At 36.7% G+C, this 72,089-nt stretch overlaps 3 protein-coding genes across 3 annotated transcripts; 2 read left to right on the plus strand and 1 right to left on the minus strand.

The window, feature by feature from the left end:
• Window positions 1-467: 467 nt before the first annotated feature.
• Window positions 468-2,299, plus strand: LOC113066464 (laminin subunit beta-1-like). Its single transcript, XM_026238348.1, has 4 exons — window positions 468-667; window positions 938-1,079; window positions 1,205-1,407; window positions 1,817-2,299. The coding sequence occupies exons 1-4, from the start codon at window positions 615-617 to the stop codon at window positions 2,076-2,078; spliced, it is 660 nt and encodes a 219-aa protein (XP_026094133.1). The 5' UTR covers window positions 468-614; the 3' UTR covers window positions 2,079-2,299.
• Window positions 2,300-12,742: 10,443 nt separating this feature from the next.
• On the plus strand, window positions 12,743-16,499 carry LOC113067056 (immunoglobulin superfamily containing leucine-rich repeat protein 2-like). Its single transcript, XM_026239277.1, has 2 exons — window positions 12,743-13,001; window positions 13,517-16,499. Exon 2 carries the CDS (start codon window positions 13,526-13,528, stop codon window positions 15,650-15,652), a length of 2,127 nt encoding a protein of 708 aa, XP_026095062.1. The 5' UTR covers window positions 12,743-13,001; window positions 13,517-13,525; the 3' UTR covers window positions 15,653-16,499.
• A 694-nt stretch (window positions 16,500-17,193) lies between these two features.
• On the minus strand, window positions 17,194-40,781 carry stra6 (signaling receptor and transporter of retinol STRA6). The gene is made up of 18 exons (XM_026239278.1): window positions 40,578-40,781; window positions 37,072-37,160; window positions 35,567-35,633; window positions 34,286-34,368; window positions 34,066-34,199; window positions 32,904-33,070; window positions 32,219-32,344; window positions 31,440-31,510; window positions 28,189-28,265; window positions 27,621-27,682; window positions 27,362-27,524; window positions 26,929-27,004; window positions 25,217-25,350; window positions 24,176-24,293; window positions 23,884-23,985; window positions 22,852-23,015; window positions 22,313-22,450; window positions 17,194-18,138 (listed from the first exon to the last, which is right to left on the minus strand). The coding sequence occupies exons 2-18, from the start codon at window positions 37,149-37,151 to the stop codon at window positions 17,885-17,887; spliced, it is 2,016 nt and encodes a 671-aa protein (XP_026095063.1). The 5' UTR covers window positions 37,152-37,160; window positions 40,578-40,781; the 3' UTR covers window positions 17,194-17,884.
• Between the last annotated feature and the right edge of the window lie 31,308 nt (window positions 40,782-72,089).

Here is a 72,089-nt window from a genome sequence, read left to right on the forward strand (position 1 = left end):
TGACCTTAGTGTATATCTTTGATGTTCTGTTGTCCTATGGTGGTTTGAAATTTATACACTATGCTTTAAATAAAAATTTTACTTTTATGGGTCACCGTGTTGGGTACAGTTATGGTCCTTTCATGAAGTGAGTTTTTGTACGTACTTAATCGATTTGTTAAGAAGTGGAAATGATGACATCTGCTGTCTCTTGTGTGTACTAACAATTGTAACCTTAGCACCACAGTTGACAGATGGAGACTTCTGATTGGTGGACTGTTAGTTCATAAGAAACTTTGTTTGTTTGAGATCTGTTTAACTCCCAGAAGAAGGCATGTAGCCAAAAGGCGTTGGAGTTTTTTAACTTAATATCTAAATATACATACTATCGGCATCTAGTCATAGTTGATTAAGGCCTCAATTAATTAGCCTCAAAGGAGCCAAATTGCTTTATTAGACTTTTAATTAAGAGAAAATGTCCCAAAGCAGCTCTGAACATCTGGACAGCATATGAAGCCAATGCTCTCTGTAGGGCATCAGACTTGTCATAAAAGCTGTGTCATAAAAAATAGCCAAAGCGATTTGCTTCAGTATCTCAAAGACCCTTAACACCCTTATGTTCTTGTGTCCCAAGGATGCCATTGATATCAGATTTTTTTTCTACGCCCGCTGTTGAGTACTACTTGAGGTATTTTCTCAGTCTCACCTTACAAATGGTTTTCAAAAGCAAAAATGCTATGAAATGCACATATTTTGTGGGAAAGTGCGGCATACTAGAGCAAAGCAATTTTTAAAATCTTAATAGGGTGGTGAAATTTTTAGATTTCTAGTCATTTTTAAGTCATCCTCGTTGAGAACCAATGCACTAAAGTGTACCATATCTGTGGAATGTGTTATTATTTCCACCTAGTGGCCAGTTCATTGAACAACACGTTTGTATGTTCTCTATTTTTCACAGGAAGGAGGCGAATGATATGAAATACACAGCTGAGATGGTAAAGGAGGCCTTGCAGCAGGCTTATCATGCTCAGAGTTCAGTAACCGAGGAACTGAAACAGGCCACTGCTGACATCAAGGGAACGCAACACTTGCTGGTCTCGGTAGTGACTCGGTTACAAGTCATTTGTTCCAAGGGGATGATTTTAGGCTTGTTTTCAACATTATCAATATGGTGCATTTGGAAGTTTTATTTGAAGCCACTTTATGTGACTCTTTTGTAAAAAAGGTGGAGTCAGAGACGTCCGACTCAGAGCTAAAAGTGAGTAACGCCACCCGCAGGCTCCTGAAATTACAAAGCGATGTAGCTCTGGTGAAAGAAAAGGCTATCAACACCTCCACCAGTGCCATCAACACAGAGAAAGAGGCTGATAGCATCAATCCACTGGCTGACCCGCTCAAAAAGGTGTCTGAATTACCTGGACATGTTATGTCGTCTTTGGTATTAGGTTTTGCATTTGTAACCTTTTTACATTTGTTATGTCTGGGTTAATACATTTTAAACATTGGAATTAAGACAAGAACTATCACACAACTGGTTCCAGTTTCATTTTTAGTGCTCTCACTTATGATGGGCACCACATTTTGGTGTTTTTCAGATCTGGAGAAGGGTTATGATTAGGGATGCACGATATTGGATTTTGGCCGATATTCGATATGCCGATATTTTCTAAATAATTTTGGCCGATGCCGATACCGATATCGATATATATACAAATATATACTGATAAATTTAAACTTTAATTTTACTGAAGAGAAATCCATGTATCTCTTCTGTACTGATTCTACCATAAATTTATTATTTTACAAATGTAGACAGACATTCACATCTGAAAAACAGGTCAATTAATTCACTTGGAGAATATCGGTTTGGCTCATCGGCAGAAATATTCATATCGGCCGATACCGATAATGGTCATTTTAAGCTTTTATCGGCCGATACCGATGTTGTGCCGATATTATCGTGCATCCCTAGTTATGATGAATATCAGAAGCTGCTGGAGGACAAGTCAAATGAGCTGGTGGATCTGGAGAAGGCTGTGAAAGAACTGCTTCAGGAGATCAGTCACAAAGTCACCGTCTACAGCACCTGTCTGTTTTAACACTACTACAGACTGCATTAGGAAAATATATTAAATTACCTTCTGTGTCGAATCCCTGAGAAGTTTCTGTGAGTTTTACATCTGTTACAGCTACAGTTTTACCCATACGTTTATATTGTAAGGGTATTACACACTTTTATGACCACAAGAGAATGTCATTTGGATTTTAAAACATAGCAGACCAAAGAGTGAATGTAAGATATAGAACTAGGAGACTGCAATTTCAGTCGGCTCATTGTTTCAATTTAAGATGACAATTAAAATGTAAAATAAAATATGTAATTTTTTTACTTTTCATTTACTGATATCTGGACCAACTTGTAAATTCCATGAAAATTCAGTCAGAATAAACTCAAGCGAGAAATACAATGTGAAACGGTGTTATTGTTATAGTGTGAATTTGTTTGTATAAAATACAATCTGAGCACATGACTGCATTCTTACTAAACCTTAAAAGATGGAAGTAAAAGTGGAGACTTGTGTATTGTGGAAGAATCACTCTATATTAAAAAATATATTTACATTGTTTATTTTCAATTGCTTGTTTTATTGCTATAATATGATCATGGATATGGTGCTGTGCTGGACCTGGAGATGGCTGTAGAGTGTACTTTGATGATGAGGCTCTTAGGCTGTAGCTCTGACAATGCTGCTCAATGTGGTCATTAAATAACCATATCATAAGAGATGTTTGCTTGAGAATCAGACACTGCTCATGCTGTATATTTTATTACATTATAGGGAGTTTAAGTAATTGTGATTAACTTCATTAAGTGAAGGATTCATCAGACGTTATAGTAAATTTAAATTGTTGGGATTAACAAACTTTATTAAAGGGTTACCCCACTGCAAAATGCAGAAACTATTCTTACAATGCTTTTCATACTTTACTGGACCTTGACACTGTTGTTTACCTGGCAGTCTGGGACAGTCTCAAGCCTCCCAATTTTCTAGCGGGCGGCAAGTATAGAAGTCCAACTGGGATTACTCTCACCCACATCTGATGGGAGATTAAGATTTACTGCATTAGATGGGTAAGCCTAGCCGGGTGGGGAGACAGAAAAGGAAAACCGGTAACACTTTAGAATAAGGTTCCATTAGTTAATGTTAGTTAATGTATTAATTAACATGAACAAACAATGAATAATACATTTATTACTGTATTTAATCATCTTCGTTAATGAAAATACAGTTATTCATTGTTAGTTCATGGTAATTCACAGTGCATTAACTAATGTTAACAAGCACAACTCATAATAAAAGAATATGATCATATTTAATAATGAGATCCCCTACAAACTCAGAAAATTCCTCCACAAAACCTTTAGTTAAATGAGGTGGCCAATACAAGGTTCAGGCCAGACAAGTTGTAGTAGCTGAGCTTCAAAGATCTTTTTGCTTTAATTACTGCCTCAATTCGGCGTGGCATGGAGGCGATCAGTTTATGCCACTGCTGAGTTGGTATGGGAGCCCATTTTATTTGACAGCGGCCTTCAGTTCATCTGCATTTTTGGTCACTTGTTTCTCATTTTCCTCAACAATAGCCGATAGAGAATCTGGGGTTCATGTCTGGTCAGTTAGTCAAGCACACTAACACAATGGTCATTTAACCAACTTTTGCTGCTTTTGGCAGTGTGGGCAGGGGTCAAATCCTGCTGGAAAATGAAATCAGCATCTTCAAAATGCTGGTCAGCAGAAGGAAGCATGAAGTGCTCCAAAATCTCTTGGCAAATGGGTGCAGTGACTTTGGTTTTCAAAAATCACAATGGACCAACACCAGCAGATGACATGGATGCGCCTCGAATCATCACAGACTGTGGAAACTTAGCACCTTGTGGACCTTGGTTTCTAAATGAAATACAAAACTTGCTCTCATCTGAAAAGATGACTTTGGACCACTGGGCAACAATCCAGTTCTTCTTCTCCTTAGCCAAGGTAAGACGACTCTGATGATGTCTGTGGTTCCTTGATACATCTGTGTGTGGTGGCTCTTGATGCCTTGACCCCAGCCTCAGTCCTTGTGAGGTTCACTAAATTTTTTAAATTGATTTAGCTTGACAATCCTCATAAGGCTGCGGTTCCTTCAGTTGGTTGTGCATCTTTTTCTTCCACAATTGTTCCTTCCACTCAACTTTCTGTAAACATGCTTGGGATACAGCACTCTGTGAACAGTCAGCTTCTTTGGCAATAAATGTTTCTGGCTTACCCTCCTTGTGAAGGGTGTCAATGATTGTCTTCTGGACAACTGTTAGAGCAGCAGACTTCCCCATGATTGTGTAGCCTAGTGAACCTAGTGAACTGAGAGAAGGCTCAGGAAACCTTTGCAGGTGTTTTGAGTTAATTCTAACCATATTCTAATTTACTGAGATATTGGTGGGTTTTGTTAAATGTGAGCCAAAATCATCACAATTAAAAGAACCAAAAACTACTTAAGTCTGTGTGCATTGAATTTATTTAATACACAAAATATGAGTCGAATTAGTGAAATAAATGAACTTTTCTACAACATTCTATTTTATTGAGATGCACCTGTACCTGAACTCTTACCTTTAGTCTGCACGTGTTAACTTTAGTCTAAAACTCTTACCTTTAGTCAACAACTATTAACTTTAGTCTATAACTCTTACCTGTATTAAACAGGATTTACCTCTACTCTACAACTCTTACCTGTATTTCACAGGACCTACCTGAAAACTTTCCTGTAGTCTGCGCCTGTTAACTTTAGTCTATAACTCTTACCTGTATTTTACATCTCTTACCTTTAGTCTACACCTCCTACATGTGTTTCACATGACCTAGCTAAAATCTTACCATTAGTCTACAAATCTTACCTGTACTCTATAATTTGTACCTTTAGTCTACAACTCCTACCTTTCATCTACAACTCTTAACCTCAGTCTACAACTCTTACCTGTACTTTACCACTTTAAAATTTAGTATACAACTCTAACCTGTTTTTCACAGGACCTACCTGAACTCTTATCTTTAGTCTACAACTCTTATCTTTAGTCTGCACCTGTTAACTTTAGTCTACAAGTCTTATCTGTATTTCACGGGACCTACCTGAACTCTTGCCTTTAGACTGCACCTGTAAGCTTAGTCTACAACTCTTACATTTAGTCTGCACCTGTTTTCTTTAGTCTACAACTCTTACCTTTATTCTGCACCTGTTAACTTTAGTCTACAACTCTTACCTGTATTTTATATGGCCTACCCAAACTCTTACCTGTATTTCAAGGGACCTTCTTGAACTCTTGCCTTTAGTATGCACCTGTAAACTTAGTCTACAACTCTTACATTTAGTCTGCACCTGTTTTCTTTAGTCTACAACTCTTAACTGTATTTTACATGGCTTACCTGAATTCTTACCTGTATTTCACGGGACCTACCTGAACTCTTGCCTTTAGTCTGCACCTGTAAACTTAGTCTACATCTCTTACATTTAGTCTGCACCTGTTAACTTTAGTCTACAACTCTTACCCTTATTTCACATGGCCTACCTGAAATCTTACCTGTATTTCACATGGCCTACCTGAACTCTTACCTTTAGTGTGCACCTGTTCACTTTAGACTACAATTCTTACCTTTACTCTGCACCTGTTAACTTTAGGCTACAACTCTTACCTGTACATTTTAACTCTTACCTGTATTCTACAGGACTTTCCTGTACTCTACTGCACTTACCTTTATTCTACAGCTCTTACCTGTATTTCACAGGACCTACCTGAACTCTTATCTGTAGTCTACAATGCTTACCTTTAGTCTGCACCTGTTAACTTTAGGCTACAACTCTTACCTGTTCATTATAACGCTTACCTGTATTCTACAGGACTTTCCTGTACTCTACAGCACTTACCTTTATTCTACAGCTCTTACCTGTATTTCACAGGACCTACCTGAAATCTTACCATAAGTCTAAAACTCTTGGGCTGGATTCACAAAACATATTTAAGAATAAAATTCTCCTTAACTGCCAATTTCTTCTTATTTTCTAACTTAAGAAAAATTTTAAGAACATTTTGTATTCCCCAAATAATCTTAAATATGTTATTATCTTTTTTCTTAAGATTGTTCTTAAGACAAAACCTAAGAAGAATTCAAATTCTTGAGAACGCATTTGCTGTAGAAGCGTGGGCTCACATAACGGAAGCGCTCACTCAGATGAAAGCGCAAAAACAGCACAAACTGAATGAAACGTATCACTGCAGCTTGAGACAGGCTATTGTAACAATAATTGTTCAAAAACAGGCCGCATTAAAAACATGAAGCTGAGCTCCAGTCAAAGTTGCGACAAAAATAAACAGTCTATGTTGCTTGCTTATTATGATTATTAGGGTAATCTACCAGAAGTGCAAGGAGACAATAGTGTGAGTTTAGCAGTGCTTCATGTGTTCATTCAGATAATGGCCGTTATTTTCTTTTTAAGAAAAAAATTAAGATGTTCTTGAGAATATATTTGAGAACTCATTAAGAATTTTTCAAGAATTGCACTTAAGAACATTCTTACGAACTTCGTGGATTTTATCTTAAGAAATGTCTTAATTTATTTCTTAAGAAGATTTTAGTGAATCCGGCCCCTTTCCTGTACTCTTAAACTTGCACCTTAAGTCTACAACTCTTACCTTTAGTCTACAAATTACAAATTACCTGTACTTGAAATACCTGAATTTGGAACTTTAGTCTACGACTCTTACTTACCTGTACTTTACAACTCTTGAATTTAGTATACAACTCTTACTTGTATTTAACAGGACCTATCTGATCTCTTAACTTTAGTCTACACCTGTTAAAGTGTAGACTTCCTCAGGTAGTACACCGTACTGCCTGAGTACGGGTTGGCAGTAACACATCCAGGACCATCACACTGAACACTGGGGCCCCCCAAAGATGTGTGTTGAGCCCCCTCTTCTTCACTCTACTGATCCATGACTGCACACCGTCACACAACTCCAACCTCTTCATTAAGTTTGCGGATGACACGACTGTGGTGGGTCTCATTAGCAACAAAGATGAGACAAACTACAGGAGTGAGGTGAGCCGTCTGGCCGGATGGTGTAGTCACAACTATCTCTCTCTGAACATGGAGAAGACGAAGGAGATTGTTCTTGACTTCAGGAGAGAACACACTCAGCACATTCCTCCAACCATCAACGGTGCGACTGTGAAGAGAGTGAGTAGCACCAAGTTCCTGGGTGTGCAAATCACAGAGGCCCTCTCCTGGACTGAAAACACAACAGCACTGGCCAAGAAATCATAGCGGCGTCTCTACTTCCTCCGCAAACTGAGAAGAGCCAGAGCCCCACCCTCCATCATGTACACCTTCTACAGAGGCACCATTGAGAGCATCCTGACGAGCTGCATCACTGTGTGGTATGGCGCCTGCAACACGTCCTGCTGAAAGACTCTGCAACGCATATTGAGAGCAGCTGAGAAGATCATTGGTGTCTCTCTCCCCTCCCTCCAAGACATGTACGGGACCCGTATCACTCGAAAAGCCCTCTGCATCGCAAGTGATCCCACCCACCTGTCACACAACTTCTTCAGTCTACTGCTATCAGGGAGGAGACTCCGGAGTCTGCAGGCCAGGACCAGCAGACTGAAGGACAGCTTCCTCCACCAGGCTGTCAGGAAGCTGAACTCGCTCCCGAAATTGCCCCTTCGTCCCTCTTCTGCACCAGGCACCACTGAACTTTGAATCCCCCCCCCCTCAGATCCCAGGTCCTTCCACCCTCCCCCCCACTAATATACGATGACATGCACCAGTCACTTTGTGCAGCATTGGTCTGCCCGCAACCTCATTCACCATGGAACTGACGTCATTCTACTACCACATCAGTCAGTTAAATAAAATAACTGCTCTTGAGCACTTTGTCAATTTAATCAGACTGAATAAGCTTCTTTTTTGCACTAAAAATCTTTCATCTGCACTGTTTGCTCACTTCACTGATTTGCACTCTATCTGCCATGTGATTTGCGCTGCTTTATTTAACTTAATTTTTATTTTATTTTATTATATGCCTTTTTTTACATTCCATTATTGTATAGTTGTATCTACATTTTATATTTGATCTAGATTTTTAGGCTCTACTGTTAATGTTATCTGTATGCACCGGGGGTCTGAGAGTAACGCAATTTTGATGCTCTGTATGTATGTACTGTACATGTGGAAGAATTGACAATAAAGCAGACTTAACTTGACTTGACTTAACTGTAGTCTACAACACTTAGTTTTTGTCTGTACCTGTTAATTTAAGTCTATAATTCTTACCTGTATTCTACAGGAGTTTCCTGTACTCTACAACTCTTACCTGTATTTCACAGGACCTACCTGAAATCTTACTATTAGTCTACAACACTTTCCTGTACTCTAGAACTTGTACATTTAGTCTGCACCAGTTAACTTCAGTCTACAATTCTTACATGTACTCTTAAACTTGTACCTTCAGTCTAAAACTATTACTTTTAGCCTGCAACTTAGCTGTACTCTAGAACTTGTACCTTTAGTCTACAACTTACCTGCGGTCCACAACCCTTACCTGTACTCTACAGCACCCCTTAGCAACTGCCATGAATGCACAAACATGTGCCATTTGAACTGAAGGCTACTTGGGCTTTACCACAGGCACACTGAGGAATACTTGTGGCCTGGACTGATGCCGCAGCGCTGAGTGGTGCATGTACTGCAGCCGCGGCACTGAGGGATGTCTGGGCTGTGGCGCTGGGGATGACTTGGATTGTGGCTCTTTGTCACGGTTGGTAAACCGTGGCGTCGTGTTTTGGACTATGTGGGTGGAGTGAGTGTGTGTCTTGCATCAGCACTGATTGTTACATGTGGGCGTCTCCCTTAATTGTTCATTATCACCAGCTGCAACTCATTACCCATTCCCTACTTATTGCCCTGTCTTTCGTCTTGTGTTTGTCAGAGCATTGTATGCAGTCCCAGTGTTACTTCCTGGTTCTCTCGTTCATGTTCTTCTTGTCTCGGAACCCCATCCACTCCTCACCTTCACGGCTCTCCCACCGCAGTTCCTGTGTCACACTCTCCTGCTGCCTACTCGCCAACACACCAGTGAGCATTGTCACTTACCGGATCGCTACCAGACCTACAGCATTCACCCAGTATCCTGTGTCCGTGTTATTTGTTTGTCTAACTGTCCAATAAATTCATATTAACTCTCACTTGCTTCCTCACCTCCTTCCAATCGTCACACTCTTGTAATGTGTTTTCTAGCACTCAAGGACAGGTAATCGGACTCATGAACACTTTGCCAGCACTACATTGTTAGCAGCCATAAAACTACAATTACATCAACTTACTATGCTGATTTTACATAGTTGAGGCAAAGTTTTACTATTATGCCTGGTTTTGTTGGGCATAAAATTATATTTTAACATTTACAGAAAAATGTAGAAATTACATGCATTATGCAACGTTAGAAATTACATTCATTATGCAACACTGAGACGATTCAACCCTTCTAAAATCCAGAGAGTGCATAGTTTTTAGAACGTAATTTGGGACAGAATTAGAGACTTCATGGGCAGTGGCCACGACATGCGCTGCTTCATGACAGAGATTACTTTACACAATGTGGGTTACATTGCTTTACTCTTATTCACTGCACAGAATCTCGTAAGGAGTAGTAGGTCGTCAGTTTACTTTTCATGAATGCCATGAATATGAACCTACTACTAATTTCAAATATTGCTTTTTTGCCTATAATATAGTATGGAAGTAGGCATATTCGAATGGTGGATGAAAGAAATCTCAGTCGCTCAGCCTGTGACAGGGACCTCAGGAAACTTTGGCCATGACAGGGGAGACCTCAAGCGTCATTGGCCGTCACAGGGACCTCACTGAGCGTTGGCTAAGACAGGGACCACAGGGAAGCAATGGCTTTGAAAGGGACTTCAGTGAGCATAAGCTGTTACAGCGACTTCTGGAAGTGTCAGTCACCACAGGTATCTCAGAAGCCATGGCCAAGTCTGGTACCTCAGGGCCAAACCTCGAGCCTCTAATATGACTAATGGCCATATATTGAGAAAGCTATGGTTCAGTGCTTGCCAAATTTGTCTTGCAGGCCCTAAAACTGTATGTGTGTGTATCTGTTATTGGACCAACTCAATTCAGATCTTACAATGTCTACAAATGAGCTGATGAGATGAAACAGATGTGTAAGCTGAGATAGACAAACAAAATGTGTGTGTGTGTGTGTGTGTGTGTGTCATGTAATATTTATTAAAATAACAAGATTTTGCTAAATAAATAATCTAGGTCATGTATTAAATTTTATATATAATCTGAGCTCAAATATGGAAGTGTGCTTAATGGGTATGTGACTTTAATAGGTATGTTTACCCTAATTTTAATGGCTATTAAGGCCACCTGCCTGCACAACTACATACACTCTACATGTGGCTATACTATACAACACTTACATATACTCTTACACTTACCTGTACTATATAACACTTACCTGTACTACACAACTCGTACCTTTATTATAAAACACTTACCTGTATTATACGACACTCAGCTCTCTCAGAACTGAAAACCAATGCTGCAGTGAAATACTTTTCTCCTACGACACTTACCTGCTCTCTGACACAAGTAATTGCTCATCGTAAACCTTACCAGTGATGGACAGACTTTCAGCAGCACATCTCTCACTCTTCAGCAACATTTCTGGAGGATCCTACAGCAAAAGAATGAACGTGCAAATTGATAAATTAATACATTGAATAAAATAAGTGGTTTCCTGATGTGTTTTATACTTAAAGTTTGTCTTGAGGAACTTTTTTTTAAATCTAGTTTCACTCTATTTTCTCTAATAAAGTCCCCCACACTGCTGTTTGTGTGTTCGTGTGTGTTTACTCTTAATAGCAAGATACTGAGCGCCACCTTGCGTCTGTATCATCATACTGCAACTGTATTTTAATCACAATATTACATTTCTATTGATGCAGCCATGCAAGTTTTGTACTGATCTGAAAATGTTATAAAAAAGTATAAGTAGCAGAAGTTAATGAAATTTACATAACACATCTACATAACAATAATTCGGTTCAAACGGAAAGCGCCTTAATGACTGATATGCAGATGAAAACATTAAAGCAATAGGAAAACGTTACATAAGAAACGAGCATCTGCTCGACTCACCAGCAGCTGCAGATGTGAAAGCAGATGAAGAAAGAGAAGCAGCACAAGATTAATCGTCGATCATTCAGTTCAAACATTGCGCTCTGTGACGACACAAACCGCTCTTAGAACGTTCACGCTACGCGTTCTGCTCGATTTACTCTTTCATTAAACAGTGAGGAAATCTAACATATACAAAAAAAAAAACATAAAATACTTCCTGTTCCCGAAAGTAAAAAAAAAAAAAAAAAAAAAAATACCCATTTCAAAATTCCATTGAGAATGAAGAACATATTTATATGTGTGAAGAAGGCTCATGTTGCATGTTTTGATAAATGTTTTTGATATTATATGGGCGAATTTAAAGCAGTTTGCCACAGAATCAGAAACTATGATAGAGCTGAATATTTTTGTTGTTGTTTGAAGTTGAAAGTTATTGATCTGTGTGTTTATAGGCTACCAATTTATAGCATTTACATAGGGTTGCACCTTCAGCAAGACCAAAAGGGACATACATTCATTACCCACGAAATAAAGTATATATATATATATATATATTTATATATATATATATAGTATAAAATAAATAACCTAACATGTAGGCCTATATAAAATGACCACTAGATGGCAGCATATAAAAGGTTTCTGGGGGCACCACCGCAAACCGCAACACAAAATATAAAACGATGAACAGGCATTAACAAGGGCTGTGTCCTGCAAAGTCAAGTGTGTTTACATTTCCATTTTATTTAGTTTCGTTAGAGCTAGGGTCCTTTAAGACCTGTCAACAAAATAAGCATTTTCCACTGTAAAAGTCACCGAAAGTAGCCTACAAGCAGAAAATCCAGCTGTTGCTGAGCTCCATCATGTTGTCATTGTTAATGCAGCTCAGTTCACCTGTTTATTTTTAATACCCACTGGTTTGCTCATGTCAGCAAATTTCACTGTAGGGACATTTTAATGACAGACAAAATACGCTCCATATTAAATAATAATAATAATATTAAAAAATTATATAATTGCAATATATATATATATATATATATATATATATATATATATATATATATATATATATATATATATATATATATATATATATATATATATAAATTATAATTTCTATTCATTTTAAACAGTTAGTCACCTGACAGCAATAGCTGGACTTTTATTTGTGTTCTCATGTTTTAAAAGAAATAAATTCATAATTTTATGAGCACTTTTCCTTTGATGTTGGTACATACAGTAGCCCATTTTACGATGGGCGACATTTTTTTCATGTAAAAAAATAGGCTACTCACCTGTAACAATTATTCAGAAAATGCACAGTTAGAAAAATAAGTATCATGTGGACATCGGTAATACTCACATCGAAAAGACAAACAAGAGCAGAGGTCATGTGAAATAAATTATCAACTGTATCTAAATTATGAATAACCTTCATCTGGACGGCAAAGTCCCTGTGGCTTTAATGCGGAATTGAAGGGAGAGGCTGCGCGTTCACGATCCCTCCCCTTCCACTGTGGAGGCGGGAGCGCGCAGTGGATTCTGTCCGAACTCGAGCGCGAGGGGAAAACAGCTTCTTCACTGCTCAGCTTCACACGGACACTAAAATGTATCATCTGCCGTCTGCTAACCGAAACAGCAGAGACTTCCAACGGGATATAAAATGCTGCATCATGTTTTGGGATAATTTGGCATCTGAGCATTAATTATATTTATAACATTTCATCAAGTGTCCTGTTGACTGAAATCCGTGCGAGTGTTAGGAATATCACAGACAGGTAAGAAAATGTGAGAAAGTTAAACCTTTTAAGCGTACAAAACATTTTTAGGAAGTAAGTAGAATCTTGACACTTTGGTTTGTGCGGTTAAGGAAACAGTCGCTACAAATCTCGAGAAGTTTAAAACATTCACAAAACAAACACGTCTCCTTAAAAAGTGAAGAGCGTTTTCAGAACGCTGGACAGCGAACATGATCCGAACGTTCCGTTCTCGCGCGCCGGGAACGCAGCAGGACGCTCGGGATGTGCGCTGTCTTTCTTGTTTCCTCTCATTAAGCTCAATTAGTCGACAAGAACTCGAAAATAGAGATTAGATATAATATAAAAGCAACATAAATGTGCATGACCATATAATGTAATGTCAACGGCTTTTTATTTCCACCCTCATAATGTTCAAAACTGACTCTTTTTTTTTCTTAATTTACTCTTACGTGGGTAATTTTTGCATGATTCAGATATAGAAATATAGAAATCTTCTAAAGTACTAATCTGCACCTTCATGTGTGCTTTGGCAGGTGCTGAAAATGGCAACCAGATACCTGATGCTTTTTGCCTTGGGGACTGCGGTGCTTGGCAGTTCGCATAGTTGCCCTGAGCAGTGCAAATGCTCTGATAAATTAAACCACCAGTTTACAGATTGTGCCTACAGAGACCTTCTGGAAGTACCCGTGGGCTTGCCGTCCAATGTGACCACCCTGAGTCTTACAGCTAACAAGATTAAAGTGCTGAAATCCAAAAACTTTATAAATGTGACCCAGGTGACCTCTCTTTGGTTGGCTCACAATGAAATCGTCACCATTGAGAGGGGCACTTTTGCGCCATTGATTCAGCTGAAAAATATGGATATTAGCAACAACAAAATTGAGCATTTTCCATGGGAAGACTTGAGCAATCTCGCTGCTCTGCAGTTGTTAAAGATGAACAATAATGACATGGTCAGTATCCCCAAGGATGCTTTTTCCAACCTGAAGGAACTGCGTTCGGTCCGTATTAACAATAACAAGTTTACCACCATCGTGAAGGGAACGTTTGAGCCGTTGATTTCCATGTCTCACCTTCAAATCTTCCACAACCCCTTCACCTGCTCCTGCAGTCTTGAGTGGCTCAGGGACTGGATCAGCAAATCCACGATCTCCATCCCTGAGCAAAACAACATTGTCTGCGATGCCCCTTCCCACCTCAGAGGTACTCAGGTCACTAGCATGCCCAAACTGGACTGCAAGACCCCGTCCGTGTCCATCACATATCAGCCAAACATAGAAAAAACCGAACTCTATGAGGGATATACGGTCATGCTTTACTGTGAAACAAAAGGAACCCCTAAACCTGACGTCACATGGGAGATATACGCTGGAAACCAACTAATTGCATTCCCTTTGCCAGTCTTTGTTGAAAAAATTGAGATTCCAATTAACGGGCCACCTACGAATGACAGGTTCCTTGTGTTTCAGAACGGCACCTTGATCATCCCTCATATTAGCAAGAAAGAAGATGGGAACTACACCTGCTCTGCTGTCAATGACATGGGAAAAGTTGAGCGCTCTGTGAGACTTGTTGTTTTGGGCACCAAAAAGCACGCCATCAATTCCATGCTGGACCCAAAAGCATCCAGCTATTTACCAGAAGACAAACCTGGTTCAAAAGGCTCCAAAAACAGCGTTATGTGGTCCAAATCTGGGGAGAAGGCAAAGAGCCTTCCAACCGGAACATCTCTCATTACGGTAAATAAAGAGCAAGTGGAAGAAGGGACTTTGCCATTTGTTGGCAAATGCGGAGTAAATGATGGCACTCAGTACATATCCAACCATGCTTTCAACCTCAGCTTGGACGACCTCAAACAGTACACGTTTGATTTCGGAGTTATTGCTCTGGAAGTTTCAGAAACGGAGGCCAAAGTTCAGCTGAACCCTTTCCAGATGGCCAACGCAAAGTCAAACCTTCACCTCAGCCAACAACAAGACCTCCAAACTGTGAATAAGGAGCCTTTTAGTCTTTTCCAGACGTCCACCAAAAAGTCACCCTTGGACATGTTGTACCTTTGCATCAGTACTGGCAATGGACATTCAGTGGTGCAGTGGTCCAAGATAGAGGAGGGCGTCAACGCCTATCGCTTCCAGGGCCTCAAGCCAGGCACTAATTACACCCTGTGCCTTACATACGGGGGCCAGGACTGTCAAGTCCAAGTGGTCTTCACAACTAGAAAGAAAATCCCATCTTTGTTAATTATAGTGGTCGTTAGTATTTTTTTGCTAGCTTTGGCAACCGTGCCCCTGCTGGGTGCCACCTGCTGCCATCTGCTCTACAAGTATCAAGGCAAGACCTACAAGCTGATCATGAAGACGCAAAACCCAGATCAGATGGAAAAGCAAATCGCCACGGATTTCGACCCCAGGGCGTCTTTCGTGGGATCCGGGAAGAACTTCAACCCGAGTGAGCTAGGAGAGGAAGAAGGCGAGGCCGATGGCGAGGAGGGAGACGGAGAAGGCGAGGACATCGAGGGAAGCGTGGTTACCGAGTCCATTCCCGAGTCACAATCCAAAACACAGGAGGAGTTTGAGGTTGGATCCGAGTACAGCGATCGGTTGCCGCTCGGCGCTGAAGCGGTAAACATATCTGCCGAGATCAACGGTAATTACAAACAAACCGGTTGAGATGCCTGTTGTCTGTTTGCTCTGAAACACATACAAACCAGGTGAATACAGACTGTCATCTCACGTAACACAGACGCATTTTACCTCAGAAGGTTAGCAGTAAGTGCATACGATGAGTGTTCAATATTATAAACAGGGTTTTTGAGAATATATCGAGTGGACTAGACTTAAATGGACAAATCTGTCTTCAGAAAACCTCATAAAACAACCCATTTCCCGAAGTCTCGTCACTTTAGCATAATCATAAACGTACGTTGTCTCAATAGTAGCCATTAAAAGCCATAGAAGTGCATATTGTATAGTGGACATCCAGCGCTTCTGAGGGAGAAAAACAAACAAACACCGTTACTCTTTCCACAGCATGTGTGTGTCTGGAAAACCAGCCAGGTCACCTTGAAAAAGAAAATCGAAAAAAAAAAAAAAAAAAGTGTAAGTGTAATGTGGGATCCCAAAATGTGTGATTTGTAATCTTTTTGCAAACGGGTGCTTTAAAAACAACTCTCGCCTTTATGAACTGACGATGTCTTTCTTCTCTTTGAGATAGCCTTCTTGTTCGTGGCATGTCACACAAAAGTATTTTCAAGTGTGTTTTATTAGGATACTATAGACTCTAGATATTACATGTCGATTTGTGGTGTAAGCCAAGTAACCTGAGAAGATGTTCTCTCTTTTTATATAAATATAAATGGTCCGTTTTCACCATCAGTCAAAGCGACATCGCAAATAGACGCATAGTGGCTTGTTTCGTGTCCAACTGTCCGATGATGTTGTAAAAATACTCAAACCTTTTAAAGCTTTTGATATGATTTTATGTACGTGACCTTAATAAAAATATTGTACCAAAAAATGTATTGGAAATTTTTTGCAAACACGGGAAAGTGTTTTTAAAAAATCTGGACAATCTCCAGCACAAACCACACAGTTCAGTAGCTATGAAAAATCATAAATAATCTGAAGTCCGTTCGCTGGATATTGAACGCAGCCTGAAAAGAGCTCAAACACTCGAAAAGATATGTTTTTTGCTTTTATTTCAATTTGCTAAATTAACAAACACCCGAGTAATGTATGATTCATTTAGCTTTCTGTGTTTCTGAAACGAATATTTCAAAACAAATATATAAATAGTCTGAATAAGCCTATGGGATATTTATTGAACATTTCAAATCTGGAAATTATTTGTTTTTACATTTAGATACAATAACATGTGTAACAGTGATTATTTTTCATTTTGGCCTATAATGAATTCTTGAGAAAACTATACTAAACTAGAACAAAGGAATGATGAGGTTGCGGAACAGTTGCACTCTCTCAGCATCTGCCTATTATTTATTTTAAATATTACTAAAAAAAAACATTAGTAATGCATTTGAGTTTTTAAAATCGCTACACAACGGAGAGAGAAAAAAGGTAATATTTCGTGAAAATAACTCGCATTTAAATGGTTTTCAACTGGTTGCATTAAAATATAAAATTATGTGTTTAACTGTCGCGCCTTTTACGCGACACATAAGATGGAATTATTTCACTTAACACACTGAACATACTTTTATTTTTGTATTATTTATTTCATTTCAATCACACATATGCCATAGGTAGCAGAACAAGTCATAATAGAGGGAATATCAAAATGAAATGTCAATGTAACAGCGAGACCGACTGTATTTATATTTTGTCAGAAATGAAAACAATTGTAATACAATTACAATAGATGTTGTCTTCATGAGATCAAACAAAGATAAACGCATAATGGATAATGGACATTAGTGGTTTCATTTATGTTAATAACTTTCTCACCACTGGTCACACCAGTGAATGCAAAATGAAGATGCAGAGAGGAAATTAAGATTTCGTCAATGAGCAAACGAGCAGAACCTGTACATTCATAAATAGTCACACGTAGCCTATAACCTCGCATCAGGAGGTAGTTCAGTGCCAAACTAACCATTTCCTGATACGCTAAGCCCAAGACGGAGAGACAGTCTCACTCACACATGCAACAAAAGATACAATCCATCCATCCACACACACGTGTAAAGGATCCGTTAATTACAACTGCATGAACTTCTTCCTGAGGCACTGAGCTGTAAGTGCACTTAGCTAAAACACACGTGCTTCTCTGCTACACCAAAGCAAATAACACTATCACCAGTATCTGACCAGCAGCAATTAAGAATGAAGAGGTTAGGGGGCAGGGAGGGCCGATCTCCTTCTCCTCATGGTGATTTGCAGTCCTCAGTTGTTGGTGGCGGCGCCTTCTGCATCTTTGCTAGGCTCCTTGATACTGTCTTCCTTTTTGCTGCCCTGCTTGGAGGTCCGGTTGAGGGCTCCGTTGATGAAGCTTTCAGAGCTCTGGCACTGGAAGTGTTTCCTGGTGCCCACCAAAGACGGGTTGTTGACCAGCGTGTAGAGGAGCTGCCAGTGCGCTCGCGCCCGCTTGGCGCTCGACACCTTGTTCTGCTTCTTCTCTTGCTGGACCAGTTGAATACCTTAACATGTTGAACATGCAAGAAAGAGTTAAAACCAACATGCAGGACAAGCGTAGTCAGTTTCAATAAATATAGCCTATCCGTAAATGGCGAGAAAGAAATCTATTCAAGCATTATTATTATTATCTATTACAACACGCACGCATATAACTTACAGTTCAGTTTGATTCAGTAATCGCTTGCTATTCAAGTCACTGAATCAATCATCAGATTTACAGGTTAAAAAGAACTGGTTCTTAAGAGTCATTTGTTTGGAAAAAGTGAACTGAACCAAACTCCACTAGCTTGGTCTTTTATATGAGCCACTGTTTGTAATGAATCATAAGAGTTCTTCGTTTTTTATTTGGACCTTACCATTGTAGTTATAAACTATTTTTTTCAATTAACCAACTGCATGAACTAACTAAATAAACAAACTCATTAGAATCATTTGTGGGGAAATCGAGTTCCACTGATCGCGATGTGTAACCTTGACTAAAATGATTCATTAAAAATAATCGACTCATACGCATCATTTGTTTGGCGCGTTGGACTCAACTGGTTGCACTGTCTGTATATGATTCCCCTCAAAGAACCGACTCATCATAAGAGCCCCGGTCGCGTGTATGCTTTTGAATCAGGAAAATTAAGGAATAAATATTCATTTTAAAATGACATCTAAAATAAAGACACTGAATGCAAAGAAATATCACAGTATCACAGTTGGAACATATAATGTCTAATTACCACATGGAGAGTATAAAAGCTAGTCATAAACACACACACACAAACACACGCACAAACACACGCACACACACACACACGCACACACATGAGACAGTCGATTACAGAACCCAGTCTCTGTAACCTACCAGTTTTAACAATTCTCCACAGATTATAATATTGTATGAAAATACAAACATGAAAATCAAACTCCTTCAGTTTTTGAATGCAAGTATTGGTACTGTAGGGGTAAAATCAACAAAAGACAGGGCTGTTTAATGTTGAATACACCATCTGCTCCAGCGAACCCCATCAAATGCTGACAGACCAGATTTTGACTTAAAGGGTTAGTTCGCCCAAAAATGAAAATTATGTCATTAATAACTCACCCTTATGCTGTTCGAAACATGTAAGGCCTCCTTTTATCTTCTGAACACAGTTTAAGATATTTTAGATTTAGTCCGAGAGCTCTCAGTCCCTCCATTGAAGCTGTGTGTACGGTCTACTGTCCATGTCCAGAAAGGTAAGAAAAACATCATCAAAGTAGTCCATGTGACATCAGAGGGTCAGTTAGAATTTTTTGAAGCATCGAAAATATATTTTGGGCCAAAAATAGCAAACACTACGACTTTATTCAGCATTGTCTTCTCTTCCGTGTCTGTGTGAGAGAGAGTTCAAATCAAAGCAGCTGGATTTCCGGTTCGCGAACGAGTCATTCAGTTCACCAAATAGAACTGAATCGTTTTAAACGGTTCGCATCTCTTATACGCATTAATCCACAAATGACTTAAGCTGTTAACTTTTTTAATGTGGCTGACACTCCCTCTGAGTTCAAACAAACCAATATCCCGGAGTAATTCATGTACTCAAACAGTACATTGACTGAACTGCTGTGAAGATGAACACCGAGCCGAGCCAGACAACGAACAATAGACTGATTCATTCACAAGTCAAGAACCGTTTCTGTCAGATGTGTCTGATTCGTGAACCGAGGAGCTGATGATACTGCGCATGTGTGATTCAGTGTGAAGCAGACCGACACACAGAGCGCCTGAACCGAACTGATTCTTTTGGTGATTGATTCTGAACTGATTCTGTGCTAGTGTTATGAGCGCGGGTAAACCGAAGGCTTGAATCAATGGCAATCATCGCCAATGAAGCCATTACGTCGAGCGCAAAAGAACCGGTGAACCGTTTTCTTCAACCGGTTTATTGAATCGAACTGTCCGAAAGAACTACTGGTGATCCGAACACCGATGCAACCGGTTCTTGACTCGTGAACAAGTCAGTCTGTTGTTCGTTATCTGGCTCGGCTCGGTGTTCATCTTCACATCAGTTCAGTCAGTGTACTGTTTGAGTGCATGAATTACTCCGGGATATTGGTTTGTTTGAACTCAGAGGGAGTGTCAGCCACATTAAAAAAGTTAACAGCTTAAGTCATTTGTGGATTAATGCGTATTAGAGATGCGAACCGTTTAAAACGATTCAGTTCGATTTGGTGAACTGAATGATTCGTTCGCGAACCGGAAATTCAGCCGCTTTGATTTGAACTCTCTCTCACAACAGACACGGAAGAGAAGACAATGCTGAATAAAGTCATCGTTTTTTGCTATTTTTGGACCAAAATGTATTTTCGATGCTTCAAAAAATTCTAACTGACCCTCTGATGTCACATGGACTACTTTGATGATGTTTTTCTTACCTCTCTGGACATGGACAGTAGACCGTACACACAGCTTCAATGGAGGGACTGAGAGCTCTCGGACTAAATCTAAAATATCTTAAACTGTGTTCAGAAGATAAAAGGAGGTCTTACATGTTTGGAACAGCATAAGGGTGAGTTATTAATGACATAATTTTCATTTTTGGGCGAACTAACCCTTTAAGACTCACACATAAAGCTTTATGAAAGGAGATGAGCATTGTGAAGTGTGAATGTACAGAGGATGCTCGCACTATGGACTCTCTGTCTCTGTGACTGGTCTGATTGAGCAGCAGGGCCGCGGTGACTTATTACACATCAGGGCCCAGTTTATCCTGACAAATGTAATGATTGCGGGAACGCTCGCCTGCTGCCTGCAGGGCAACATGATGAATCAATTATTCCCAAAACAAGGCCAACCAACTGTCTGTGCAAACAGACATAAATCAGCCAAGAGAAATCAAACATTGATCAATATGAATCTCGGCTTTGGTCAGTGATTCGACACAGATGATCGAACATCATCTTGCTCTGCTTTCTGTTTTGTAGTGTATTAAAAGTAGATAAAATGAATCTGTTCCTTTTAAACTCTGCTGCATACAGAGTTTAATCTGCCTGCACCAATGTGGGGCAGTTATAAATAATATTTTAATATTATAACAAAATGTATTATGTATTCATTTAAATAAATAATTATGGTAATTAACTGTGAATTTTCCTTTACATATAGTACATATAATAACCATAATCCACGACTTTTTATGCATGGCCAGTTAGAAATTATATATTGTCATTTGACAATTACATAATAAAATGTATTAATTAAAACTATAAATTGACATAAAAATTTATTTATTTAATTGATATAAATTGGTATAAAAAATACTCCCCCCACATATAACAGGGTTAATAATTAATATATATATATATATATATATATATATATATATATATATATATATATATATATATATATATATATATATATATATATATATATATATTTTTTTTTTAATGTATTATTTATATAGTTATGCTAATTAACTGTGCTATATTTTTATATAAAACAAAATTATACAAAAGTACAAAATACACTACTTTATAGAACAAAAAAAATATTTTTACAATATATTCTAGATATATAGCTAGGTTTTTAAGTTATTATACAATTTATTTGTTACATTTTATAATATTAATGCATACATTTTTAATAATTATTCTTTATATATAGTACATATAATAACCATAATACAGCACATTTTACACATAATTAATAATTTATATTTTATTAATATTTTTTATAATACTTTTTAAAAATGTTTTTGATTTATTTCAATAATTCAATGTTATTTTTTAAATTATTTTTTTTAACAACAACAAACCTTTATAAACATTCTCATACCTATCTGAAAGCATCTCAGTGCATCTTTATTTTCAACAGTTTGATGGTTTCCACACACTCACTGAAAAAAAAGTGAAAGTGACTTGACACACAGCCAAGTGTGGTGACCCATCCTCAGAATTCGTGCTCTGCACTTAACCCAACCAAAGTGTGCACACAACAGTGAACACACATAAAGTTCACTGGATGAATTGAATGAGTGCAGCTTTAAAACAACAAACCGCATCCTCAGCCAAGCTCTATATGAGTTCTGAAGACTAAAAGCTTTGAGTTTGAGACCAGACTCTGGAACAGGCTGCTCTCAGACGAATTCAATTTAATCATATTGTTGTGATGAACTGGAGCAATACAGAACTAAAAGCTCAGACCTTCTTCAGCATCTCTAATCCTCTGTGTAGAGAGACCGTCCTGGCCTGAGGTTTGCAGCAGCAGCCCGCAGAAGGCCTTCATCACGGGGTGAGACTGACTCACCTCGATCTTCAGGTAATGAGCGTAGCAGCGGTACCCTGCGGAGAGAAGCACAGAGGAGACCATCTGCATACAATAACATCACATCCAACAATTTCAGTGTGGCACTTTTAACAGAAATATCAGCTTATTCTGTTTGTAGAACTACAAATCTAGTCTTGTTTGAAACCACAGAAATATATAAAAATGATATACAAATATAAAATATGTAGATATCGAATATAATTAACATTTAAAATGAAAATAAAATATTATAAATTGTTTTTTTTAATTATATAAAATTGTTTAAGAATACAAAATAAATTCTTAAATATAATACTAATGATATTAAGGGTGTTAATGTCATTTTATGAAAACAATACGTTTTACTGTAATTTGACCGCACTTTTATTCTTAATAGGGTTTCTGAATGTGAATGCGTTGCTCTGTCCAGCAGTACCTGAGTCAAACGCCTCGACGTTGCGGTTGAGGAGACTGATATCCAAGCGTCCCAAGTGAACTATATTGAAAAGGGCAGTGATGACTATCCTCCAAATGCCCAGGATCACACCAACCATGACATTAATCAGGAAGAGCATGTAGCTGAGAAGAAACAGACTCCCTCTGTAAAGAAAAGAAAAAAAGCACATCCAATCTCTGTGAATCCTCATACAAGCTTGATATATATATATATATATATATATATATATATATATATATATATAGAGAGAGAGAGAGAGAGAGAGAGAGAGAGAGAGAGAGAGAGAGAGAGGGAGAGAGAGAGAGAGTACATGACTAAAATAGAATAGAATATACTATTAAAAAATAATTTTATATATATAATGAAATATAAAAAATTAACAAGTAATAAACATTTTCACTTGAAAAAAGTTATAAATAATAATGTTATATTATTTAATGAGTAAATAAATAAATAATGAAATAAATAATGAAATGAAAACAAAATAATGTATAACTAAATATTAAAAATAACACAAAATCCACCATATTTAGTTTTTGAAGAGATTTTCCTTACCTTCTTCAGTTAAAATAACATACATTTCTCTATCTATTTTTTTAACTAACAATAAATAATAATATTATATTAAATTTATAAAAATAAATATACAATTTATTATTCATTAATGTATTACAGCACAAAATCAACCTTATATTTACAATTACAACCTCAAAGTTAATGTAAACTTTTAACCACAACTGTGTGTGTTTGTGTGTGTCTATATATATATATATATATATATGTTTATGTAATTGTAAAAATGTAAGTAACAATTGTTTTGAAAAAGTACAATAAAAATGCAGTGTCTGTTAATATGAAATTCTTCAGAAGTTTCATAATGTACAGAGTGTAGATGTGTGTTATTATTGGCTGATCTTCAATGCCCTACCAGATGGTGAACGCACACTAACATCAGAAGCATTAACCAGTAAGAGACACAACAGATGTTGTAATATTATGTATAATCAGCACCTGTTGTTCAGATCTCTAGTTCCTGCGTCCTTCTTGATGAACAAAAACCTGGAAGTCAGATGCTGGATCAGCACAGCCAGGAACAGCAGCATCCAGAAGGGCCTTCAGCAGAGACAACATGAGAGTGAGAAGCATCTTAAGAGGCACTTGTCTAAACGCTGGCCTATCTGGCTCATGAGGAGAGATGACTGATAGGAGGGCTTTAGTCAAGATTCGTGGCTCACGGGGTCACGACCCTGCAGTCACAGTCATCATCACCAGAGCCACGGTCGAGCAGAGGGAAGACACTCACCACATCCTGCCGATGATGTGGAACAGCACGAGATTGGTGCCATACAGGACGGGGATGATGATGAGGAAGACAGCGAACAGAATGCAGATGAAGAACACCAGAGTCTGGATCACCATGCCTGGACACAGACAGAGAAAAAATAACACTATATTATTTCATGAGTAAAAAAATAAATAAAATGAAATGATAAAATGAAAACAAATTAATTAAAATAATTAATGAAAATAAATATATTTATATATAATATACATTTATTTGTTTATTTAAATATATAAAAAAAGAAAATACACAAAATGTACCAAATTTATTTTCTTAATACATGTTTCTGGTCTTTTTTTTTAAACCTCTTAAGACCCTGCAGCCTCATATGAGGACATTATATTTTTGTGAATCTTTCTGAGACTGTCACAGTTTGTAGTCTGGATGTCCTGTACAGAGCACATTCAATGCTTTTCAGAGATATGAAACTTTATGTTATGAAACAGGGTGTTGATTTCATACATGTCCTCATATGAGGACACCGGGACTAAAAGCATGTTTATTACGCATTTCGGGAGACATGACAAATGAACAGGGAAATAAATTATAATTCAGTATTCTTTTAAATATGATATATTATTGTGAAAATCTTGTCAATTATTACTCACATTATTACACTTCTTTTTTTCATGACATGTTGCTCCAAAAACACATTAATATGCAAATTAGATTAACTTTATAGATTGTATATAATGGGAATGATATAGACATTTTACACATTCTTTGCAGAAAGAAAAATGGTATATTGAATCACTCTGTTATAATATTGAGAATCATCTTTACACAAAGCTTGCTAAAAAATAAATAAATAAAAAATCTTAAAGAAAACTAAAAATGTTTTGGTGATAAATAAATACTATTTTAAATGTAGATATAACATAGAATTAAAACAATTTTTTTGTTCAGTTCAGATTTGGTTGTTGTTGTTGTACACAAACTATTGTAAGTGTAAAAAAAAGAGAAAAAAAGAGAATGAGGGTCTCTCATGCCATGCGCTCTCACCGAGACAGATAAAGGCCGCCTGGTAACTGGTGAAGCCCATCCAGCAGACCAGCGCAGGCCGGGACGGTCTAATGCTCCTGTGGCAGTTATACACAGTGAAGATGTCTCCTCTGTACAGTCCCTTCAGATTAGACCTGAGGGAACACAGACACAGCCGTCACACACACACACACACACACACACACACACACACACACACACACACAGCATCTCTTTATGAAGAAGACACTGAGATGGAATTGCAGGTCACAGAGTCAAACGGCCATTAATGACATTTAAAAACTCAATTTGAAAAGTCATTATTTTTAATTTGGTATTCCTGACCGTAATTATCTCATTCTCATTAGTCTAGTAAATGATGTTTTTCCTGTTTCACCTCTAGCTACTGTAGCTGTTATTCATAATAGAGGCACTGAGACAGTCAGTTATGCTAAAAAGAAAATCATTAGTAATGCATTCACATAAGTGCATGAATGATGTGTGACTGTGCAAGTCAGGAGACGAGCTGGTGATGACTAATACAAATAATGAAATATATTAGCAAAAAAAAAATAAAAAATAAATAAATAAATAATATATATAATATATATATTAGTATTCTAGTATAACATAATTTTTTGTATATATTCATGATAGCTTAATTAGTTTTCTTTTTTTTCTGGTTATATTTTAATATTTTTTTTTACATTATTTGTCATTTTTTAAATGTCTATATTGTTCTTAATAAATAATTTAATTTCAGTTTTAGTTTTAGTTATTTTAGTATTTCAAGTTAAACAAAAGGAAAAAGACAAATTAATAAATATGTATTTTTAATAACACTTTTTGTTTCAGTTAATTTGTTTTATTTTAAGTAAAGATTTAATGGTTTTAGTTTTAGTTTTAATTTTAGGTAACAATAATAATAATTTCCCTGGAAGTGAAAAAAAAATTTAAAATAAAGAAAAAAAAAATATATAGACAATAAAATAAAATCATAAAATACATTACAAGGTATAAATAAATGATTTTTAATTAAAACATATATAAACAGTTTTAAAATCATTGCTTTATTTTGTAGATTTTATTTTTAGTTTTAATTTTAGGTAACAATAATAACCCTGGAAGTGAAAAAAAAGATAAAAAGATAAAATGAAAATGAAATGAAATAAAACAATAAAATGCATCATAAATAATAATTAATTAAAAGATAAATACATTTTAATTAAAAATGTACAAAATAGGAAATTACACTTATAGTACAACTGTTTTAGATTTTACTAAAGAAATACATTTTTATTTAGAATATCTATCTTTTTATTTCTGTATTAATATGTGACAATCTGTTTAATATAGGCTAAATCTGTTGTTGCATTTAAAAAAGTTGTAATTAAGTTTATTTAATAATAGAATATAAAACATTAAAATCTAAAATAATTTGTATATAAAAATTAAAAGGAAATAGCTATACTGTGGTGTAAATCAGTTTTTGAGAAATCAGTAAATCAGTTTTGACATCAGAAACAACTGTAATATTTTCTGTCCGTTTCGCACTTTAAATCCTGTTTATAAAACTGACCTCTCAAACCTACTCCGTCTAATAACATCTAAAATGCTTTATCAGAGAATCAGGATGTGACATCTGCGCATCAGCATGCATGTGACAGTAATGAAGCAGGTGAAAAGCGGTTTGAGCCGGTTCATCTGACCGAATGTGTGGTTGTTAGTGTCACCTGTGCTGGACCATGGACCTCATGATCATGAGCAGGTTGAGCAGGCAGGACAGGGTCACCGCTGACAGATAGCAAACTGAAACACACACACAATCACATGATTGTCAGACGGGTCGCTGTCAGATGCACAAACACACTCTCACAGCCTCAGCACTTTTTCCCACTGACTGATTGGAAAACGAGTCCTGCTACAGTTCAGCAGTCGGCTTTGCTGACTACTTCATTATTCATCTGCTGATTCGTATGAGTATTTAAAGCTGAGTGAAAGCGGATGCGTGTGATTCAGGCTCTGCACTCCTCTGCAAACCTCCAGCGGTCTGAATAAAAAGTGAAGTGACCCATACTTGCAATGTGTGCTCTGTGCATCTGTGCATCTATGTCCTGCAACAGAACAGCCTTAGTATAAGAAGTATAAGAATGGCAGCTAACTCACTTTCAACACACCACAGATAGTAGACTACAATCCTGACCACCTCCTGACGGTCGTCTGACAGGATGATATTGAAACCTGCCAACAGGAAGGCGATGTCTTCGTCCACTCCTCTACGGACGATGTGTAGGGTGGGCAGCACACCGCAGACCAGTAAGAGCGCCATCTAAGACATTCACCAGAATGGAAAATGCCTTGAAATACTAACACGCTACATTGATTAATACTTTTAGAAAGAAATAACATTTGTTCAAGCGTTTACCTGATAAAGAGCAATGAACGCCACAACCACAGAGATCGCTAGCTTCAAAGGGAACCTAAAAACTGATGGAAAAGAAATAAAATGACAGTAAATTAATACAAACACTACTGTTTAAATGTTTGGGGTTGGTAAGTCTCTTTTGCTTTTATTTGATCAAAATTACAGTAAAAAATGTGAGATATTATTACAGTTTCAAAAAAACTGTTTTCTGTGTCAATATATATTAAAATATAATTTATTCATGTGATCAAAGCTGAATTTTCAGCATCATAACTCGAGTCTTTAGAGTCACATGATCCTTCAGAAATCATTATAATATGCTGATTTGCTGCTCAAGATTATCAATAACAATATTTATTGTCAATATAATTTTCTTCCCTGACTCTTTGATGATTAGAAAGTTTGAAAAGAACAAATTTTAAAAAATAATAATTTTGTAATAACAAAAAAGTGTCTTCATTATAACTTTCCATCAATATAATGCACCAGTCCATGCTGAATAAAATATATTTTTATATGTATTTGGCTTTTCTTTGTTTTTTCTTCCTTTCTTTGTTCTTTAATTTACCATCCTCTGGTGTGTAGATGTAAGACTTGGCAGCATCTCTGAGTCTTTCAATCAGTTTGGGTTTTGATATGCTCGAACTGCAAAAGCAAGAGATAACAGGCATAAACAACAAGAAGCAGCATACGATTTTAAAATAATACCACTTCATTTTCTTTCAAATGCACATTTAGACTTTTAGTTTCCTAAAATTAATTTACACTAATGGGACTTTAATGGGATTCAAACCTGCAACCTTTGAGCAACCAGTCTAAACCTGCAACCTCATGGTCTCTTGATATTTGAGGCATATCTGAAGTTTATTATCAATGGATATTTCCCTCCATTATGTTGCTTTCCTTTGTACTGACATCAAGGAGTTTCCACGTAACAGGACACATTCCCTCACGTGGCTCACAGGACTATATTTAATGACACTCAGTGTATTTTTGCATTAAGAAGATCAGCATCTGTACAGTACAGACAGATTGTATGGCATCACGCACTCAGGGACAGTGATGGATCACTATCTACCAATCTTTGCATAAGTAAATTTACTGTAGGTGTGATTCACCTCCTGTCAATGGAAAAGAGGAAGGAACTAGTCTTTAGACAATATCCCATCTGCTTGTCTATTGTACAGTGCACTGATTGCTATAATAGAAAGTGCCTTAACTTTTTTTTCTTTCATTGCAATCGGAATCTATTCCATTTACAAAATGATTAGCTCACACTGCATTAAGCACTTGATATTTATAAGCTACAAAATATGTATTTCTTTAGGATTTTTTTTTATAGTATTTATAGAATTGATTTTGTATTTATAGTATTTTATTCATTAATTGTATGGGGTTTGAAAACCCTAATTAATCTTATAATAAAATGTATTAAAAACAATTACATTTTAAAATTGATAACATTTATGAAATTGTTATTTATAAAACGATTTGAAAATTTAAATTGACTAGAAAATATTTTATTTACAATACTATTTTTTAAATAACTTTACAATTAGAGATGCACCGATACTGATACTGGCATCGGTATCGGGCCCGATAATGAGCGCCTGTACTCGTATTCGTACTCGTTAAAATGCCCCGATACCAAACACTGATACCACACAACATGTGATAAATGCCATATTCAGACAAAGAAACACCGACAACAGAACAACAGAGGGCAGATTGGAGTTATTAAAGGGGGGGTGAAATGCTCGTTTTCACTCAATATCCTGTTAATCTTGAGTACCTATAGAGTAGTACTGCATCCTTCATAACTCCAAAAAGTCTTTAGTTTTATTATATTCATATGAGAAAGATAGTCTGTACCAATTTTTCCCGGAAAAACACGACCGACTGGAGGCGTGACGTGTGGGCGGAGCTAAAGAATCACGAGCGTCAGTAGGCTTTTGCGTTGAGAGCGTTTGGAAGCTGTGACATTACCTTGAGGAAAAAACCTTCATCCAAAACAAACCATGGCTAACAGTCAGATTCAGCCATTTATTTATGATCCAGAATCAGATCCCGAGGCTGAAACTGAACGAGAGCAGCAGCAGCAGCAACGACTCGCTCCGAGCGGGGCTCGAACCCGGGTCTCTGGCATGGGAGGCGGACGCACTAACAAGGAGGCAGAGATATTTTAAGCAGTTTTACTCACCGCCTGCGGTTCCAACACACGATCGTGACCCTTTTTCGTTGGGATTGCATCATCCTTAAGAAATAAACGATGTGCAAATCCGGCGTCAAACTGGGCCTTGTTTGTAAAACAAGCATTTTAGAAATGCAGGGAACAAACACAAACACTTGCACAACTCCGTTGATGCTCTGTAAAAATAAACTCCATCCACTGGTCCCTTAATGCTGTTTTTTTTTTTTGGTAATCTGTGCAGGGTTGTCTTGCCCTGGCAACCAAAAACACACTCCTTTTGTGACATTTCGCGACGCTCTCGCTCTGATCAGTAAAGTCTGTTGTGCTCTCAGTGCTCTGCTATACGGGAGCGCGCGCTCTTCCGGCAGAAGTGCCTTAGGACCCATATAAGGAAATTCCGCTCCATCTAACGTCACACAGAGCCATACTCGAAAAAAAACTTTCCGAAACTTGTGACAAACCGGAAGGAGTATTTTTGGAACAGAAATACTCCTTCAAACGTACAACTTAATTTTTTAAACTTTGTCCATGTTTAGCATGGGAATCCAACTCTTTAACAGTGTAAAAAACTCAGTATGCATGAAATAGCATTTCACCCCCCTTTAAAGATTAAGGTTGTCTACGTAGAATATCTATGCAATGAATATAATGTTAAACATTCAGAGTATTAACGCCAGTATAGCTGACGTGCATGAGATGATAAAGCACGCTAAGTGGACTGAGCGCACAGCGACGAAGATGCATGAGCTTGTCGAGTGAATATACATTTTTATCACTGGAAACCTTGAGGTTGGTCGGATATGTCAAAACAAGTTATATAAACAATGCACAAGTTACTTAACGGTAGGGAGGGAGGGAGAGAGAGAGAGAGAGAGAGAGAGAGAGAGCACACTGATCTTTGATGTTCACTCACTTAGCACATGCATTTGGATTAAAACTCAATCGTAAAATAAATTATAGGAGCATTCACTATAAACATCATTTATTTTCAATCTTAGGCATACATGACTTTCTGGCGAAAGTGAATCTAGCAGCCTGTGTGCAATGCTGTGACTGTAATCCATTATATACCTTTCTATCAAAGTTATCTAATATTATCCAGATCAATTTGTTCTGACAGTTTAACTATGAGTTCTTGTCATATTTTATTACCATCTTATAAACTATAGAGAATAAACTGTGATAATGTGAAACGTTGAAGGTGTCTGAATAAATTTTGGTTTGACTGTATCTATTTAATAAATTAAGTTAACCAGCTAACATTATACATACTCTTTTGGTTTTGTACCCAATATTTAAAATTTTTACAAAGGCAATTAAAATATCGTTATCCAGTATCGGCAAGTACCAAAAATAAAAGTAACGTATCGGGCGAGTTCTGGAAAAAGTGGTATCGGTGCATCACTATTTATATTATTATAAATTATTTACATTTTTTTTTAAATGTGTGACCAGTAAAGCCAACATAAAAACAAAAAGTTAATGAATTTACTTTTTTTGATTATGCTGTACAAAGGGTCCATATGATCAGTCTTATTATGGGTTACTAGTTACTAGTATAATATAACTTTAATGCTTCTCGAACCTTTGGGTTAATAAATAATGTTGTCCACGTAAGTGTGCATCACCTGATTTTGGTGGGCTTTTTCTTCTTAAGTATCTTCTTCACATAATCTCGATAATAACTGCTACTGAGGTCCTGCAAGAAAGTAAAATATATATATATATTACTACAAATCTTCTCAAAGTTACAATTGGTTAAAAATAGTAGGGTAGTGTGATCTAACAAAAACGTTGCTTTTCTGAATTATAGATAGTTTGTCAATTCTTAAAAAATATATATATCTAGATTTGACATTGTTTACTTGAAGTTTAGATGTGTTATGAGGGGATCGCTCATCATATTTCATCCAAATGTATTCGTCATAGCGATCATAGCTGAATAAGCCATTGTCTACTTCCTATGGGAAAACAACACACTGTTTGTGTAATGTGCTCTGTGAGTCAAACATAACCCAATCCCACTGAGCTGCTTAAAACGATTAGAGCGCTGGAATGCAGGTACGAGTTTACCAACTCTCCTCTTGCCTTTCCATGCTCCTAAATCTCTTCATTACGAATTAACACAGAGGTGCTTAACTGGTGGGTCGTGGCCCAGAAATGGGTCACAGGTCTGTTGTAATATTGTTTACAGTACATTAGGGGGAAAAACAATGGTAAATACAAATAAATCAATGCCAAATAAGAGCCATGATAAATACATTCTAAAATATTTGATTATTGATTATTAACCTTAAACCTTATCAAACTTTTTAATGCTTGGAACTCCCTTTTAGTCTTTTTTAAAGAATCGGATCTGTTAATATAGCTTTTATTACACAATCAGGACAGCTGTTGACAGTCTCACCTCAGAGCTGTTGCTTGTCTCTCTGTTCTGTAAGCCTTTGAACAGAAGCAGCGGATACTGGAAACTAAGAAAAGCCAGACAGGCAATCTGAGGAAGGCTGCTGAACAGAGCGTAGTACTTATAGATCTGCAGACAAGCAGAAAAACAGACAAATCAATATCAAATTACATCAAATGTTTGCAGTCCTTTGTCTCGCTATATTACCCACAATTCCTGCCACCCATATTCAATGCAAATCAATCATGAAATTTCACTCAGAATTTATATAACGGACCTAACAAGGCTTTCTTTATTAAGTCCTAAAAATAACTGAATGGCTTTCAGCATGAATCCAGTCAGCCAGTTTGATCCGTTTGTTTCCTTGCTAAATCCATGAAGCAGGCAGAACAATCAAACTAAACAAGAATGTTTTATTTTATTGTGTATTTTGGGTAACATTGTTGTGACAGAATCTAAAGTGATTAGCTGAAGCATAGCACCATAGAGAGATCCTGGGAACCAGAACGAATTGTTTCGAGGTTTGACCATTCAATGGGGACAATGGGCACAAAACGGAGGACTGATGGAAAGAAGTTAATGAACTTAAGCTGCTGCAGAAGAATCTGAAAGTCCCATTCAACATGGAAAAATATGCATATATTTTACAGGTGATGTTTACAATCCATAAATCCATGGTAAGTGGTACCTGTGAGGTTTTGGGACAGTCCACCTTCTGCCAGACCAGAACTGCAAAGTGTGTCCATGACAGCAGGCTGCCCAAGACGTATCCCACCTTGTTATGCAGCGTGCCGCAGGCCAGAAGAGGGTAGTACAACGCGGGGTAGTACAACAGAGCCAGGATCAGCCAGAACTCTACGGGCATAAAGAACAAAATAATATAGTCCACTTAAACATCTCTGTGCTCACCAGTACTGTCTATATAAATAGTGATGTGTCCCAGTGGTTAAAGAGGCAGGGAGTCGAAAGGTTGTAAGTTCAAACCCTTAGTAGTGCAATCTGATGTAACCTTAAACTAGACACATTTATATGAATAAATTGCCCTAAAAACACAATTTTGATTGTAAACTGACTTAAATTTGGGCCTGTTTCTCATATAACGCCACTTTCTCGTGACAGTTTATAATAATATATATCATATTTTTATTACACAAATGCATTTCTTTACTTCAGAAGAACAAAAAAGGTCAAGATCTATACTAACATGCATGTCAAAATTCACTTAATAAAGCACCAAACGGATACATCATGCAAACAAAGCCTTGTCTGAGGCCATGTTGGCTAAATAAGCAAAAAATGCTGCCAATAATCTAATAACAAAACCCAACTAAGAAGGACTATCAAAAAAGATCAGGGAGGGTGCTACTTTTCATCCTCTTGTGTGAACTGAGCTTAGTTTGGAAAGCTACCATATTGTGAATAGAGAGAGTATTCCTTTTAGAGCAACAGTGAAGGGAGAGCCACTGTACCCCGTGAGATACCCCTCCAAACCGGCCAATTTGCAGAAACTCTTTGGTGTCCCAAAGTCTTTGATTTACATTATGTTAGAAAAGAATGTATGTGTGTGTGTGTGTGTGTGTGTGTGTGTTTTACATCTAGAAAGAACTGAATCTTTACAACATTGCCATAATTATCATCCTTGACCAAGTTGGGTTTAAGTGTACAGCGATGGGGACTCAAGGTTTTGTTCCTTGCGGGAATCGAACAAGCAACCTTCGGTTTGCTAGTTTTGGGTCTTAACCACTAGACAACATCATAAAACGAAGCCTAAAAACTGAATGAATACTGCCATAAATCACAATATGAATGCATTCCACCACTCCATGATGCGATAGATGTAGTCGGCATGCCTTTGTTAATGACGTCTTTAGTGAAAGGAAGTGGATGGTGACTGAGGACCATTGAGACCAGCTTGCAGAAGAGAACGCCGTACACAGCTACGGCAAGGCCCTTGTGTTGTGTGTGGTCTAAAAAGTTTACTGGGCTGAAGAAAAGAACAGAAAAAAAACATTTTTAGTATGTTGCCATGAGGTTCTGGGTGATTTACTGCATGGCAGATGTCAAGCTGACCTGAGTAAACCTGTAAGTCCCCTCTGATTGTCACCCAGCTTCTGTCGCCTGGCCAGGATGGCGAGAACCAGCATGACCACCAGCTTTTGACATAAAGAGAGGACAATTTGTCAGTATTACAACCTCCCTGACTTCCTCTAAAGGCCCAGCAGAAGCTTGTCCAGCTGGGACTTTGACCCTTTATTAACCCCTTCAGCTTCACAGCTTCTCGGTTCAAGTGAAACCACAGACCCCTATGAAACAAGGGCAGAACCCATTTCCAAAGATGCTGCCTCTGTTTCTGGAATGAGTAAGTGCACAGTGACCTGCAGTGACCTGTAGCACTTTTAGGAGGCGTCATGGCCAAAGGTGACATCTGAGTCCACATGGGTCCATCACAGTCAATTAGCATGTGGCTTTTTGTATAAATATCAAAGAAAGGAAAAGACCAGGGACTCAGTGGGAAGTCTGGGAGTTACAAGATGAGTGACGACAAATGTGTGTTTGAAATGTTTTTAAAACTTTTATATAAAGTTACTACGACGTGGTCACGTATTATGGTTAATTAAAACTAAAACCACACCCCCCCCCCCAAAAAAATGCATAAAATAAATATTTCAAAAATTAATTTATTTCACCTAGTTGCCAAGTAAATTAAAACATACATAAAAAATTATAAAATAAATATATAGAAATGCAAAAAAAAAAAAAGAAAGAAAAAAATGTAGAAAACTATCGAATTTTAAAACTGACAAAAAGTGTGATGAAAAAAGAAAATAAAGAAATTAAAACAAATGCAAAATATTACTAAATTATAATAGTATATCAATGATGCTAAAATAGCACAGGAGACTGGGATTTGTAGATATTGCTATGGGATTTTTTCACGTCTTCAAATATTAAAAAGATATAAAAATAATGATAATAATAGTGAACACATAGAAAACACAGTTAATTAATTAATTTATAATTTATTATATAATGATCCTATATATATATATTTTTTTTACAAATTATTTACTCAATTCAAAATAATTTGAAAACTCAAACAGCTTATTGTCAAGTGACATGGCTATTTCTAGATTTCTAGATTTTGACACAAAGGTGCTTCTTAACATATCCAAATACGGTCTGTCTCTAGTACTATGATATAAACCATGGTACTGTCTGATTTCTATATTCCAAGTATTCCAAGCTACTAAACTCTGGACAAGGCAATTCAAAGAAAGAATAGAAGGTAATGACAGAAAAAAAGAAAATTGAGAACATAAAACCAGTATGTTTCATTTGAAGGGAACTCACAGATATTGCAGCAATGCATATGTGGAAGAGGCCTTCATCAGCTGTGGGGTCACATGGTGGGATAACTCTGAAAAATTCACGAACACAGAGTATTTATCATAAACTGGTGTGATCCAGGCTGATAACTCCCTTCCTCCCCTCCGTTCACAAGCAACAGACCATCACTAACAAGAGCACTTCATTTAAACTGAATCTGACTGTCGTGAAATGCCAGCACACGACCCCACTCACACTGAGCAAACTGGAATGCTGGGATGGACTTATGGCAACTAAAGGCCATGGTAACAGAAACTCAGAGATGAATGAAAAGATCCTGATTGTGTTTGGTTTAAGGAAGTCTTGGACGAGGCATGTGATGCATTTAAGTAACCCTAGAGTCACAGTTTGGTGCTTTGTTATCTAAAATCCAGCTGTAAAGACTCTTGCATTTGTGAAAAGAATCAAAGATGAGACCAAAGTCAAAACGTCTCATCACTTTCAGCAGAAATATAATCAGATATGTTTGCACACTTATAGACATAGAACCATATAAATGCTTTGGGTAGTCTGTTATGGGATGCAACAGACTAAATGAAGAGCAACAATAAAGATAATATCTAATGAATATCTGCAGACCTTAACCATGTTATATAGCTGAAATCACAGAAGTTAATGTCTAAACCCAGAGAACCCAGAGAAAATTGTAACCTAATATGCAATATAAATACACATTTTGAATATATAAATTTCCATGTTTAAATATGATCAAATTAAATTAAAATTAAATGTATGCATTTAGTAGACGCTTTTATCCAAAGCGACTTACAGTACATTCAGGTTAACAATTTTTACCTATCATAATTATAATTATTAAATATTATATATGTTTGCATGTTATGTAAGCTGACACATTTAAATATAGAAACTATCAAATCAATTAATTATAAAAACTAAATATTGCATTTAAATATATACAGTATAATTATGATAATTAACATGTAGCTACTTATTAAAAATAGCATAAAAGTGTATATATGTGTGTCTCTCTCTCTGTGTGTGTATGCATTTGTTAATTATTGTTTGTCAAGTTATAAAATGTATACATTTTACATGTTAAATTATAATGATGCAAAAATATATCATAAATATAAAGAACTTTTTTCCATTCTATCCCCACTTGCAATGTATCACAACAAAGTTGTGACTGATTTTTAAAATTAATATAATTAATATAAAAATAAATGTAAACATATAAAATACATATATGTATGTGCGTGTGTATATTGTAAGATTAAGCTTAAACATTTAAATATAATTAACTATAAAATAAATTATAAAAACAAATAGTAGATTTAACTATATATAGGAAATAGATATCATGAAAATAATATAAAAATATGTAACAAACCTAAGTGAAAAGATGTCATTGTTTTTTCCCCACTTTTAATGAATCACAACAAAGTTTGGAATTTGTTTTTAAATTTACCATAAAGAAACATTCATAAACACAAGTTAAGAGTACTTACTCGACAGGAGGTTTGGTTGGCGCTGCATTTTCGTACCATTCTGAGTAGTCGTAGTAGTCTTTCACAGTTTCAGCACTCATGGTGCCAACCTGCAGATCAAACAGTAGTTTCAGTGAGCTCCACTAACTCAGAAAGTAGCCGAAATCAGTCTTCCACACTCCTGTGGGACACAAGACGCCCTAATCGAAAAACAAAGTTAGAGTCTCTTTTTCTCCTCCTTTCTTGCTCTCTCGTTTAGTTGACCTGTTACCAGTGTGGCCGAGAGCTGTGAGGAGCAATGTGACGGGTCCCTTTCTGTAGCATGCCAACCCAAAACGCCTTTACTTCAGCTTGGGTCTCCTTTTCAGATGGGGGATTACCACTTCACTGGAAACCAGGAGAGAGAGAAAAGCAATGGGGAGAGAGGAAGAGGGGGTGTGAAAGAAACCCAGAGAGAAGGTTTTCAGACAGGGGCAGCCGATCTCCCCTGCCACCTGTAGATCAGAGGGATTAGGTGGACTTCCAAGAGCCGTCCTGTGGCTGGTATTGAGAGTTTGAATCAGCACTGGATTTAAAACAGGCTGGAACTGTGTGGGGGCCGAATGCTGACATATTCCACTGTGATAACAGGGAAATTCATGTGTGTGAGCACCTTTCCACTTATCAGGTGGAGATTTCCAATGGTGACTCACAGTATAGGCATAAGGAAGTCATTTCAATGAACCACACACATGTATCGACACACATGTGAAGAATCTAGAAAGATGCAGAACAGGTTACATTTCTAAAGTGTTTTTATTTTGTAACAGCTGTAGAACTGTATCTTCAAAAAATAAAGCGTTTAAGCCACAATCACAGATATTTTTTTAACTTAAACTGTGTTATTGAGATGCTGAAACCCACTGTGTTGTCTTTTTTGTAGATTTCATACCTGAGAACTAATATGATGAGATCACATTTATGAAATGAATCAACATACAAACACCAACCAACCAGAACAATCGCATAACAATGAACAAAAAAATCACTCAAAACACTTGGCAATTTGGTAAGATGTGCTTATACAAACACACAGCTTTTGACTTTACAAGATGTTAATTGATGGACTGGAGTGGTCTGGATGACTTGTGGATTATTGTGATGTTTAATCAGCTGTTTGGACTCTCATTCTGACGGCACCCATTCACTGCAGAGCATCCATTGTGAGCAAGTGATGTAGTGCTAAATTTCTCATCTACACCTGGCATGGCCTGAGGGTGAGAAAATTGCCACACCCACCAAATGACCACACCCCCTTCTTTAGAATGAGGGAGCAGAGGTTTTGCAACCTTCTGCATTGTTGCCCTTATTATGAAGGGATTACAGCCAAAGATAGTTAAGAAAAGTTACAAAAATCCATTTATAACAATGCAGTTAACTTGAAAAAAAAAAAAAAAAAAAACAAAGCTGGATTTACAAATAAAGGTTGCAGAACAAAGAACACTTTGAAAAGCTTGGATTACATCATGGAAAGTGCTTGAAAGTTTGCTTATATCGGTTCAGAGAAGGTCAGTGGTTAGTTCCATCGAATACCTTTGTATGGAAGGTTTTGACGCATCTAATTTCCAAATAATTTTGACAATGAATTACTGTTTGAAGCGTATCTAAGAGATATAAGGCGAATACCTTTCCGAACTTTGACTATCCTATCTGTCCTCTCAAATTTCAAAGAACCCAATGCAGCCAGTGATAAAAAAAGATACAGTGCACCATTGACTGTAGACATGAAACCCAAGCTCTAGTTTCTTTATTTTCATAATGAGTCAGGCTGACACATGTAGAAGCTTGATCCATGTAATACCCCTCCTACAGTTACATTCACACCATCTTACTGGACTGGTGCTGGCGTAACAAACCACCACTGTGGCTGGTGAAATGGTGTACGATCCATTCTGGCATGGTTAAGCCTCAAATGGGATCCTGTCAGGGTCCACAGGAGCTTTTGACGAGGAGGAAACTGATTAAGGTGGTGACACCATTGAGCACACAGCCCATGATGGATGCTGCCTGTAATGACTTCTTATGAGCCACCATCACTCAAGGGCTCTGGGGACGACCTCCAGTCACCATTTACCAAGAAAACAGTCTCCATGGTGCCGTGCCATTGACAGTGAGGCTTTTAGTGGAGGATAAAGAAGGTCAGGTGACAACAGACACTGCCGTTGCATTAGTTGACAATGAATTTCTATATATACGTACATGGAGAAGAGATGCAACAGGAGTTAATGAAGATAAAGTAAATGAAAAATTAATGTTGAAAACCGTAAATGGCACATCTAAACACAATCATTACTCCCCAAAGTATGGGATTTTGAAAGCAGGCAGCCAGCATTGCTGATGAAATGTATTAAATGTATAGATTTTTTGGTTTTTAATTTACAATAAAACTGGCAAAATAGCATATACACTATAACATAGGCTCATTCTGTGTCAGATGTTTCACAAAAACTGAAAATTACCCCATGATTTACTCACCCTCTACTCCCAGGTGTATATGACATTCTTCTTTGCAATGAGTTTTTAACTCTTTCAGAGTTACATTAAATAATGTCCAGGCTAATCAATGCTTTATAATGGGAGTGGATGTTAGCCCAAAATGTATTTATTTATTTTCATGTGGCACAGGTCCATCCTTCAGCATCTTTGGTATTGTCTCACCATTTTATCGCCGAAAATCGAAAGTATGATAGAAAAGTAACAGTAACGTTACTCAGTTATCATTCATGTCTGTAGTAGTGATGTTCGGTTCTTGAACGAACCGTTCTTTCCAATGAGCGGATCTGTCCAAAAAGAACCGAAAAGAACCGGTTCGTGGAAATGAACTGGACTTTGCATTACTAGTCTGTAGCACAAACGTTGCGGAATGAGACTCCAAAGTTTTAAGATGTTTGTTCAGAGTATGTGAATAAAGTCAAACACCACTAAGGTCTTTCTGATGCACATGCAAGGTGCACTCCAAAATGTTGTTAATTTGCTTTTGTGTCTTAATAACAAATGTGTGAGGAGGTTAAGATTGGCATTGTGATGGCTGTTAATTAGCCAGACTATATGCATAACAGATTTTATGAATGTAATACACAGTTAAGTGTTTTAACCAGCCTGTTTTTCAATGGCACATGTGAATCAAAAAATTATTTTGGAAACTCACCGTCTCCTGACTTCAGGTAAAAATTATCCCATGACTCTCACATGAGCTTTAGGTATAATTAAAGAACAGCTGCATTATAGATGATTGTGTAAACTGATTCATCTCATCGTGCATCGTTGGTAATGGCCCGAGTGCATTCATAAGTTTTAGTTTTATCTCTTCATTTTTTTTTTTATATGTGATAAGTACAAAGCTTTTTTTATTGTTATTTTTTTATAGTTTCCCAATCTACAGTTATTTCCTTTCTAACATTAGTTTTAGCATACAGTACCAATAAAAAATTAAATTAAGTCACAAAGAAAATGCTAACAATTGAATCAAATTTTGAATGACTCCTTACCTTGACTCCAAGAGATCCCAATGTTCAGTTCTATCTTGAGACCCTTTGCATCCAGTACGTTTCTTCAGCTAAGTGGATTTTTTTGGGTATCTCACACTTAGGCTTCCTACTTTACAGCTTTGCAATAACCATGTGTTCAGTGTTTTGAATGAGGTTTTGTGTGAACACTGCATGCTGTCTCTACAGACTTTGACCCTTTCTTGCAGTGGCCACAATATCTTGGTAACGAACTTCAGTAAGAAAAAAGACAAGGAAAGTGCTGTTGTAAGATAGGACACCTCTTGGCTGAAGTTCAAATCAGTGGCCTTTGATCACTGATACGAAACATCAAGGGAAATTGAGACATGTTTTGCTCTGCATTCACATAGTATTGGATAGTTGAAGCAAAGTGTTCTGCAAAGGAATGCAAACCATACAAATTTTTTTTTATTTTATTGCTGAACACACCAATGCACACATGCATTGTACATATATTACAGAGAGATGAAGTTTTGACCAAAGCATGAAGCTTTATGATGCCTTCAGTTGACCCTGGGAACCTGTAACCTCTCACGACAAGCACAATGGCCTTCTGACTGTAGCTATATAGCAACAGAACAAAACGTATACATGCGCTATATGTTCTTTATACAAGTACGAAACAGCTGCAGTGCTATAATTGGATTCTAATTAACGTAATTGTTCTCACCACATTGTTTTTCTTGATCTTCCTTCATTGTGCAGCGAGAATGGATCAGGATTGAGGAGCTGGATTTTGTTTTTGAGGTTGTGAATGTGCGGTTTAATCAAGTTGGTGGAGAGTATCAGCTGGTTTTGACCATGGAGAACCCTCTACTAGAAGACTCTTCTTCCCGGGTCCACCTGAGACTTAAAGATGGAGATGTTTTGGAGAAAGGTTCTGATACCACTGCACAGGCCAGATTGGTTGAGGTTTATTCTTTCACATGCAACAAATTTATCTTCCATTTACATAATGGTAGGCCAGTTTTAAAGCCCCAACTGTCTTAAACACACACACACACACACACACACACACACACATATATATATATACAAGGATGAAAAAAGGTAACCCATGTGGACTGTGTTAATTGTCAAAACCTACCTGAATTTACAGGGGTTCACGTGGGAGGGAAAGTTTGCCAAATGCCAAGTTGCCTAATGTCCAAAATAGGCCAGGTTGCGTGGGCTACCACCATAGACAGTAAAAGAAATGGACACAGCGACCCCATTGGAACTCAATTGAGACAAATGAAGCCCAGTTTTAGCGTTTTTTAGCACTTCTGTTTCTGACGCGCAGACTCAAACGAAGCTTGACGACGTCAGCAACCTGTCTGCCAGATGTAAATCTTCTAAGTGGCTGTGCGTGCAAATGCCATCGTTAATCTTGCAGAGACGGCGAGCTTCACCGGGGAGTTCTTTGGCGTGAGTGAGCAGGAGTAAGTATTCTGATTAATTATTTTGTATAGTATTTTAAAATGTAACGCCAGTACGCCATATTAAGTTAATTGCCTGCGAGCTTCTCCACCTGTCTGTACGGTAATGCGACAGAGAGACGAGAGGTTATGACGCAATCGTTAGCCTATTTTTTACAAAAACTGTTTATACGGGGCCATAATGTAACATAGAAGGTAATGGAGCCCTTTATACATTGTCGTGTATCTTTAGAAATAAATAATGGACAAACAGAGTCTTTAAACGCCTCAGATGTAAAGTTATTCGCTGTCAAAGTGACGCCAAAATGAATGGGAGTCAATGGGAATGCTAACGCAAGTGAAGTTCTGCTAAAAGATGGCAGCACACAGCCGACTTCAACTTCCGGTCGAGTTCCTTGCCCCTTGGCTACCACAGATCGTAACGATACGTGTTGTTGGGAGGGGGACTCTTCCCTTACTCTACAGCCTATCAGCGAGCGATACACCGGGATTGCCGTAAAGCAGTATCTCTGGTCGCAGTATCTCGTGGGATGTGTATGATGTCATTGACATTTTAAAAGAATTTTTAAAGCAAATAAGTGACTCTAAAAAATCTAACACCCAGTTGTGTAATTTATTTCCTTCCCCTTTCGAATGCAACATTCAAATTACTAGACACAAAATTATATCCTGATATATATTGACCTCCATTCATTCTGCACTCTTCCTTCGAGCGCACCCATATGGAATGCTCTTTTTTTGGGCCAGCCAGCCTCCAGTGGTCAGTCGATGAATTACCGTTTAAGCCACTTCCATATGGGCTTCACGAGAGAGAGCGGGAGGTTGCCTCTTGATCTATATATTCGACTATATTATATATATATATATATATATATATATGAATTCAGGTTGTATAATGTCATATGCAGTCACCGGCAATAGGCTTGTGGGCATTGCACTAACATAAAGGCAAGGCAAGGCAAGTTTATTTATATAGCACATTTCATACACAATGGTAATTCAAAGTGCTTTACATAAAAGAAAGTAAAATAATCATGAAGAAAAATAATAACAAAAATAAAACAAGCAATTTTAAAACTTTTAAAATGATTAAAACATTTTAAAACAGTTAGAAAATGATTTTACGTAAAATCATTACCCCCCCCTCTCTCTCCCTCACTTCACTTCCTGTATAAAATACTGTCCTTTCCTAATAAAATCCAAAAAATACATCTTTAAATGTCATGTGGTGTACTCTCAGAAAATGTAATTATATTTATGAATAAATAATTAATGATATTTGTAAATAATCTTTTTTTTTTTCAAAATATTTTTTCAAAAAAGTTTATATATTGTAATTAAGATGTGTACACTAACATGCATTCATAGTCAAAGGAAAATGTCATTACTTTTTACTTGATGGTTACATCACATGCCATATTTGTGTCGTTCATATTAACCCCTGAAGTTATAAGTATAAAAATCAGTAAACATGCCATATAATAAATACATAAGTTACTCATAATATGACATTATATACACAAGGTTTCAAAGGTTTGGGGACACAACACTGATAATAATCAGAAAATCAGTATATTAGAATGATTTCTGAAGGATCATGTGATCCTGAAGACTGGAGGAATGATGCTGATAATTCAGCTTTGCATCACAGGAATCAATTACATTTTAAAATATACTACAATTGAAATTAGTTATTTTAAATTGTGATAATATTTCACAATATTACTCTTTTTGGTGTATTTTTTCAAACAAATAAATGCAGCCTTGGTAAGCATATAAGAATTATTTCATAAATATTCAAAAACCTTGGTGATATATAAAGGATTCAATAAATACAATACACAATAATACAGCATTTTATAATAAAGGACAATGTGGACCTGATTAATCCAGATTCAGACCGTTTGAGCAATGTGAACGCAGATAATCCACATCAAGATACTGAGGTTAAATCAAACACTTCTAATGACAGTCCTTGTCTTTCTTTCCAGAGTCAGTTTTACACACCCGTGTACGTATCACTCTCTGTCCACTTCCATATGTTGCATTACAACATCTATTTTATGGAAGTACTCATCTGTGTGACAGTGAATGATTTTGGAGTCTGACAGAAGAAAGCAAACAGAGTCTCCAAAGCAGATTCACCCTCATTGGCCCCAACATTACGTTCTGTCACCCTGAAACCTCCAGGGTCCCGTTCCTAATTTCAGAGGTTGTCTCGCCTCTTGCTCGTTCTATTACTCTGAGGCAGTAGTAATCAATGGACCTTGCAAAACACTCAATTAGGGCTTAATTAGATTGGTGTGTGTTCCTGTTGGAACTGTCAGTCCCCTGTTCAAATGAGAAGCCCGAGCTGATTATTACTGTCGACAAGTGTAACACACAGAGCTGCTGCTTGTGTCAGGATAAACACCCCTTACACACATTCATTGTCCCAGCGCTCTCATATATCTCATTACACTCCTCTTTCAGAATCTGTACAATGTTTAGCTGTTCTGAAAAATATTTCACTTTTATTTATTTAATATTTTCGCTTTTTCATATATGTCATACTTTCCTAAAGAAGCTTCATAACAGATATTCATAATAATTTTATTAAAAATGTATGAGATTATTCTTAATATTTAATTATCTAAATAACCTGCATAAGCCCACCCCACCAAAAATTTACTGAAAATATACATTATTTTTATATTTATTTTAGACCACATAATATAATATAATATAATATAATATAATATAATATAATATAATATAATATAATATAATATAATATAATATAATATTGCCTATGCATTGCTGTTGTTTAAAGCTGGATTTCTATATCTACAAAATAATTTAAATATTAGAAATACTATTTTTATATGTATTTTAGAGCCTGTAATATAATATTCATACCGGCAAATCAGAATTGGCAACTGTAAAACTGTAGGCTTATGATCAGTGTTACTTGTTAATGATTTTATTTTATTTTATTACTATTATTATTATTTTTTAAAAGATTAGTGTGTTTTATCATGTTCATTCCTTCAAAAAGCAGTAGGTTTGTTACTTATTGTTTAAATTTTTGAATGAAAAATGCATCAATAAATATATGCAGTAAATACATTAATGTTTCAGTTGATGTCTTAACAGTGATGGATGTGATATTACATCTGTATATGGTTGATTTAGCCTAAAATGGCATGATCTTAGCAGTGCACAGAGAGATTTTCAGACACGATATAGTTGCCTTGACAGCCGAAGGTTGATTAGATTTTCAAAATGGTTTCCAGTCATAAAAGAGGGGAAATCAATTCCAGTCAGTGGGGATGATTTGTTCTGTGATTTGGCATTGTTACAGAGGGCAGTAGCTACTCACTGTGTACTGAAGCCTGAACTGGTTCAGGATCCACAGACTAGACTTCTCTGACATGTACAAATCACTTGCTGGTTATTAAGACTGCAGCAGTCTGTGTTCATAGAGACATACTGTATGTGATCACTCTCGTTTGAGGACATGTGACAGTGCAGATCCCCACTGTCAGCGTAAGACAGCTGCTTTTACTAACAAAGCACACATCTCGCTGTCTAACTAGGCCTTGATTTGAGATGTGATAGAGATGTCAGGCTCCGTGTTTTTATCCAGTTCGTGCTGGGGATGCATTTTTGGGGACTTTATTCCATTTAGCTGATAAGTGACAAGGAATATTGGAGTAAGAAATCAAATTTGGATATGTTGCATGTAGGATTCAAACCAGTTTTTCCCAAAATAAGCACCAAAGCTCAATGCTTCTGGATCATATCGGTCATAATATTGACCTCTACAGACCTTCATATGTCATTTAGATACAAAATTTGCCTTAAAACAAGAAATAAAAAAACAAAATAAAATAAATGTAATGCTCCAAAACATTATATATTGCTTATTGACATTGCAACTGTATTTAAGCACCAAACTCTGAATTTCAAATTTAATTGAGTTACCCTGCGGGGAAGTATTTTTCTCATGCACTTGAGTGGTCAGAGTGTGAGGTTAATGCACCTTAACAAGGAGAGGCTGAAGTACATTGAAATTGACATATTCTTTAATTACTCTTTGTTCTTGGCTGTGTGTTTGGCCCCTGCAGAGGCACAGCTCTGGTCTGTAATACATTAGTGAGCAGTGTGTGTCTGCTGTGCCAAGACTTACTGGCAGGAAACAGACCATGATGACACTATGACAGGAACAAGCCGAGTTTAATTAAAAACAGTGGCTTGTTACACAGATACTCTATCACTTCATTAAACCATAGTCTCAAAGAAAGCACTTTACTTATGTAATTTAGTTTTTTATTTTTTATTTTTTTCTATCTTATCTTATCTTATCTAAACCATTAAAAAGCATTTTGTTATTTCAAATAAAATAACTGAATATATATATATATTTTATAGTAGCCAAAGCTAGCTAGCTAAATAAACACATATATTTATACATACATAAATAATTAAATAAAAATTATTTCATTTCATTTAAGCTGATGTACTGAAATAAAAATGTATAAAAAAAATCTATGGGCATATTTTAGAAAAAACAAATACAAAATGAAAAATGACAATAATACAGTAAAACATAAACTAAAATTAAAATGAAAACAAATGTAAAATATTTTATAAAAACTATCAAATAATAACTATAGAAATAGTATCTCAGTGATACTAAAACATAACGTCTAAGGTTACGTATGTAACCCTGGTTCCTCGAAGGAATGAAATGCTGCGTCGATGACACTTCGAGGAATGCCTCCAGCATGACGTCACTGAATAACGTGTGTAATCAGTCCAATGGATGGGCGAGACGTCATAGGTGGGTGACGCCAGAGACCAGGAAGCATAAAAGCATGAGCGGCTAAGCCAGCAGCCAGCCTCAAAGGATGACGCAAGCACCAGCCAGAGATGCCAGAAGTGTGGCACTGCGACGCAGCGTCTCGTTCCTTCGAGGATCCAGGGTTACATACGTTACCTTAAACGTTCCTCTTCAGGAACTCGAGCTGTGTCGATGATGCTTTGGGGAACGAGAATGCCCACGCCGCCAGACTTTCAAATCTCTGCCTAGTGTGGAAGAGCACAGCTAAACCAAGAGAAGGAGACAGGAACCTGACAGTAATCGGGGACAACCCGTCCAGTGGCCAAACTTCAGAAGGAGTGAGTCTTGACCCCCAAGAGAGGGGAGATCAGAGGACTCGAGGCTTAGGATAGGATAGGCCTCAGTCTCAGCGCACCATGGAGGAAACATGTAACCATTGGGTTTCTGCCCACTGACTGACCGAGAGGGGGATGCGGTAGGCCACCATGGCCGCCACGTAGACCTTCAGGGTGGAGTGGGTCAGGAACTGGCCTGCAGGAACTCCAGCACTGTACAATCCGGCCAGTTAACTGGGTCGAGCTGCGGTCTCCACAACGAGAAGAGAAAAGCTTCCACTTCAAGGCATACAGTTTCCTCATTGAGGGAGCTCTGGATTGGAGAATGGTCTCAAGCACCCTCCGCCTGTGAGAGGAGATCTCTTTTGACGGGAACATCATGGAGTACATGGAGTACCGTCAAAAAGAGAAATCAGGTCCAGGAACCATACCCGGCCCGGCCAGAACGGGACTACTAACAGCAGCCGGACTCCGTCCCGGCGCACTCTCTCCAGAACATCCGGGGCTAGATGAGTATGAGGAAGCCAGAAGGGACAGTGCGATGCCAACCTCTCCAACTCTGCTTCATCACCTCGGTGTGAAGCCCCCATTCCCCGAGCCTCGGCCCCTGCCTCATCAGGATGTCTGCTCCCATATTAAGATGCCCAGGAAAGTGGACTGCTCTCAGCGAGAGGAGTTCACCCTGGGACCACACAAGGATCTGGTACGTCAGTTTGTATAAACGGCGTGAGCGCAGAACTCCTTGGTGGTTGATGTAAGAGACCACTGCTGTGTTGTCGGTGCGCAGCAACACATGGTGACCGCTTAGGTCTGGGAGAAAATAACGAACTGCCTTGGCGAAATATTTTATTTAATATATATTTGCACATTTTCAATATATACATATACATATGTTTTATTAGTTTATTTTAGAGATAGTATAATTTATTTGTTAGAATATTTAATTTGATTAAGCCAAATTCATGCTTGCAACGTATATTCACAAAATAAGAGTATATATTTTTTATGTCAGTTATACTGTACATTTTTTTACATCTTGGTTCCTCAGCACTGAGGGAGGTCTGGAAGGTGATTGTCCGTCTCTTGCTGTGTTTTCACGCTCTTCTCGACTTTGGCTTGTGGTCCTCTTTTTAAGCTCCTTCAAACACAGCTTGCAGCCATTTTAATAAGATCTGTCCTGAACAGAATAAGATCTATAGGTGTTTCTGTGGAGGTCTGTGGCTGCATAAACACCGGCTGTAAAGATGTACTCTAGCAAATTAGTGCTGTAATTAATGGCTGAAATTGATGGCAGCCCGGGGAGTATTTTGTGTAAAAGCTGTGCTGTTGACTGATTGTGTGTGGCTTTGACATTAGCAAATTTGGCTTTAAACTGAAGATGGATGGATGAATTTGGGTTTTATTGTGAACGCGTTTGAGAGAGATTTGGGGGTCAATCTGTAGAAAAGAAATATGAGTAGTTTACAAGAAAAGAAACTCAGTATCATTATAATAAAAAAAAAAAAAAAAAAACAACAACAACAACACTAATGCACTTTTTTCTTTTATTTGGTATTTTGAGTAGTAAATACAATTTCTTACGATATTTTTATTTTTATACTATGTTTACAGTTATGCACCTCTGCTAATTTTTTTAAAGAAATGTGCATTATATTGAAAATGGAAAATCAATTAGCAAAATCAAGATATGACATTTGGGATTCTTCACATTGAAACTAATGAACAGTCATTCTACATCAGCGTAATTAGTTGCAATGATGTTTCTCTGGTACAGCAGCTAAAAAAAAAACTCACTTGTTTATGCAAATTTGGAACATTATGCATGCACACATTGGGACAATTATGAATATTGATTTTCCTGCCCACCTCTTCCACATGGGGAATTTTTTTTTTTCTGCTAAGATTTGTTCCATGCAGTGTGTCTGATATGATTGCTTTTAGATTAAAGAGTTATTTTAAAAGATGGTATGATAATTTTTTTTTTTTTTTTACTGATAATTTTTTTTTTTAATCAAATAATTATTTTTAATTTACATCTACTGTATGTGTATGATGTGTATGATATTAATGTCAGACTGGGCTTTAAATCACAAATCTCAAAGGGGGTCCAAATATTAATCGTCTCTGACAGCGTCAGTCTGACCTTACATTGAACACCAAGCTTTGCTCCTGTTGTTGAGATTCATCATAGTTCATGGTTTTTCATCAGATAATATTTTCATCAGAAAATTAATGGAATATCAAGATTTGCATGGTTGGAGTCAAATGAAAGTTCTCCACCATCTTTTGTTTCTTCTCAAGGGAAGGTAGAGAGGAAGACAGAAATAGTGAACCATAGTAACCTGATTTCTGTAGGGATCGTTCAGAAACTCACCGGGGAGACCGATTTTAGAGAATGTTCACTAATTACATTTCACCCTGTCTGCACCAGAGCATTGCAAAAAAGAATTTTTTTTTTTTGATTTATTGTGCTGAAAAATACCTGGTTTTAATGATCTTAAGCTTTTCGAACATTTTATTCTTGGATTTTAAGGGAAAATACTGGTAAAAAAAAAAAAACAGTCAATACAGTGAAAGTCAATGGGGTTACAGGGCCAGTGGCAAGCCATTGTACCCCTGAAGGTACAATTATGTACTTTATTTTCTGAGAGTGTAGAATTTAGATTTTAGACTGAGCTCTCCCTTTAACTTAACTTTATTGTGAGATTTTTTACTTCATATATTTTTATTTGGTTTATTCAGGATCCATATATTGTACTGTAGTCTTTCATGCACTTTTTTTTTGGAAGGCCAGCAAGACTAAGGTAAATGAAATAGTTTTTGGAAAATGTCATTTACACCTCAGGCAATATAGACTGAACATATGACTGCTATATGATTGACTTGGCACAATATTGTGGACTCAGTTATGGCCATCTGGGATGGACAGAATTAAATCTTGGCATCAGTTTGCTGGGAGTTTATTGTCAGTGTTTGAAGAAGACCCAATTTCGCAGTGATATAAGGTTGTGCGAGTCTTATCTCTGTGGGATTTCAACACCAGTCATAAAGCTATATTTTGTGTAGTTCAGAAAGCTGGTGTTGTGTAAGTCTTTCCTTGTGGAAGGGGCTTATCATCTTCAGACAGACTTCAGACAAAGGTTAGATGGCAGGAACCATTGATTGAGACTGTTTAACTCTTTCTAAATAAAGCTAATCTGTACAATTTCCCATGGACTTAAGCATAGAACATACCAAAGAAAAAAGTTCCTCATCATAAATTATTAATTCACCCAGAAATTAAAAAGGTAAATATTTACTCGTGTTGTTCCAAAGCTGATTTTCTTTTTTCTGTGGAGCACAAAAGAAGATATTTAGAAAAATGTTGATGCTGCTCTTTTCCATACTGCAAAAGTATGTGGTTTATAGCTCTTTTACTGCATTTTTTTTTTTAAATTTCGTCATTATTTTGTTATGTTACACTGTCAGTCGAACATTAACATTATAATTAAGAAATAATTCAGATTATGTTTTTGTTTTTGAAAGAATTCAAAGAGACTACATTTATTTAATTATATATATATATATATATATATATATATATATATATATATATATATATATATATATATATATATATATATATATGTATATATGTGTGTGTGTGTATTCATATAAGTGTGTATTCATATATGTGTGTATTCATATATGTGTGTATTCATATATGTGTGTATTCATATATGTGTGTATTCATATATATGGCAATATTAGGGTAATATTAAGTAGTAGCTAATTTCACAGTTGATTTTAATTAATAACTGAGCACCAATAAAAGCTGATGATAAATGAGAAGGAAATCAGCATTTAAAAAATTCAGCTTTTCAGCAAGAAGAAATCAGATTGTACAGTATACTACAAAATAAATTACCTATGTTCAATTGTAATAATATTCCACAATATTACAGTTATTCCTATATTTTTATTCCAATAAATGCAGTCTTCGATGAGCATAAGAGACTTCAATACCAACCAGTATTGTTTATTTATTTATTTATCAATACATTTTATTCAAGCTAAAATGGCATCTGATTTTAGCCTGAAAGTATATATTTATATATATAATTCAGACATTAATACAAAAGCGTATGGCATCATAAAACTAGAAATATAGAGTTCTGAGTGGCTTTGGCGACGATACATTGCTCTGACAGAAGCAACACATCTTCAGTTCATCTCCAGCTGACCATCAGAAGGCCCGGACAGCTGTTTGCAGACATGAAGCCAATGCTTTGAAGCCAGTGAACAGTCAGCATAATGTTTGTGAATGTCGTTGAGATACAAATGACCCGACAGCCCGATGCGTTTCATCTGAGAGTCCCGCCGAGAGAGAGGATCCTGCCCTACGGAGATCAATGACGCAGCCTCCATTACACCCCTCTCTGAGAAAACAAAGACACACTGATGTCACGTACCGCTGGTTGCACGAGTTGTAAATGGACTGAGGGCAAACGGTCTTAATTTGTCACTGTTTGTTTTATATGCAGTGTTTGTGTGTCACTGTACTGTGGTGATACCACGGTATACCTTGATAGTGCAAGATGGTGCTTTAATACCTTGGTTCAATATTGATATATCATTGTATTTAAGGTACTTTCAAGGTTATACCATAGTAAGTGTCCATAGTACATCCAAATGATCAAGTTATTGTGATTGTACAATGTGTGAAAAAGCAGTACAATTAAATTTTCGGTGTTATCTTGTTTTCAAGAAAAGAGAATATTAAAATGTGTAATCAGGATGAATTTACTACTGGTTTTGAGCCACAAGTAGTAGTTCCTAGAGGCAAAGTAATGCATTTATAAACCATGAATGTGTGAATGGAGTAATTTTGTACTATTTTTGTCAGGCATAAGGAAAACTTCATGGGGTTATTCCTTCCCTTTCCCTCACTGAGATCATGCAGAGAAATGTCTGGCAACCAATCCTTCATGCAACTCTGGCGAGTCCACGTAAAAACAGTACAGCAGTTAAAGCTGGTTTTGGGAGCCGCTTCAAACGAGCCCCGAAGTTTTCTGAAATGCATTTTAGACAATGCTAAATTTTTAATTGCACAACTTCCTTGAGGGAAAGAAAAATATTTATTATAAAAAAATAATCAAAATAAAGATAAAAAACACACAATAGTTTTAGAAAGGAACAATGTCACAGTCTTAAGGTTCCAAAGATGAAGAATCAAAAGGTTCCAACACGAAGGATTTTAATAAAAGAATAAGCACAGGTTATTTAAATCCACACTGTAACAGTGTGCACTATAACACTGACAACAACCAACAATGAACAGTGGAGTATTTAAGATTTTGAGAAACTTCTGAAACTGCCAGAATTTCATCTGAGATCATATTTGGAAACTAGAACAAAGACAACAGGAAATGAAACCAACTAAAAGTCCATGATAAGAAAACCTAAACCGACAGTTCCTGACAAACACAAGTGTCTTTATATTTATGACATTATGTATATTTCTCTAAGCTCACTGTATAGGTGTTTTGTTTTGTGTTGTTTGTTGTCCCACTGTTTTTGTTGTATTTCATTGTGTTTTTGTCTTGCAATGTTCTGTTGTGTTTTTTGGTATTTATTGTTGTGTTGTTTTGTTGGTGTTTTTGTGTGTGTGGTGTTTTAGTTACACTTTTGTGTTTTTTGTGTGTTGTTGTTGTTGTTGCTTGTTGTGTTTTTGTGACATTGTTTTGTTTTTTGTTTTTTAATGTTGGGTTGTTTTGTTGTACTTTTTGTTACATGTTGTTTTAAGTTGTTCTTTGTTGTGTTTTTGTGTATAATGGTGAAATTTGTTGTATTTGTTTTATTCTGTTTTGTTTGGATCCTTTTTTAGACAATGACAGGAAATCATGGGTTTATTGTTGCAGAATAAGAGGGAATATAAGATCACGAAACGTTGCAGGCCAGACTTGAACCTGTTACAAATTCCTGTCTGACTGACGCAGCTGTTCTCACACTTAAATGTTTCTTTCTATTTTAAGTCTTTCCACCAGAATTCCTATTAAATTGTTTACTTTTGCAATAGAAGATTTGCAGGCAGAGAATTTATTTTTTGTCATGGCTAAATACTGCTTTTGGACAGAGAGGTGTCCGGTTCAATCCCTAGTTAGTAACATTTCCTTCAAACATGGTGATTTCATTGTTTCGGTGAAGACTGATACAGTCTCTGAGTCATCTCTATTACCAGACATGAGCCATCTCAGAAAGCCCAGTGGACCTGGGACAGATGTGCTCATCTGGTTTGATGAAGAACTCTATATTCAGTAATGCAGCTCGCACACAAAGTATAATGTTCAGTGTTTCATTTACGAAACTGATATCCAACTAATGACAATATAATATCTGTTTGTTACTGTCATTGTGTGTAAAATCGATGAAAGGAAGCATGTTACATGAATCTCTGAGACTCTCCTCAGAGATATTTTATGGCATTCTGCTAATGAACAAATAAATGAAGTTTGTTTTATAGTATATAAAAAGTATGAGTATAACCAAATAATAAATGGATGTAATGTTATTCAGTTATTTGAAGGGATTGTTTAACCAAAATGTAACATTCTGTCATTTATTCACTTAGTTGCTCTGATTTCTTATTTCTGTGGAACAAAAAAGAAGATATTTTACATCATGTCCAAGCAGCTCTTTTCCATACAACAAAATAGGTTAGAAAAACATTTATTTACTTGTATAAAGCTGTTATTCTCTAAAAACCCTCCCCATGCCATAGCTGTACTTTTGTATTAATTTATTTAGTTTTTTTATTAATTAATTTAATATATATATATATATATATATATATATATATATATATATATATATATATATATATATATATATATATATATATATATATATGTGTGTGTGTGTGTGTGTGTGTGTGTGTGTGTGTGTGTGTGTGTGTGTGTGTTTTCCTCACATAAATCTTGGGATATTGTCATATTGTAAAGCTTGGCATATGTCACATGAACTACTTTTATGAACCTTTTGTCAAGCATTTTAATTAATGGATTTATATCTGTTAATAAAATGACATTTATGAAACGAATTGGATGGGGCCTTTGCATCTAATTGCGTGGATTAAAAGTAATGCTTTTCAAAGCACCTCCCCCTCTCTCCGTGCAGGGACTCTTCACCCTCAGGATACGAGTGCATCACATGACTATCCCCTTCATTAGTAACATAACAGATTGTCATTTGCATGCGCAGGTCCCTGTGAGAGGAAGACACGTGGTGTGTGAGTGTGTGTGTGTGTGAGTGTTTCGGGGTCGGGGATGATGACCCTTTAATGCTGGATCCTGGAGAGATCTTGGAGAGAGAAGGTCATTGGTAAAATACTCATATGCTGCTAATTATCATGCAAGGTGTTGATTGCCTTTCAGTGTCTGAAGTGACTTCCTCTAATGGAGATGAGGTCACTTCTGTTGTTTATGAGTGAAGCAGAAGCCGTCTCATATTTAATGCTCCCCGTGGAGGAAAACCCCCCTCATATTTTTTTGGAATGAATTATGAAGGTTGGTTAATCTCTGCTAAACAGCACTGATCCAATGGATTTGCTTGTTATAATATAAACAAGATGATTTCAAATATGGCAGGCAGCATGAATTGTTGATCTGTTGAAAAAAATGGTTGGAGATGAGAAATTTCCTCTGAGACGAGATCTGCAGCTTTAAATCCCGCTAGTATTATTTCACCAGAAAAGAGGCACCAGCACTTTAAACGCTCCCATTATCAGTCTGTTACCTTCATGTCTCGCTTTTTTTGACTTTGGCTTTATATATAAAATACATAAAAACTGTTGATGGAAATGCATGTGACAGCTGAAAAATGCTGGTTTTGAAGGTAGTACAACAAGTCACATCTATTGTTTGTACATTATAATGTCCTGTACACTGTAATACTTTGATCTGGTTAGGTGGGGATAATTTGTCCATAAATGTCCATTTTAAAAAATTTTTAAATGCTCAAAAATGCTTGCAAAAGTCCCGTTCAGCCATCCAAAGATGTAGATGAGTTTTTTTCTTCATGGGAACAGATTCTAAGAAATTAAGCACTACATCACTTGTTCGCCATTGGATCCTCTGCAGTGAATGGGTGCCGTCAGAATGAGAGTCCAAACAGTTGATAAAAACATCACAATAATCCACACCACTCCAGTCCATCAGTTAACAATATGGTGAGGTGAAAAGCTGCATGCTTGTAAAAAAATTATGGCATTCAAACTTCAATTTGTTGCTTCTGGCTAAAATACAAGTCCTCTATCAATAATATTGCATTCTCAAGTGTAAAATCAGAATCAGGAGACAAATATGCACAGATGAAACGCTCTTTACAAGCAAAAACCAGTCAAAAACAGATCTGAATAAATCTGAGGGTGGATTTTGATGTGAGAGACAACAGGGAATGGCCTTTTTCACTGGAGAAAGCGTTATTATGGATTATGGACTCATATTTTGTCCAGAAGCAACCATTTAAAGTTTAAACATATTAATTTGTTTCTAACAAACACACAGCTTTTCCCTCATTAATTGTTGGACTGGAGCCATGTGGATTACTTGTGGATAATTGTGATGTTTTTATCAGCTGTTTGACTCTCATTCTGACGGCACCCATTCACTGCAGATGATACAGTGGTGAACAAGTGATGTGATGCTACATTTCTCCAGATCTGTTCCCATGAAGAATAAAACTCATCTATATCTTTGATGTGTATATGTGAAAATGGATCATGTTGCATTGTGGGAGACCGTATTTCACATACAGCAATTAATACTGTAAGTTTCATTGCAGTGTTCAGTTTAACACCTACTATCAATAACCTTCCTGTAACACATATTTCCTCAAGTCAGACTTTCATGAACAGAGGAACACAATAAAAGAAGGCAATCTCTTCTGAAAGCTTTATATGCAAATCCAAAACTCTCCTTACAAGATATCTTCTCAATGGCATTTTGTGGCATTTGAAAAATTTCCAGTCGTTCACAAAGAGATTTACAAACGAGTGTCATTATATTTCAAAGCCGGAGCGCCGAGAGGAGTCTGATAAAGACGAGGCTTTTAAATCCTGCTGGGTGACTTCTTTCCTCTGGAGACGTGGGGTGCACGTGGCGCTCCGTCTGCCTCGCTTTCATCCAGTCAGTCGTGTTCTGTCGCTCTGGCCCTTCAGCTGTTTGCACAAGTTTTCAAACACATTGCGCTGTCGAGTGTGTTCAGCGCGATCATGGCTTTGTTCTGTTTTATTAACAACTGAATGCCTCAGCGTCTTGTTTAAAGGTTTGCTTTGGTGCTCTTACATTTTCAAGCTTCTTTACATACAGCAGCTCAGTACATACAGTAACTCACAACAAAATTGGCCATAGTTCTTACCAAAGTACCAATGCTTTACAAAGCCAATTATTTTTATATGACCACAAACTGAGCCGATCCATTGCTACTACTGTAAAATCTGAATACATTGATATAGGATTTTCTTAAATCCATCCAAGACACTTCTAACATCTTTCTATTTGCTTTTATGTTGTTATATTGAGGGTAGTAGTAGAGCTTACAAAAATTATTGGTCAGTGATGGCTCAGACGGTAATGCCATAGTATTTTAATAGTTGCATGTAAGCTGCATCTAAGAATACCATGATATTTCCATCGTAGTAGCATCCGAATCCAAAGTATTACCATAGTACTCAATGTCATAGTATATAATACATGCTACTTTTAGCCAAGGATAAAAAAAATAAATACTTTTTTTTTTTTATTAAAATTAGACAATGTAATGACATTTTAATATATTGTTACCTTTTTAACCCATTAATATGATTATATTTTATACTTTTATATAAATCCTCAGTGCTCATGAAAGTAAGCTTCTTTTTCTTTATGCAGAATATGATTTTGTACTTTGTGGTTTACATGATAATATGAGCTGGACAGGTTTAATGAGATTCGCCCTCCAAATCATTACAATAAATCCACTGTCACAGAGCAGCTGTGGCTCACACATTTAATTACTCACACGTGCGGTCCAGAAAAACAGATCACGCTAGAATACAGCATGAAGGGAACAATTAGGATTTAACAAATGACATGTGTTTTCTGAGATTAATAGCAGCTTGTGGAATAATTAAACTATAAATGAAGTTAGTGTGCCAGCCTTACACTCACTCGATTGATGCAGCATCATTTATAATCATCACTCTTACACATGTACAATGTCTTAACTGTCTAAAACTACAGGAAATTGTTGAGAGAGCAGAATGTTTATCTGTTGAAAGTGAATCAGACAGATATTTATCATTAGTATTAGACAGTTAGTTGTCATGTTGATAGTGTTTTTTAAAAAAATGCGTGTTAGTGTTATTAGTATTGAATGATATCCATCTTTTAATGTATTTTTCTTTTTTATTTGTATGGTAAAGTTGCGATGCAACAGTAACCTGTTTTACACTGATGCTCTATTGTCTGCTGTATATTTAGCTTTGTTTACTTCAAAATGACCCATTTTTTATTCCTCTTTTCTCTCATTCTCTTTCTTTTCCAGCTGTCCATTCATGCATATATGATTTCTGCCTCAGCTTCTGAATTATTGACTAGTCTGGTGTCTCTGGAGATGAGGGAACGTGGATAGCTTGAGTCAATGTTGGGTTGTATTGAGCCACAGAAGAAAAAGACCTGTCCTCCATATAAATCAGTTCAATGGGAATGTTTGCACAGATATTTCTGCGCTGTCTTGCACTTGATTCTTGATAATCATATATATTGATCTTTTTTTTTTTTTTACTGCTTTTGAAATGATTTTACATTTCTAAAACTAAATAAACTAAAACTTAATACAACCTTAATAGACATACATATAACATACATATAACTTAAAAAATGACAAAAGAAAAATTACTGAAACAAACTAAAATTAAAATAACATCAGAAAATATAAAAACAAAATCTAATTTTAAATATTAACAAAAAATAGAATGTATATATATATATATATATATATATATATATATATATATATATATATATTAACTTAACTTTATTCAGTTTAATTGCACCTCAAATGGTGTGCCAGATACTACAGCCTTAATAGAGGTTTTCAATCAACCAGATATCTACAGAATTTATTCTATGTATAACTTGGAGGATTAATATAAATATCCTACTATTAATATTTAAAAAAAAAATGTGTAATTGACAACGGACCATTGAAATTATTTCATTCACCCGGGATGACTAGTGTGGCCAAAATGCTAATTATAGTGCATTAATGTTTCAATAATTCAGCAGACTAGAGTCAATTATTCGGCTTATACCACATGTCTATATACATCTTTTCAGGTTTTTACTCAGAAAATGTTCTGGTAGAACAGTTTTTTTTTCTTTTCCTTCTAAATATCTTGCTTAAAACTCGTCATTACTGGCTCTGAAGAGTGCTGAAGTGATACCAGCCAATCAGAAACAAGAATTCAGCAATTTTATGAATTAAAAATATCAGCAACTTAATCACATGACCAGCGAGCTTGATGGCTTAAGTAGGCAGCCGTTCAAGACCCAAAAGCGAAGGTTCAGCTACAGAAATACCCCATCTGATTATGTTTCGCATTTTAAACGTTCAATTTGAGCAGCTTTGAATGGAGTTCTTGTTCTGTTGCAAACAACGTCACACTGCAGTGCTTTAGTGCTGCTGTAGCATCTACGTTTAAGAAGCTTATTTCATAAGAAGATGAAGCATTGAGGCAGACCTGAAAAAACCATGATTTCATTGAGTTTTAGTTTTGTGCTCACTAGAATCTCAGGTGGATGCAAGAGATGTGGTTTCATTATCATGACACAGTGACTTTTTCTTGTCTTTTATTTGGGTTGAAAGCAGTAGCCAACAGCCCAGTGCTGTGAACAATGTGAAAGCCTCAAGGTTGCAGTGTGAGGCAGCGATAGATTGACTTCCAGAGGAGTCACATACAAATCCCACTGTGAATAGCCATTTTAACTACAGCTGCGTCTATTGTGAAATTACCTGTTGCTTAGGAACCGTATGATTGGATGGATCAGCCAAGGTCTCTGTGTAATTCTTTATACAAAGAAACCTTGATTTGGCATAATTAGCGTTGCTTGCTTTGTTCAAACCCTTAACATTAAGTATTAAGCTTCAGTGTCTATCACATCCCACACCGTTTGTCCTGAAGTGGGTGTGGGTTGAGAAAAGGTGTGTTATTACTTTTTTAAGCATTTGCATTTGTGGTAAGTTAAAGCATCATTGATGAGATCTGTCTAAGGTCAGCGTCAGTGTAAGGTTTTCATGCTTCTCCTAATGTTTTACTCTGTTGGAGATGTCATCTGCCTATAACCGCATATACAGGTGCATCTCAGTAAATTAGAATGTCATGGAAAAGTTAATTTATTTCACTAATTCAACTCAAATTGTGAAACTTATGTATTAAATCAATTCAATGCACACAGACTGAAGTAGTTTAAGTCTTTGGTTCTTTTAATTGTGATGATTTTGGCTAACATTTAACAAAAACCCACCAATTCACGATCTCAACAAATTAGAATACTTCATAAAACCAATAAAAAAATTGTTTTTGTGAATTGTTGGCCTTCTGGAAGGTATGTTTATTTACTGTACATGTACTCAACTCTTGGCAGGGGCTCCTGCTTTAATTACTGCCTCAGTTCAGCGTGCCATGGAGGTGATCAGAAATGTTTTAGACACCAAGGTTTTTGGGACATGATAATAGAATTAAAGTCTATTAAAATATATGGATTTATAACTCACTGTAGATGGACATATTTTTGTGGGAAGCTAGTAAAACCTCTGGACTCAACTTGTTGACCTTTGAAATAACCTGGATGAACTTCCTTAAACCTGATTGGCTGATGAGCCCCCAACTTCCCCTCCCCTTTGTGAATTATGTTTTGTTTAGAAATAGATGACATATTATCTGAGGATAGCCTCATCTCTTACACTGAACACACAAACTCCTGCTGGTTTGTCTGAACCTTTGAAAAACCATTGTGTTGTCTAGCGCATGAAAGTTTTTTCTTTTTTTAAGAATGACTACTTTTATTCAGCAATGGCACATTAAATTGATCAAAAGTAAAGACATTTATAATGTTTCAAAGGATTCATATTTAAAAAAGACGTTGTTATTTTTAACTTTCTATTCATCAAAGAATCTAGAAAAAAAAATCACAGTTTCCACAAAAAATATTAGGCAGGACCACATTTCCAACACTAATAATAATAATAATAATAATAGGAAATGTTTTTTGAGCAGCAAATCAGCGAATCAGAATGATTTCTGAAGGATCATGTGACACTTTCAGCTTTAATAAAAGGAATAAATGACATTTGAAAATGTATTAAAATAGAAAACAGCTATTTACAATTGTAATAATATTTCACAATTTTACTGTATTTTTGCTCAAATAAATGCAGGATTGGAGAGCATAAGAGACTTCTTTCAAAAACATTTTTAAAAACCCTACAGACTCCAAGCTTTTAAACAGTAGTTACAAGCCAAAATCAATCATTAAATTAAGTAAAAACGTTTCGAATAATTGAATCATGCTATATATGGTTTACAGAATAAATCGGAATCCCATGATGTTTTTTTGACGCCATTTCAAGATCTATATTTGTCATTTAAGCAGATAATTTGCCTGCAAAAGCAACAATTAGAGCACAGATCAGGTGACCTGAAGGCTAATTACATGTTCTGTCCATATCATATGGTCTGATCTAGTTCACTGTGAATCAATCATGTGTCTTTGCACACACACACACAGACACTGGAGCATCTCTTTCAAGAATTCATGTGCTCAGCCTGCCATGCAGATATTGGCCAACATTGCATGAAGCTTCACTCACTCCAGACGCTAAAAGCACCATTACACAGATCACTCCAGGTGCGTGGAGAGCTGGAGGTCAGGTTCATCTCACAACAATCTCTGCCAACATGCTCCACAAAGCAAAAACATTTTCGCCAAATGACCATCAATTGACAGTTCAGCAAATCAAACAGTTTATTGACTCTAAACATGAATGCTATTGCGTATTAAGAAGTAGTAAGAAGTAAAAATTAGTTTTATAATTGTAAGAAATTGTAGTTGGTATTGCTGGTACTGAATATGATATCGCTGGTTTGAGGTTTTATTTATTTATTTATTTTATTTATTTATTTTTTACCAAAATAAATGGAACGAAAAACATAAATCTGTAATAATATATGATAGTGCTGCAGACAAAAAAAAAAAAAAATTAATGTGACTCCTTTTACCTATTTATTTATTTATTTGTTAATTTTTTTTAAAAGACATACCTTCCAGTACAGCTCTGTAAATGACTATGAGCATGTTATTTCATATCTTGGGAGCTTTTCCAAACACTAGAGCACAGGGTATCAACATTTTACCATTTTCTTTTATAGTTTTAAACAAAATTACATGCCATTACATGCAAAAATGCTCTGTGAATGGAGCATTTCATGCCTCAAGTGCTGTCAATTTGCAGTGAAAGGTTGAATTGTAAATACATCTCGGTGTTGTTCTCCATTTGAGTAGCTGGAGGCTTTTCCCAGAGAGAGAGAGACACTGTGCTAATGTTTCTCTACCTTTTGATCTGATGCCCAAATAATGAGACGCTTATGAATAATAAATCCAGATAGTTCCGTCTGACCTTGTGGGCAAAAACAATGGGCCGCGATCGAAGAGGTGGGAAGGGTTATCTATGTAAATTTACTTGGGGATTCATTTCATCACTAATTATAAAACTGATAATAAGGACAAGTGACTTGACTGAAAAGATCTCCAATCAGTGGTCGACTGGATCAATTCTCTAATAACAGCAGCTGGATGAAAGTGACACCACGGGGGTCGAAAACAGGAGCAAAGATGGCCGTCATTAGAGAGGGCAACTTCAGAGGAAGAGCTTCACTTCAAATAGATTGGAAGGGGGCTTTTTCAAGGCACTTTGCCATAAATTTTTCATCTGCATCTGGCTTTGAGGCAGATGGGGGAAGGGGAAGGCCAGTCGTGGGGCAAATCGAAAGCTTCTACACAAACCTGGGCTCTCGGAAGCCAAAAGACAGAAAACAAGAGGGGGAGGGAGCTGATGGAAAGAAAGAAAACAAGACTGTTATTTACAGAAGAAGAACAAAGAGTGGTTTATACTTTAGTCTTGTTTGGATGCTCCTGGCCTCTTCTCTTTAAGCAGACGCTGTGATCTCTGGGACAGTGAGAGGCAAACCGTGAGGAGGCTTCTGCTGTTGATGTCCTATAGAGAGAGAGAAAGAAAGTGACTGTCAGGTCCCTCGGGTTGCTCACCTCAAAATATTCTGCCATCATTTACTCACCCTTATGTTGTGTCAAACCTGTATGGTTTTCTAATATATTAATATTACTTAAGTGTAATATCCTCACTGTGAGAGAAGCAGCATTAAAATAATATACTTTCACCAAATAACATGAAGCCAATATCAATCTATTACATATAATATTAATCTATTGTTTTATTTATAATTTTTTTTAGCATATTAGTTTGCTCAATTTGGTTGATTTAGCTATATAAAACTCATTAAATAATCTAATCTACCTTATTTATTTTCTATTTTTTTTATTACTTTATCATATCACAAATCTTTGTGGATGCAACATATTTGAGACTTTAAGTATAATCTCTTTATTGTAAGAGAAACAGCACTAAAATAAGCTACATTAATAAATAAAATCACAATAGGAAAATTTTAAATTATTAAATTATTACATTATTTATTGCCATATCATTCATAGTTATTTATTTACATATTAAGTTATTTTTATTAATTTGTTTATTTCTCTACACTATAAGGGTTAAAGAACATGTTTGTTGAGTGAGTTTCATGACCGTTATTTTAAAAATGAAAGAAATGTTTCCAGACAGTAGAGGCAAAATACACTGAGCTATGACATTGACATTCGCCTTTTTATGTCTGAAGGATTTTGTCCTTCCTAAAAATGTATTGCTCATATTTCTCATGATTGGATGTCTTCTATAATTCTAGAATTCACCTCCAAGCATTTTAACATAAATGAGTAAATGCCCTGCATTCAACCTCAAATGCTGCAAACAAAGGCGATGGATGTAATTCTGAGCTGGAGTCAATAATCATAAGAAATGTATGACCGATGAGAATTCTGCGTCGCATTAGTTTTCTTGAACCTTGCATCAACCTCGGCACATTTAGCTATATTAAGCTCAAAACTCATTTAACCATTGTCTCCATTAGTTCAGTTATCCACGTATCCACGTTTTTTAATTCAGTAACCTGGGTCATAGTCTACAAAAGTTACGTTTTGCTTTACTTCAACCTCAAATATAAAGGTATAATGGTGCTCTCTCCCGTTTCTCATGTTATATTTGGGCTAAATCAGAAAGATGAGTGGTCTCAAGTCTGCCCTCCCCATCTGAGATCCCACAGTACTTCCTCTGACTGGCTGCACTTTTAATGAGAGATTTCCCAGAATACCACTGAATCCTCCGGGTGCTGCTTTCACGCTGACGCTAATGTGCCCTGACTGCTGCGGGCTTGTTAAAGCAACCAGCATTACCTGGACGGAGCAGAGGAAGAATAAGAAATTAAACTCTTATTAAAAAGCAGTTCTTGATGTGAAGCTGCTTTTATTGCTGGTGATCTGTTATTGCTCCCATATGAACAACGGCTTTAGTAGTTTTTATGAGACCTGTCTTCATATTTATAGTATTAAGCTAAGCAACAGTTGTGCAACACCATATTTCGGAAGCGTATTTGTTTTCTGGTTCACAAAGTGGCTTTTGCTTTACTTTCTGTCATGCAGAGTAATTGCTGCAGTTTCTCCTTTTTGGTATGATTCAACCTCTTGAGAGACTTTTAATGAGTAGTTATCCTAGCTTCCTAGCATAGTGAACTGGAGCATGAAAAGTGTTGTGTATACATATAATGAGCGCTTTTACTGTTTAACAGACTTATTAAAATCATTACATATGAGACTATTGAAGTCATTTTGTGGCACTTTTGAGTCCCAAAAGTGAATGCTTTTAATGTATTAAAATGTCTATTTTGGTGTCGTAGTCATGGTTAGCAGTTAGCACAAATGCTAGTTTGAAAAAGGGCCCTTTTTTTACAGCCCTTTCACTGTTCTCTCTCTTTTGAAGTATCAATGAAAGTCATAAAAAGGCTAAAACAGGGATAAAACAATACATATCTACATTTTACTAAGCAAAACTACATTTTACTGTGCAAAACTGCTTTAGCCAAGATGTGAGTGTTTGCTAGGTATAGCTGAATGGTTGTTAGCGTAGTGTTTTACAGCTGCTAGCATGTTCTAGGTGGTTGCCAGGGTGTTGTTAGCTGGTTGCTTGGTGTTCTGGTTTCCAAGACAAAAGAGACTACCACAGTCTAAATATAAATCTATGGGATTTGGGTTAACACTTTCTAATAACCATCCATAGTGAACTTTAATAATCCGAGTGGTTGTGACACGGGGGTGTGTAAATTATCAGGACATTTTTATTCTGGAAGTGAACTAATCCTTCAACTATGAATATTTAATACTGTAGAATAATTAACTAATGTAGTAACAGAATAAATACTTAATTGTAGCTTGCACTCACAGTTGTAAAACGAAAGCAGTTCAAGGGGAATGACGTATGAGGTCAGCATTGTGCATGCGCCACTGAGTCTCATGAAAACTAATGCTTGTTTACAGGAGTAAAGAAAATGTTCTTACTTTTGAAAAGAAAATCCAGTCTCCTCTTGACTTATATAGAAATCCTCCAACATTCTTCTTTACAGATCCTCGTTTTGTACTTCTAATAAGTGACCGATGTTTTGTTTCAATCTCTCCGCTTTGTTTCCACGTTCATCACATCTGAGCAGTGAATGCGCAAAGCTGACCTCATTCGTCATGCTGCAGAAACTGCTTTGTTTACAATTGTGAGCAAAAGCTAGATTAAAGTGATTATTACATTTTGAATATGGATATTTTTCTTACAAAAACGCATCGATTCACTACAGGAGGCCTTTGTTCACCCCTTGGAGCTGTGTGAGACACTTTTATTAAACTTATCAAGGACTGATGCAATGCAACAATCACTGAGTGGCATCAAATGGCTTGAAAGATCAAATAATTTTTTTTAAATAACTCCAACTGAATTCTTCTGAAAGAAGGTCATATACACCTAGGATGATTTCAGGGTGAGTAATTTATGGTTTAATTTTCATTTTTGGGTGAACTAAATTGATACCAGATTTTGTTATTAACCAGGTAAAAATTGTAACATCTCGTTACATATGGTAACCCTCGTTCCCTGAAGGAGGGAACAGAGATGTCACGTCAGTGGCCGAGGAAAAAGGGATATCGCTTCGATAGACAAATCTACTTCTAATGTAAACTAAACGAGCCAATGCACATTGGCATGCAATTATTGCATCCAGCTGCCGCTGATCACAGCGTGAGTATAAGGCAGCAGGTGCAATGCATACAAGTTTTTCGCTTATGAGCTGAGCTTGAGACCTGGCAGTTCAGCAGTGCTACAGCAACCATGGCGACGGGACGTGGCATCTCCATTCCCTCTTTCAGGGAACGAGGGTTGCCATACGTAACCGAGACGTTCCCTTTCAGTCTGTCACTCTAGACGGACTATATGCATATGAGTACCGCTTAGGCTTCAATATGGAACCCAGCCTTCCATGGTTCTCAAGGATTCATTGTGAAGACCTGGCACCAGACGTTCCGCCGCGTCCAGCTGCCTAGGGGGATGGAGGATCTCTAAAAGGGTCTACAGTATGGACACTCTGGAGCAGCTTTAGCAAGCCAACACTAACAGGGGCCTCTCTGTGCCACTACCCGTTTGAGGTGAGAAAACAGGAGGGTACTGGCTCTACACGAGGGCTATAGAACCTAACGAACATGTTAGGGGTCGCCCAGCCCACAGCTCAACAAATATCTGTCAGGAAGGCAACATGAGCCAGCACCCAGGAGGATGAAACACTTCTAGTTGAGTGAGCTCGCAACTGGAATGGGCAGACCACACCCTATGCCCGATCCTCTGCTTGGAGACGGCATTCCCCTTCTGCCAGCATCCATAACAGACAAACAGCTGGTCTGAGGTCCTGAAGCTTTGTGTCTGGTCTACGTAGCATCTCAATGCTCAGATGGGACAGAGCAAAGCCAGGGCTGGAGGATTCCACTCGAGCTCTACTATCTCAGCAGCCGGGGAAAGCATAGCTGCAATCTCTGGATCCGACTTAGGCTTTGCCACCATCCTGGAGGGTGGCAGCACAGCCGAATATTCACCCGACAGCTCTCCCTCCGATGCTTAGATTGACATCTGGTCAGGGAGAGACCCACTGGATCCCACTGGTACGCTCTTTGAAGAGGGCCCAGCGTATTCTGTGGGTTGCTCCACTGGATCAGAGGTGCAAGAGGAGTGATGGTCCCCAGAGGGTTGGTCCCCTGCAAGGTTGGCCACCACTGTAATCTTTAAACCACCCGCGCTACTGTCGGAAGTGGTTCTCATCTGTTGACTGCCAGAACAAGCCCCAGATCGCGGCAGGGGCAAAGGGACTCCACCCCCCTGAAGGTAGCAGAGCCTGGTTCGCAACTCCGAGACTGTCATCTTCCCACATTTAACATGACTCATCCACAAAGGCCACCTCAGAATGCCTCGATGCCCAGACACGTGAGGCAGCAAACGTGACCATCATCCAATGCCAAGTAATGACCACACCCAGAAACACATGGGTGAAACGGTATCCCTATAAGGACGATCCGTCGTCTTTACAAAGACGCACCCATGAAGCTCTTTTAGAGAAAATTGCTCTTTAGGAAATGCTCTTTTAGTGCTGAGGCGCACAGGGAAAATGGCCGCTTGCACTCGACACAGGAACAACCACCGCTAAAGCACCATCTCGCCAACACACAAAGCTTCCGAGAGCATGCTGAACTCATAGTTCACAGCATAGTTCAACACAGTTGAGCAGAACGATACTAATGCTCAGCTCCGAAGCGAAAAGCTGGTATGCATTGCACCTACTGCCTTCTTATACTCACGCTGTGATCAGCGGCAGCTGTATGCAATAATTGCAAGCAATTGTGTATTGGATTTAGTTTACACTCAAAGTAGATTGGTCTATCGAAGCAATATCCCATTATTTCGGCCACCGACATGGTGTCGAGAGTGACCGACTGAAAGTGAACTTGGATTTCTTAGAAAAGCAATATCTGATGTTATTTGTATATTTCGATAAATATGTTTTATTTATTTATTTGACCCCTTAAGTGATCTAAGTTACAACTTTATTTGTTTTGAGACTGTTGTTTTTCTTGTTGTTTCAGAGTGCAAATCTAAAGAGTGGGCTTGTAAGAGGTAGATTATTCAGACGAAGTGATCCGGCTGAACTGAAATGCGAAGTCCTCTTTGGTGTATGTGTGGGTGATTCAAGTGGTATCTGCATAGCTTATATAGTGGATCAGCTACAATCACTTAATGACACCAGGATATCAGTGCTAAACCATTTAAATTCTGTAGCAGAATATGAGACTCCTCATACGTATGTTTTAAATGAAGCTATGCATAATTAGAAGATGAAAATGTATTTTATGCTCTTGGTGTATAATGTTTTCTTAGCAATATGCTAACATCAAGCTCTGTTGAAACTGATTGAGTCAAGTCTCATTTAAATACCAAATCAGTCATGAAGGTTTTTTTTGTCTGTTCAGGATGCTGAGTTAGACTCTTTTCTCTCTTTTCTTCTTCCTGTCTCAGAGGTGTGCCCTGCATTAAGTCCTGCTGATCAGGCTGAAGTCAGGCTCATTAAATCTCCCAGCTGTCTTTGCGATGGGCCCGTTTCTAATCCCAGCCTCTGTACGCTGATCACACATGTCTAGATTTGGCGTTTCATTAAAGGTCTCTGCAGTGCTTGTCAGATTAACCACATGCGCACACACATGATATCTGGTTGGAGAACTTACTATGGGATTGTCACACAGTTTATTTAGATATTTGTTTACGCTGGATTTTCAAAGGAGTTTCTTAAAGAAGTTTATTTCTTTAATAAACAGTTCAAAGGTTTCACAATGAGGATTTGTGTGTTTAGTGAGCATAAGCAGCCGCACATATTCAGCTTTCTGCGTGTATTATAACAGGCAAATTGTTGTTGTTGTTGTTTTGTGACTATGGCAAGCTGTAAAGTGCAAAGGGTTACTTATAAAACTTTCTGCCTGCCAAATCTTTGTGTATAATCCCAAAAGAGGTTTGGGACGGCTAATTGTGTAATAGCAAAATCTAAATACACTGAAATATGTATTCAAATACGATGGTCAACATCTAATCTCTTATACAAACGTTTAGGTGCAGAATGATGAGTAAAGCTTTTTTAGGCATTTCACCTCCAAATCTGAATACATATCTGTTTTTAATATATTTTTTTCTAATATGTTTTAATTTTCTTTTTTTCATATTTTTTTTAAATAAAACATGGATAGAATATAAACAAATACATAAATTATTATTATTATTATTATTATTATTATTATTATTATTATTATTATTATTAAATAGTAAGGAGACAGGAATTCACTGGGAGAAAAAGTGTAATGGAATCCAGTCTCCCATCAGTTTGATAGTAGTAGTAGTAGTAATAATAATAATAATAATAATAATAATAATAATAATAATAATAATAATAATAATAATAATGTATTATTTGTAGTAGCATTAAAATAATAAAAATGTTATATAACAATACAATATATAATTTATACATTCTGCACACATTTTTATATTTTATTATATTATATTATGATTTTTACAAATATAATTATTTATTATATACCATATATAATATAACAATTATTATTATTATTAAAATAATAATAAGAATTACAAATATATTATTATGCTAACTATATTATAAATACACATATGTATATTTTTATAAATGTAATTAATGTAGTATTAATAATAATTATGTTTATATTGTTATTTTATTATTATTGCACACTTACATATTATTATAATATTTGTGATATTAGAACAAGTGTTTAAAATTGCATTGTAATTTAAGTTGTTACAGACTCATGTATGGACTAGATATATGTGAATAGGTGAATTTATATTATACATTATGGGTGAATATAACCATAGTACGAGTGCAGTAGATGAGGCCCGTGAAAGGAGGAGCCACGCTGTGTTCTGCAGCCCTCACAGGAGGAGAAACTCTCAGTTGAGCTCCAGGACAGACAGACCCATGGGAAAGGTGATCTGCCGCTTGGCTAACACTAGCAAATAGAATGAAATCTCTGTGTAATGATGAGTGGGCATTGGTTCAGTCTGCATATTACACCACAGGACCAAAGGCCAGATTGAGAGAAACAGTAAATCTTCAGAGAAGTAGCCTGCAGTAACCCTGCTCTGTGCTCTTTTGGCAGAACAGTCTGTTTAGAAGAAAAAAAAAAAGATAAAAAAAAAAAAAAATATATATATATATATATATATATATATATATATATATATATATATATATACATACTTCCTTTTGACCCTTAAGTCTTTAAAGAACAAGTTCAAAAACGAGGACAGCAAGAATTGCATTCATGAATGCATTTTTAGCTGTAGTTTCTTTCCATGTAACGTAGAACAAAAATATAGTGGCTATTTCTGAAGCATTTTTGCACTTGATTAGCCATTACTGAATACTAATAGACAGTTTTTTTTTTTTTTTTTGTCTTTCTGACATGTGCTGAGAAAAAAGGAAAGAATGAATGAAAGATCTAACGGTGTGAAATTGCTTTCCCTGCTCTGGGAGGTTGCGTTTTGAAAGGGCCAGTGTGTTGATGATAATTGGGCCTGATTATTCCAGCCACATGCTTTCTGTTAACTGACAGAATGATTACACACTGGGCTTAATGGCTCTCCCAAAGAGAAAGAGTGAGAGAGGACGGAATGATTGCTCTGGATGTGTGAGGAATTCTGATCGCGTCAGACGAGCAAGTTGCTGAAGAATCTGAAACCTCTCTAATGCTTGTGTGTCGTCTATCTACTCGTTTATGGGCTGTATGTCCAGCCTTCCCAGGTAAAGGAGGACAATTATTGGCTGGATTTGAAGTCAATGAACATATATAAGATGGAAGATGTTGCTATGGAGCCTGGAGTCGGGAACCTGGATGACACTGAAGATTCTTGTTGTGAAATAAGAGGAGAAGATGATATGGATTGTATTGTCAGAGGAAGACATGAGGCTAAAATTAGGGAATGACTTGGAATCAGGGCATCTTTGTATGTTTATGAATTTGTTTTTTGCTTTTTTCTGAATTGGGGCATGTAGTCAAAAATGTCAGGGTGGTACAACCTGTACTTTACAACTGTATTATTATTATTAATAATTTGTAATATAAAATATTCATTTTTGAAAAACATTTTATGCCAAATTAAAGTCATGCTTTACAACCAAGTTCCAGAATTATGCAGGGACAAAAACTGTGTAGAAGGGTGGAATTCTTGAAAACTTTATTTTTTGGCATAGTCTTTTTTTTCTTGCTTGCTTACTTGCTTTTTTTAATTATTTTTTTTTACAATATTACAAATTTCTGAGTGTTTATTTTTCTTAATAATCCTTTAAATGTGGTCTGACCAACAAAAATAAATGGTGCAACTATACTCGATGTCATATGTGTCACATCCATAAGTGTAAAATACTATGTCAAGTAGTGCGACCAACGAAGCAAAAAGGTGCGACCAAATATGTCATGTAGTGCAACTAACAAAGTGATATTGAGTGGCCAACAAAAAGATATAATTCAACCAACGTGTAATTTGGTGTGACAAACTGTATCATTTCACATGTAGAATGGCCAACAATGTCATATGGTCCAAACAAGTATGTCATGTGGTACAACCAACTTTCTGAAACAGTCAAGGGAATGAAACAAGGAACAGAGCTGTCCGTGGAGAACCAAGAGTTCACTTTCAGTTCACAAGCATGTTGAGCCAAAGCCAGTTTGACACATTATAAAAAAACAGTGCTGAAAGCAGATACTAATGATGAAGCTATTCCTGTAGCAGATTAATGTTCTCTTATTTTTAATAGATGGGGAAACCTTTAAACAGCTACAAACTATTACCATAGAAGTAGTTCATGAGCCAGTTAGCGGGTGTTACCATTGAAAAATAATGACAAAATACAAAAGCACTAATCCAAGCAAGTTGTGCCCATAGCTAATGTTTAGTTGCTAAACTTTACACTTAACGCAATAATGGTAGGTACGTTAGCCGAGTGCACTACAGAGATACACAAAAAATGGAGAAGAAGGCTTGGACTATGCATATAAACATTGCGCACAGTATACAAATATCGGTTTCACTCTCCCAAGACGCCAGATCCATGTGGACGAAATGCCTATACAACACAAAATGTATGCGCATACAGTGGAAAACGCATCTCCATGTGGGCGGGGCCTCAGATGCACATTATACCCAGCACATTACGGATGCTGTCAGTCATCTTAGCCAAACACATGTCTCATAGCACATTATTGAATAATCTAGACCTATTCGCAGCCTCAAAGAGCCTGCTTATGGACAATCTAATGCATATTGTAAAGTGTCCAGAGCAGGTAAAATCAAGCAGTGCAATCTTATTTGCTAACCACTATATGCAATTATTTTAGAATAAGGACATTCTGAGCTCACAATCTTTTTAAATGTTTTTTTGGCCAAGCTCTTGCAGAGACTGCTGCAGTATTACTTGAATGGACCACTTTGCTACACAGCATACTGTAATTGTGGTATGATTGATTTTAGATACAAACTCCTGTATGTCAAGGACAAAAACTGGTTGTGGTTTTTTATTGTGTATATATTGGTCAGACGGTCTCCT

This window comes from Carassius auratus, chromosome 50, assembly GCF_003368295.1.
Source record: "Carassius auratus strain Wakin chromosome 50, ASM336829v1, whole genome shotgun sequence".
Lineage (NCBI taxonomy): Eukaryota > Metazoa > Chordata > Actinopteri > Cypriniformes > Cyprinidae > Carassius > Carassius auratus.

Coding starts and splice junctions, on each gene's coding strand:
- LOC113067056 (XM_026239277.1), top strand. CDS start 13,526: ATGGCAACCAGATACCTGATGCTTTTTGCCTTGGGGACTGCGGTGCTT.
- LOC113066464 (XM_026238348.1), top strand. CDS start 615: ATGCCATTGATATCAGATTTTTTTTCTACGCCCGCTGTTGAGTACTAC. Junction 1,080..1,204: donor CGCAACACTTGCTGGTCTCG/GTAGTGACTCGG, acceptor TTTGTAAAAAAG/GTGGAGTCAGAGACGTCCGA. Junction 1,408..1,816: donor GAATTACCTGGACATGTTAT/GTCGTCTTTGGT, acceptor TCTGAAAAACAG/GTCAATTAATTCACTTGGAG.
- stra6 (XM_026239278.1), bottom strand. CDS start 37,151: ATGAGTGCTGAAACTGTGAAAGACTACTACGACTACTCAGAATGGTAC. Junction 27,683..28,188: donor CATCTACACACCAGAGGATG/GTAAATTAAAGA, acceptor CTTTTCCATCAG/TTTTTAGGTTCCCTTTGAAG. Junction 23,016..23,883: donor ACTAGAGATCTGAACAACAG/GTGCTGATTATA, acceptor TTTTCTTTACAG/AGGGAGTCTGTTTCTTCTCA.